The 60,948-nt window shown below is 35.6% G+C and overlaps 2 protein-coding genes across 2 annotated transcripts; both read left to right on the top strand.

Annotated features, from left to right (window-relative positions):
- Positions 1-7,073: 7,073 nt before the first annotated feature.
- On the top strand, positions 7,074-8,057 carry LOC134377043 (olfactory receptor 10G6). The gene has a single exon (XM_063095653.1). It carries the CDS (start codon positions 7,119-7,121, stop codon positions 8,055-8,057), a length of 939 nt encoding a protein of 312 aa, XP_062951723.1. The 5' UTR covers positions 7,074-7,118.
- Positions 8,058-14,831: 6,774 nt separating this feature from the next.
- On the top strand, positions 14,832-22,321 carry LOC134377079 (olfactory receptor 10S1-like). The gene is made up of 2 exons (XM_063095695.1): positions 14,832-14,849; positions 21,371-22,321. Exons 1-2 carry the CDS (start codon positions 14,832-14,834, stop codon positions 22,319-22,321), a joined length of 969 nt encoding a protein of 322 aa, XP_062951765.1.
- The last annotated feature ends 38,627 nt before the right edge of the window (positions 22,322-60,948 follow it).

Genomic DNA, 60,948 nt, shown 5'->3' with positions numbered 1-60,948 from the left:
TCCAGTTCTATCCATGTTGCTACAAATGATAGGATATCTTTTCTTTATATAGCTGAATAGTATTTCATTGTGTATATATAACATAGGTTTTTTTTATTATTAGCACATTCATTTTTACAAATCATGATTTTTCTTTATGCCCTTTAACCCAACCTATCACTCCCCAAACCCCCTCCCCTCCCGCCCCAACTGTAGTATCCTTAGTTTTGTTCTCTCCTATTGTAAATTCAATATATTATTATGGTCTTGTCTTTCTTTCTTTCTTTCCTTCTTTCTTTCTTTCTTCCTTCCTTCCTTTGCACCCAGTTATGAGAGAGAAAATGCAGTATTTCTCTTTCACTGTCTGGCTTATTTCACTAACATAATTGTCTCCAGACTCATCCATGTTGATGCAAATAGTAGAATTTTATTCTTTTTTGTGACTGAGTAGCATTCCACTGTGTACAGATACCACATTTTCCTTATCCAGTCATCCATCAATGAACACTTGGGTTGGTTCCAAAACGTGCCTATTATAAATAGAGCTGCAATGAACATGGGAGTGCAGATATCCCTTTGGCATGATGATTTCCATTCCTTTTGGAATATACACAGTAGTGAGATTGATGGATCCTATGGTAGTTCTACCTGTAGTTGTTTGAGAAACCTCCATACTGTTTTCCATAATGGCTGTGCTAATTTACAGTTCCACCAGCAGTGTAGAAGAGTTCTCCTTTCCCCACATCCTCACCAGCACTTGTTATTCTCTTTTTAATAATGGCCAGTCTAACTGGGGTGAGATGATATCTCAATATGGTTTTGATCTGCATTTCTCTGATGACTACTGATGCTGAGCATTTTTTCAGGTACCTGTTGGCCATTTGTACTACTTCCTTTGAAAAATATCTTTTCATCTCCTTTGCCCATTTTTAATTGGATTATTATGTTTTTACTCTGTAGTTGTTTGAGTTCTTTGCATATTCTGGACATTAAACCCTTGTCAGACATATAGGTTGCAAATATTTTCTCCCATTCCAGGGGTGGTCTTTCCACTCTGTTGATTGTTTCCTTTGCTTTGCAGAAGCTTTTTAGTTTGATATAATCCCATTTGTTTATTTTTTCCTATTGTTTCTTGTGCTTTAGGGGTCTTATTCATAAAGTTTTTGCCCAGTCCTACTTCCTGGAGTGTTTCCCCTATGTTCTCCTTAAGGAATTTTAAGGTTTTGGGTCTAATATTTAGGTCTTCAATCCATTTTGAGTGGATTTTGATATATGGTGAGAGGTACATGGTCCAATTTCATTCTTTTGCATATGGAAGTCTAATTTTCCCAGCACCATTTATTGAAGAGGCAGTCTTTTGCCCAATTTATGCTCTTGTTACCTTTGGCACAGATCAGTTGTTTGTAAGTGTATGGGTTGATTCCTGGGTTTTCTACTCTGTTCCATTGATCTGAGTGTCTGTTTTTATGCCAGTACCATGCTATTTTGGTTACAATAGATTTGTAATATAATTTGAAGTCAGATAGTGTTATGCCTCCAGCTTTATTTATTTATGTTCGGAATTGCTATGGCTTTTGGGGGTCTTTTGTTTTTAATATGAATGTTAGGATTGCTTTTTATATTTCTGTGAAGAATGTCATTGGTGTTTTGGTGGGGATTGCATTGTATCTGTAGATTGCTTTGGGGAGAATGGACATTTTCGTGATATTAATTCTTCCCATTCAAGAGCATGGTATGTCTTCCCACTTTTTTCTGTCTTCTTTAATTTCTTTCAATATTGTTTTGTAATTCTCATTGTAGAGATCTTTCACCTCCTTGGTTAAATTGATTCCTAGGCTTTTTTGCTTTGTTTTGTTTTTTTGGCAGCTATTGTAAATAGGCTTGCTTTCTTGATTCATTTTCTGCTAGTTTGTTACTGGAGTATAAAAATGCTACTGATTTTTGGTTGTTGATTTTGTATCCTGCAACATTACTGAAATTGTTAATCAGCCCTAAGAGTTATTTGGTAGAGTCGATAGATTTTTCTATATGTAAGATCATGTCATCTGCAGACAAAGACAGTTTGACTTTGTCTTCTCCAATCTGTATGCTTTTTATTTCTTTCTCTTCCCTGATTGCTCTGGCTAGTACTTCCAATACTATGTTAAATAGGAGTGGTGAGTGTTGACATCCTTGTCTTGTTGCTGTTCTTAACTGAAAAGCCTTCTTTTTTTCCCCATTAAGGATGATATTGGAGATTGGTTTCTCATTGTCCCTGGATTTGTTGTTGTCGTGTGTCATGTTCATTGACTTGAGCATGTTAATCCAACTTTACATCCCTGGGATGAACGCTACTTGAGCATGATGTGTAATATTTTCAGTGTGTTGCTGTATTCTAGTTGCCAATATTTTGTTGAGGATTTTTACATCTATGTTCATCAATAATATTGGCCTGAAATTGTCTTTTGTTGTTGTTATTGTTGTTGTATATTTGGCTTTGGTATCAGGGATATGCGGGCCTGATAAAATGAGTTGGGGAGAATGGCTATTCTATTCATTCATTGATGGACATTTAGATATATTCTGCCTCTTGCTATTGTGAATAATGTTACAATGAACATGGGAGTTTAGGTGTCTTTTTGATACACTGATTTCATTTCCTTGGGATATATACCCACTATTGTGAGAGCGGGATAGTAAGGTAGATCTGTTTTCAGTTCTCTGAGGAACCTCCGTACATTTGTTTCTCACAATGGCTATATTAATTTACATTACCACCAACAATCAGGAGAGTTCTTTTTTCTCTGCACCCTCACCAGTATTTGTCATTTTCTATCTTGTTGATAAAAAAAACTTTGTAACTGGCATAAGATATCTCATTGTGCTTACATGTATATATGTTCAATTTGGGGTTTTTTTTCTTTTTTTTTTCTTAGTGATGAATATTCATGGGGTACAAAGCTGACTGTCACCACTTGTGCCCGTGATGTGGTGGCCAAATCAGATCAATACTGGTGGCATGCCCATTACAACAAATTGTGATGATTCCCCATGTCCCCCACCCAATCAATGCCTGACCTCAATCTTCCTCCTCCTTCCCTGACCCCATTCTGCAGCTCTAGGTATGCTCTCTCCCTCTGCAAGTCCAATAGACCACTGTGGTCTTTCTCTCCTTCCTCCTTTCTCTCTTAAGTCCCACGTACAACTGAGGATATGTGGTATTTTTCCCTCTGTGGGTTGCTTATTTCACTCAACATAAGTTTCCCCAAGCTCATCCATGTTGTAGCAAATGGCATAATTTCATTCTTTTTTTATGTCAGAGTAGTATTCCATGGTGTATATATACCACATTTTCCTTATCGAGTCATATGTCGATGGACATTTAGGTTGGTTCCATCTCTTGGGTATTGTAAATAGAGCTTCAATGAACATGAGAGTGCAGGTATCGCTTTGACATTATGATTTCCATTTTTCTGGGTATATACCCCAAAGTGGGCTTGCTTGATAGTATGGTAGATCTATCTGTAGTTGTCCAAGAAACTTCCATACTGTTTTCCATAGTAGTTGTGCTAATTTACAGTCCCACCACCAGTGTAGGAGCATTCCCTTTTCTCTACATCCTTGCCAGGATTTGTTATTCTCCATCTTCTAGATTATAGCCAGTCTAACTGGGGTGAGTTGATATATCAATATGGTTTTAATACGCATTTACCTGATAATTAGTGATGTTGAGCATTTTTTCATGTACCTGTTGGCCATTTGCATGTCTTCCTTAGAAAAATGTCTATTCAGCTCCTTTGCCCATATTTCAATTGGGTTATTTATTTTTTTACTGTGTAATTGCTTCAGTTCGTTACATATTCTGGATATTAATCCTTTGTTGGATGTATACTTTGAAAAAATTTTCTCCCACTGTGTGGTTATCATTTCTCTCTGTTGATCACTTCCTTTGCTATGAAGAAGCTTTTTAGTTTGATTTACTCCCATTTATTTGTTTTTTCTTTTGTTGCTTTTCCTTTTGGGCTCTTGTTCATAAAATTTATGACCAGACCAAGTTCCTGAAGTGTTTCCCATATATTTTCCCTTAGTAGCTTTACAGTTTCAGGTCTTATACTTAGGTATTTAATCCATTTTGATATGATTTTTTTATATGGTGAGAGCTGCATGTCTAGATTCATTCTTCTGCATATGGATATCCAATTTTCTCAGCACCACTCATTGAAAGGGCAATCCTTTCCCCAATGTATGTTTTCTTTTGCCTTTGTCAAATATCAGATGTCTGTAAGCCTAAGGGTTGATTTCTGGGTTCTCTATTCTGCTCGCCTGGTCCAAGTGCCTATTTTTATGACAGTACCATGCTGTTTTGGTTACTATAGATTGTAGTATAATTTGAAGTCAGGTAGTGTAATGCCTCTGGCTTTATTTTTTTTGCTGAGGGTTGCTTTAGCTATTCTGGATCTTTTGTTGCTCCACATGAACATTAGGATTGATTTTTCCATTTCTGTGAAGAATGTCATTGGTATTTTGATGGGGATTGCATTGAATCTATAGATCACTTTGGGTAGCATGGACATTTTCACCATGTTAATTCTTCCCATCCGAGAACATGGAATGACTTCCCATCTTTTTGTGCCTTTAATTTCTTTCAGTACTGGTTTGTAGCTCTCATTATAAAGATCTTTCACCTCCTTGGTTAAATTGATCCCTAGGTATTTTATTTTTTTGTGACTGTTGTCAATGGACTTATTTTCTTATTTTCTCTTTCTGTTAGTTCATTATTGGAGAATATAAGTGAAACTGATTTGGGGGCATTTATTTGGTATCCTACAATGTTACTGAAATTATTAACCAGCTCTAGGAGTTTTTTGATAGAGTCTTTAGGTTCTTCTACATAGAGTATCATGTCATCTGCAAATAGGGACAGTCTGACTTCATCTTTTCCAATCTGGATGCCCTGTATTTCTTTCTCTTACCTGATTGCTCTGGCTAGTACCTCTGCTACTATGTTAAATTCTACTTAAATGCTACTTATCTTGTTCCTGTTCTGAAGGGAAAAGCCTTCAGTTTTTACCCATTCAGAATGATATTGGTGGCGGGCTTGTCATAGATGGCTTTTATTGTGGTTAGATACTTTCCTTCTGTACCTAATTTGTTGAGAGTCTTTATCATGAAGGAATGTTGAATTTTGTCAAATGCTTTTGTTTGTCCTGGAAATACACTATTTCTCCCTCATTTCTGAAGGAGAGCCTTGCTGGGTAAAGAATTCCTGGTTGGCAATTTTTTTCTTTTAGTATTTTGAATATATCATTACACTCTCTTCTGGCCTGTAGGGTTTCAGTTGAGAAGTCTGCTGTTAGTCTGATGGGGGTTCCCTTATAAGTGACTTGATGCTTTTCTCTGGCTACTTTCAGAATGATCTCTTTGTCTTTGAGCTTTGCAAATTTGACTATAATGTGTTTTGGAGAGGATCTTTATGGATTGAATCTGTTTAGGGACCTTTGAGCTTCCTGGATGTGAACGTCTGTATCTCTCCCTATACCTGGGAAATTTTCTGTTATTATTTCCTTGAATAGGTCTTCAATGTCTTTTCCTTTCTCCTTCTCTTGTGGAATACCAGTGACTCAGATGTTTGAGCATTTGAGGTTGTCTGCTAGGTCTGTTAGATTTTCTTCATTATTTTTCATTCTTTTATCATGTTTTTTGTCTGCCTGAATTATTTCACAAAGACCATCTTCAAGATCTGATATTCTTTCTTCTGCTTGCTCTAGCCTCCTACTCAGGCTCTCTGTTATGCTTTTTATTTCACTGAGTGAGTCTTTCATTTCTAGGAATTCTGCTACATTCTTTTTTACTCCATTTGTAAATTTCCTCCTTCATATTCTGGATATTTTTCCTTTTTTCATCGTGTTGTGTAACTGAGTCTTCTCTGATCTCTTTGAGTTTTCTCAACATCATTGCTTGGAATTCCTTTTCATACATTTCAAGGGTTTCCTGTTCTATGGGGTCTGGTATTTGAGCATTGCTCTACTCCTTTGGTGGTGTCATATCTTCTTGTTTGTTTGTAGTTCTAGTATTTTTTATTGATGTTTGGTCATCTTGAGCACTAGAGCACTTGCTTCTTCCGTTACTCTGGGGTTTGCTATGAGGATGAAGATTTCCTCCTCTATTTTCAGAGTCCACTGTGACTCTTCTTTTATCAATGTAGTTAAGTGTGTGATGGATTGCCTGTAGAGTGGCCCTGGCTGCTACTGTGGTTATGAACTGTCCTTGTGCTGACAGTAGTTGTGGCAGTGGCTATGGTACACCAGCTTGACTCCTGTTCTGCCAGCGAGCAGAGCTTTCTGGGGCTGGAGTCTGGGCCCTCAAACGCACATGGGATTCCGCTCACCTTGGCACCTGCTGAGGCTATGGGTGGGTCCCTGCAAGGCTGGAGTCTGCACCCCCAGTGGCAAATGGGGTTCAGCTCACCTCGGCACCTGCTGGGGTTGTCAAGACAGATCTCATTGTGGTTTTAATTTGCATATTCCTAAAGATTAGTGATTTTGAGCATTGTACCAAGTGTTTATTGTCCCTTTGTGCCATGTTTTGAGAAATGTCTATTCAGGTACTTTGCTTACTTTTTAATTGGGTTGTTTGTTTTTTTGCTATTGAGTTGTTTGAATTCCTTATGCATTCTGGATATTAGTCGCTTATCTAATATGTATTGGGCAAACACTTTCTCCCATTCTGTAGGTTGTCTCTTCCCTTTTTTGATAGTGTCCCCTGCTGTGCAGAAGCTTGTTAGTCTGATATAGTCCCATTTGTGTATTATTGCTTGAAGTTGCTGTGCCTTTGTGTTCTTGTGTGAAAAAGCACTGTCCACTCCCATTTCATGTAGTGTTACCCCTATGTTTTCTTGTAGTAGTTTCATAGTTTGGGGTCTGAAGTTTAGGTCTTTAATCCAATCTTCTGCATGTGGATATCCAGTATTTCCAGCACGATTTGTTGAAGAAGCTGTCCTTTTCCCAGTTTTTTATTAGGCGCACTTACATTAGGAAATAGAATTTCACCTTCATGTTTCTAAAATATAAATAAGATGCAAACTAACTTTATGGTATCCATATCAGAGCGGTATTGAGCCTTCCGTTCTGCTACTTATTTTGGCAGAAGTGAACAGCAAGATGATGCAAAGTAGAAACCAGAGTTCTGTGTCTCACTTCATTCTGGTGGGCCTGCACCACCCACCACAGCTGGGGCTGCCATTCTTCCTGGCTTTCCTTGTCATCTACCTCCTCACTGTCTCTGGCAATGGGCTCATCATCCTCACTGTCTTGGTGGATATTCAACTCCACCGCCCCATGTACTGGTTCCTATGTCACCTCTCCTTATTGGACATGACCATTTCCTCTGCTATTGTCCCCAAGATGCTGGCTGGCTTTCTCTTAGATAGTAGGGTTATCTCCTTTGGGGGCTGCGTAATGCAGCTCTTTTCTTTCCATTTCCTGGGCTGCACTGAATGCTTCCTTTACACACTCATGGCTTATGACCGTTTCCTGGCCATTTGTAAGCCTTTACACTATGCTACCATCATGACCCACAGAGTCTGTAACTACCTGGCTCTGGGCACCTGGCTGGGAGGGACCCTCCACTCCCTTTTTCAAACGAGTTTCATTATCCGGCTGCCCTTCTGTGGCCCAAACCGAGTCGACTACTTCTTCTGTGACATTCCTGCCATGTTGCGGCTAGCCTGTGCTGACACCACCATCAATGAACTGGTCACTTTTGTGGACATCGGCTTCCTGGCCCTCACCTGCTTTGTGCTCATCCTCACTTCCTACGGATACATTGTGGCTGCCATCCTGAGAATCCAGTCGGTGGATGGGCGCCACAACGCCTTTTCCACCTGTGCTGCCCACCTCACCATTGTTATCGTTTACTATGTGCCCTGCACCTTCATCTACCTGCGGCCTGGTTCAGAGGAACCCCTGGATGGGGTGGTAGCTGTCTTCTACACGGTCGTCACTCCCTTACTTAACCCCATCATCTACACACTCCGCAACAAAGAGATGAAGGCAGCCTTGCGGAGGCTGGGAGGCCACAAGGAAGTGCATCCTCACTGATTGCACCACCACCGATGTGCAGGGGACACTAGAATGCCGGTCACCATGGGACACCAAGTAATTGGGAAGATTTAAGATGGAAAGAGAAAGGGCTCCGTGCAGAAAGTAGAGGAATCCTAAGTAGAGAGGTGGGAAGCTGGAACGTTCCACATTGTAACCTACTCTCAAAAATGACTTTCCATCTGTCTTCTTTCAGTAGCAACAAAAATCAACGAAACAGCTCAGCAAGGTGGCACTCTGCAGTTAAGATCCAAGACAAGTAAAATGTCCACATGAAATTCCTGTTTCTCTGTGTCATCTGTCTACATGTATGTGATTGCTTCTAATCCCTGCATTGGTACGTGTACAGCTATTTCAGGTTACAATTGACATTCTATGTTGACTTTGACAACAATTATGTGAGTTAGGTATTACTATTATTCTCTTGTAACTGGGTAGAAACTGAAGTTCAAGGAAGAAAGTGGCTTTTCCAAACTCCCTTCTTTCTGCCTTTTACCTTGACAAAACCATAGGAGATGACCTTGGAGTTGAACTTGAGGGCACAGTTTCACATCAGAGTGAGGGAGCCACTTCATGTGCACTGCACCATGGCATGAGCAAGTGTAGTCTTCTCAGCTGGCGCAGGGCTCCACTTTGGTAAAACTGAGGTAGGTGTGTCAAGCATAAGCTTCCTTCCTCTGCAAACAGTTAGGTTTCCCTGGTGCTTCTGTGGATGTTAATGAAGCAGATCATCTGAGATGATAGGTAAGTGTATGTGCTACCACACTCCTGCATTGGTTAGGTAGCTTTTGGGTATGATTGTGGGGAAGGGGGGACACGGCATGTAACTTCTTGCAAGTAGATGAGTAAATAGTGACCCAAAGCCCATCCTAATGGCCTTTCTTGAAATAATGTTGCCAGCACCTAAGAGGGGGTCTTTCACTCTCAGGAGGCCCTGAGTGCTGGAGATGCTTTTGTTAGTGTTTCAAAAGTACGTGGACAAATACAGCCCAAGAGAACCACTATATTCCCCAAACTCAATTTGGAATGTTAATAAGCCAGCATAACAGAGAAGAACTGATTTCTATGGACTGGAACTTTCTGAAAAGAAATGTGAATCATCAGTGACTTTTCCTGCATCTGTCACAGCAACAGAGATGCAAGGTTAAACATCAAATGTGCATGAGTAGGCAATTCCATTCCACTCAACACAAATTCATTCAGTATAACTCCAAAACTGTGACATTGTTGTCTCTTCCAAATGAGTTCATCATCTTATGGGAAGAAAATGCATGTATATATGAGGCAGAAAGATAAAATATACTACCAGAAAACAAATAGGAAATGATTGTTATGATTCAGTGTATAATAAATACTGTTTAGGAAAAGGAGATAGAAAGATCATTAGGCCTGGCATTTATAAAGCTGGCTTCCTAGAAAATGTAAAATAATCGTGGTAGGAAGGTCTTATAAGGTCAGTCAGAGGAGAGGAGTAGATGGAATTTTTCCTGTGATGGAAACAACGTAAACTCCTCAGGTCAATCCTTGGAGGATGTTCTAAAGAAGCTTGATTCACTCTCTTAGGAAGAACAGCCCAGGGCAGTTAAAATTCTTTTTAGAAAACATACAGAACTGCAGTGCCACAGGCACCTACACACTCCCTGGCACATAAGGAGACATAACACAGGTAATAAGGCTCCAGGACCCCAAAAACAGCCTACCTGGAAGTCAGATTAAAGCAAACATGAGGATCACTTTCTCATCAGGGCCAGTGACACATCACACACAAAAATGAAGGGTCACATAGCAAAAACTGTCTTAATCAGTTGTTTTAGTTTTCAGAGAGAAATACAAATACATTTCATTATTTTGTGTTAAGAAAACTACCACATAAAAACACTAAGAAACAAATTTTACTTCATTCTCTATTCACAGTTAAACGGCAGCAGAGCTAATATGTGAACTCTTCTCTCTCCAGAAATTGAACTCTCCACCGAAAAGAACTACATAGGGTAATATTTTTATGCAACTTCACCTCACACTCTGAAAGTATTTTGTTTTCAAGTTTGTTTTGAGGTTTTCTAACTTTGAGAATGAGAAAAAAATAAAGGAGAACAGAAAACGTGGTCAGTCTATGTGAATCTTACTCCACTCTTAAAAATAGAAGCTAAGAACATACTACTGGTTTATAGTTTGAATATTAAGTATGTTTTGGCTTCTTTCTAACCTTTGGTTTCATATTTTAAAAATCAAATACATATCTTAATATATACCCAGATTTCATTAATATATGTTTGTTAGTATCAAACTTTTTAAATACCTGAATCTTTAAAATCCCTTTAAATACCTCGTATGGCTATTTTCCTACTCTTTTCATGTTCAGATTATTTCTGGCTATTTTCACTTTTTTGTTTGTTTAAGTAAATTTCAGAATGTTTTGTTGTATTATACGACCCAGCTATCCCACTGCTGGGAATATAACCAGAGGAATGGAAATCATCATGTCAAACGGATACCTGTTCCCCAATGTTCACTGCAGCACTCTTTACAATACCTAAGAGTTGGAACCAGCCCAAATGTCCATCATCAGATGAGTGGATACGGAAAATGTGGTACATCTACACAATGGAATACTACTCAGCTATGAAAAAGAATGAAATACTGCCATTTGCAATGACATGGATGGACCTAGAGAGAATTATATTAAGTGAAACGAGTCAGACACAGAAAGAGAAATAACACATGTTCCCACTTATTTGTGGGAGCTAAAAATAAATAAATAAATACACAAATAAACTGGGGGAGAGGAAGAAGATACAACAATTACAATTCCTTGAAGTTGTTACAACAAGTGAACAGATATGAGGTTGCTGGGAGGGAGGGGGAAAGACAGGAGGGAGGGAGGTTTCGGTAATGAGCCACAATAATCAACCACATTGTATATTGACAAAATAAAATAAAATAAAATAAAGGGAAAATAGAAGAAGTGTATATGGTTAACCACACCAAAAAATAAAAATAAAAATAAATAAAATAAAATTCTCCATAAAAAAAGAATGTTTTTTCAAGTAGTAAACAAACAAAAACATTTCCTTCATCTTTATTGAGTACACACTGATTTAGAAATTCTTTTAAAAATAGTTACCATCCTCTTTATACTAGGGGTCTTCAATCAGTTCATGGAAAGATTTCTTTGTCTTTTAATTCTATTTTTCTATGAACTTTTTGAAGTACCCTCATATTCAGTATTTTTTTGTCTTAGAACAAGATATGCCTATTCCATTGTTCAAGATTTCAGGTGCAAACCTCACTGGAGTGTCTCACTTTGGTTAATATATTCTTTCCTGTCACGACTTTCTCCACAATCTAATTTTGGAACTTTTCTGTCACCTATTTCGAGTCAGTCCCTGTTCTCCCCCATAACTCCAGGCACCCACTAATCTACTTTCTGCATTTATCCTTTTCATCTACACATAATCATAAAATGTGTGGTTTTCCGTGTCTAATTTCATTTACTTAGCATGTCTTAGAGGTTTATTCACATTGTAGCATATAAGTAAATTATTCTTTCCTACAGCTGCATACTATTTCATAATGTGCCTGTACCACATTTTGTTTACACATTCACCAGTTGATGTTCATTTGTATAATTTCTACATTTTGGCTATTATGTATAATGCTGTTACAAACATTTATATTAAAGTTTTGTGTAAACATGTGTTTTCTGTTGTCTTAGGTATATGTCTAGAAGTGAAATTTCTATGTCCTGTATTAACTCTTATTGTTACCTTTTGAGGAACTGCCAGACTGTTTTGCACAGTGTCTGCACCATGTTACTTTCCTACCAGCAGTGCATTTCTCAACATCTTTGCTAACACTTGCCATTTTCATTTTTCTTTTTTATTATAGCCGTCCTACTTGATGTAAGTGGTGCCTCACCGTGGTTTGATTTGCATTTACCTAATGACTGATGGTGTTGCATTACTTTTCTTGTGCTTATTTCATCATTTATTTGTCTCATCTGGTGCCATGTCTGTTCAACACTTTTTCTATTGTTTAGTTGGGTTATTGCCCTTCTGTTAGTGAGTTGTAAGAGTTTATATATCCTGGATACAATTTCTCTATTGGATATATAACTGAAAATATTTTTCTCAGACTGTGTGTTTTGTCTTTTATTTACAAATTCTTGAAAATCAGGATTCACACAGTCGTGGTGTAATTTTATCTGAATATTACATTCAACAGCAAGTTAATGATAACTTGACCCTAAAGGACAATCTAGAAAATAAGAAGAAAATGTGAATGTAGGAGACAAGTCAGCGTGAATAAACATAAAAAAGACAGAATCAGAACAGCCTATCCCACCCATTTTTTCATATTTCAAAATTATTAATATTCCTGTAGGGAAGGCTCTTGTAAAAACGATTAGGTTACAGGAGTTGGTGGAATTATCTGAAATTGTCAATTTACTCATATTAGTTGATAGTACTGTTCCATCTTCTATATTCTACTGATTTTTTTCCTTCATTTTCTGTTAAGTACTGACAGGTAAGTGTTGAATTTCTTATCTGGTGGTCTAAGAGAAAGACTCTAAAAAAGTTTTTATTTCACCTTCCTTTTAATAATGTGTTTTTTAGCTGCATATGGAATTTTAGGTTGGCAATATTTTTTTCTCTAGTTGCTTTGAAGATATTGTTCCCTTGTCTTCTGGCTTTCAAGCTTTGTGATTAAGACACATCAGTATTATCTTTGTTTCTTTGACATAATGAGTGGTTTTTTAAAAATTTTGTTTGCTTTTAAGATTTTCTTCATCACCGAATTTCAGCATTTTAATGGTAATATGCCTTGATGTGGTTTTATTTATGTTTATGTTACTTGATGTTTATTGAGTTTCTCTTATCTGTGGGTTTATGGTTTTTATAAAATTTCGAAAAGTTGTGGGCATTATTTTCCAGATAGTATTTCTGCTATCCCCTCTCCGCTCTTCCTGGTATTCCAATTACATGCATAATAAACTGCTTTAAAATGTCCCTCAGGTGATAAAAGTTTTGTGCTTCTCTTTAGTCTCTGCTTTTTTCTATATTCTTCAATTTTGATAATTTCTGACCACTGATCTTTTCTTCCACAAGTCTAAACTTCTGTTAATCTTATTCAATATGTTTTTAATTTCAGTTATTATATATTTCAACTATATAATATTAATTTGAATTTTTATGACAGGTATAGGGCGTTTTTTACTCTTGGCCTAATATGTTTCATGACTTTGAAAATTCTGACTAATGCTCCAGGTATTATGGGATGCTGCAACCTGGAAACTGCCTCTAATTTCAATCAATCTTAGGAATTACCTCATTTATTTCCATTCTTTCAGCAATCATAATCCTGTACTGACTTTTGACCAAAGACTAAAAAAGTTAATTCATAGATCTTGGTCTGGTATTCTAGACTTTTATATGTGGAGGCCTTCTCCTGTAGCAGTTGATTATTCATGGACAGATGCAGAAGTCTGTAATTGAGTTTTACATGTTTTCCTCATATTCAAAATGTTTGCTGAGTTATCATGTTTCTTATGATCACTTGCCTGTGGGTTCTCTTTTTTTAATTGTTTTATTTATTTTTTATTTTTTACCCCCCATCCGGCCACCCTCTTTTTTAAAATTTTTAAACACTGTTTCTGAAATTTAAAAAAGAGAAAGTGTAAAATAAATATTTTAAAATTCCCTTTTGTGCAGTCTTTATTGAAAATAAAACAATAATTATTCAGCAAGCATAAATAACTGTCCTGCTGACTCTGTGAATATTTGTTTCAGTCAGATACAGTGTTATGAGATACAGTTATAAAGAAATTGAAACTAAACAGAGTTTTGATTATCTAATTAAACAACAAATGCCAGATTTTATTGAGATTGAACTAGACTATTGCCTGCCCTATAAAGTAAATACTACATATCCTCCTTTGGACTTTTCTTTCATTCACTTTAAAGAGATAATTGTTAGCCAACTGGACCTATACTATATAGATCTAACATCTATAAAGTATCTTTAATCTCTAGGCTTGATATAATCCTTGGATTCTAATTTTCCCTTTTTCACAGTAAATAATGTTAGTTCATTAAATATTTATTATGTTTTGTGTATGTTGTAAATCTATATCAATGTATTTATATTTACCATTTATCTCCCTTCTTTGTTGTTTAATAAATACAGGGAAATTTATATTTACTACAAAAAAAATTCTAATGTAGAAAAAATTTCTTGAAAGTTCTCAAAGCTGCTGTTGATTTTTAAAATTAGGATACAAGATATAAGACTGGGCAAAGACTTTATGAATATAACCTCAAAAGCACAGACAACAAAGGAAAAATAAATAAAGGATTATATCAACCTCAAAAGCTTCTGCACAGCAAAAGAAACAATTAACAAAGAAAAAAGAAAAAAACAGAATGGGAGAAAATATTTGCAAACTATGCATTCCACAAGGGATTAATATCCAGAATGTAGAAATAACTTGAATAACTCAACAGTAAGAAAGCAAGTAACCAATCAAAAATGGGCAAGGGAGCTGAATAAATATTGCTTATGTGAAGTTATACAAATGGCCAACAGACACATGAAAAAATGCTCAGCATCACTCAGCCTCAGGGAAATGCAAACTAAAACCACACTGAGATATCATCTCACCCCAGTTAGACTGACCATTATCAAAAACACAGAGAATAACAATTGCTGGTGAGGATGTGAAGAGAGGGGAGCCTTCCTACACTGTTCGTGGGTCTGGACATTAGTGCAGCCATTATGAAAAAGCGTATGGAGGTTTCTCCAACAACTACAGTTAGAACTGCCATACAATGCAGCAATCTCACTGCTGTGAACATACTCAGAGGAATGGAAATCGTCACATTGAAGGGATAACTGCACTCCCCCGTTTATTGCAGCTCTATTTACAATAGCCAAGAGTTGGAATCAACCTTAATGTCCATTGACGGATGACTGGATAAGGAAAATGTGGCATATTTACTCAAAGGAATAGTTCTCTGCCATAAAAAGACTGAAATCTTGTCATTCGCAGAAGCATGGATGAATTTAGAGAATATTATATTAAGTGAAATAAGCCAAGCACAGAAAAAGAAATTCTGCATGTCCTCACTCATCAGTAGGAGCTAAAATTTTTTTAAAAAAGAAATCAAAGAAACAAAGAAAGAAACAATCACAGTAATATATTGAAAAAAGAACTGGACGGTGGTTATTAGAAGTGGGAAAAGGGGAGAGGGAGAGGGTTAGAGAGAAATTAGTTGAGTCACAAAGATTGGTTACATTTTGTAAACATGAGTATACTAATTATCCTGATTTGATCACCATATATTGTATACATGTATTAAAATTCAATTGTGTACCCCACAAATATATATAATCAATTATCTTTCAATTAAAACTAATCAAGATACAACTCTGGTTTGTTTCCAATAAACAAAACAAGGCTTTTTTCACATAATCATTTTTTCTTTTTCTTAGATTATTACATCAGCTAGTAAACCCAGAAAATGCTGAGTAGTAATGGTTAAAATGGTGATGCTGAAAAAAAATGTGCATACTTGTTTTTTCTCTAACTTTAAGGGAATTCAGCTAATTTTTTACCATTAAATATGATATCCCTAGAATAGTTGTGATTCATTTCTTTTGTTGTGTTTTTTTAAAGTTTCTTTCAATTATTATTTTACTAAGATGTTTTTCTTAATTACTGTTAAATATCATTTAATGCATTTCTAAATTTATTGGATGATTTCCCCTCTCAATTTCTTAAGGTGGTAAATTACAATAAAAAGTTTTGTGGTATTAAAGTATTTTTATATTACAAGCAAATATACTTTTACATTATGACATGTACTTGCTTCTATTATTTACATCTCTATTTATAAATGCTGTCTATATATTTTCAGTTAGTATCTTTATTTTGAATTGATGTCAAGATTATGTTAATTTTATAAACATAAAATTTAAAAATCTAATTTCTGAAATATTTTGTAAAGTCAACTCTGAGACATATCTTAGTAAAACTAATATATTTCAAGTATAAATATAAAATCATCAAGCCTCCAGCCAAAAGATCAAATGCCTGACAAAGCCAAATGAACTAGACTAGGCATCAGACATTTTAAAACCAACATACAAAGCAAAGCAACAACAGATCAACATTTTTCACAAAATTCAGTGAAAGAAAATATAGACCAGTGATTTTATTTTCAGCTAAGCAGTCCTTCAAAGATGAAGGCAATGTGAAAACAATGTTAAGCACAGAATAACTTATTCATCAGCCCTTCATGAGGAATCTACTAACTAATAAACATCAACCAACCAAGAGATGACTGGGAAAAAGACAGGTGGTGAACACTATAAACTACATGAATGTATATATAACTAAAACAAAGATGGGATGAAAATGGAAAACAAATGTGCAAATGTTACATATTGTGATAAAGTAAAATAATGCAAATAAAAAGAGATTGGGGAGAATGACGGGAGGAGGAAAATAATCTTGTTTTTGTATAGCTAATAGATGGACTTTAAAGGACACTGAAAATAATTGATAAACCTGGCAGCAAATAACGAAATTAAAAAACAGGACACTAGGGCCGGCCCCGTGGCTCACTCGGGAGAGTGCAGTGCTGGTAGCACAGAGGCCGTGGTTTCAGATCCTATATAGGGATGGCCGGTGCACTCACTGGTTGAGCGTGGTGTGGACGACAAGGGTTGCGATCCCCTTACTGGTCAGAAAAAAAACAAAAACAAAAACAGGACACTAAACCAAATACAGTGCAAATAAGGAATAATTACAGAGTATTATTACTCATAATTGTCAATTAAAACTTACTAAAAATTTTGCAAACAGATTCCAACACCACATAAAGAAAACAATGCACTATGACCAAGTAGAATGTATTGCAGGAATACAATACTGGTTTAATATTAGTTAATCCATTAACATGATATGTCATATTAATAGATATAAAATGTTACATAGTTATCTTCACAGATATGTTTAAACTTTTGACAAAACTCAGCTCCCATTTATGATAAAACTTTAGTCAAGAAGATAGAACATGAGAAATATTTAACGTAATATAATATGCTCAACATGATAACATATGTGTATTAGTATTACAACGAATAGTATCATGTAATTGAAAGACACTAGAGGCATTTTCAATAAACAGGAGCAAGACAAGGATGCTCATTCTCCCAGTTACCTTTTAACATTGTACTGGAAATATTAGCTAATAAAATTAAGCAAGATAAATAAATTAGGGGAATAAGAATTGGTAAAGAATAACTATAACTATCTTTATTTGCAAATAATATAATAGTATACCTGGAAAATTCCAGAGAGCTAACCCAAAAAATGAAAGAATCCATTAATGAAGAAGAATTTAACATTAAGATGCAGAAATCAAAATCCTTGTATGCACAAACAATAAAGAGTGAGAAGAAATGTTGGCAGAGAAAATTTTATTTACACAAGCAACAAAGAAGATTTGATGCACAGGAATAAGTTGAGTAAGAAACACACAAACCTATATGAAGAAAAATGTAAAACATTTCTAAAAACACACAAAGATATATATGAACAAATGTAAAGACATCCTGAGTTCTTAAATAGTATGAGCTCAAGTTATAAAAATTACAGCTCTCCCTAAATTAATTTATAAATTTGACACAATCCTAATAAAATAACAAGTCATTTATGGAGTTTGACGAGTTGATACTAAAGTTCACATGGAAACACAAACATGCAAGAACTTACAATAAAATACTGGAAAAGGAAACTATAAGGGGGACTGCCCAACCAAGCGTTAAAACACATGATAAAGCCTCTAACTCAAAGCAGTGTGGTACTCATATGAACACACAGTAGACGTGGTATAGAATAGAAACTCAAAAAACAGCTCCAAGTACTTTTGGAAATTTAGTATATGACAATTCTGTCATATTAATTAGTGAGATAAAGATAGGCTTGTTAATAAATGGTGATGGATAAAAAAATTCAAGAAAATAAAAAATAAATGGTGATGGGATAACTGGATAGCCATTTGGAAAAAGATCAAATTAGATCTATATCTCATCCACTATACACAAGAATAAACTGCAAATGGATTAGGTATCTAAATATAAAACATGAAAACATAAAAGTACAAAAAGAAAACATGGAATTACTTCTATACCATGGTCTAGCGAATACCTAATCTCAATCTACTCAGGAGGAAACATCATATATACCCAAATTGAAAGGCATTCTATAAAATTAATGACCAGGACTCATCAAAAGGCCAAAGATTATGAACAACAAAAAAAGAATAAGGAACTGTCATGGGTTGGAAAAGACTAAGAAAACTTAAATAAATGCAATGTAAGATCCTGTACTAGACCCTGGAATAGAAAAAAAATATTGGGGAAAACTGGTGAAATTTCAATATAGTCTGTAGTTGAGTTAATATGGTACTAAGGTCAATTTCCTGATTTCTGTAATTTTACTGTGGCTTGAAAGTTAACAGAGGAAGTTGGATCAACGTATATATAAGAACTGATCTTGTTTAAAATCTTTTCTGTAAGTTTAACATTTCAAAATAGAAAAAGATTTTTTAATTAGAAGAAAGTTAAATATCATACTCATTTTTGAGCAAGGAATATCTTTTCATTTATTTCAACATGTGTCACTCTACAGACTTTCCTTCTGTTGCGTTCCTTCCTTCTCTTATAACAGCTTATTAAGATATAAGTTGTATACCATAAAAGTCATCTGTTTAAAGTGTGCAATTCATTGCTTGTTGATAAATTTAAAAAGTTGTCTAATTATTACTGCAATCCAACCTTGGAACATTTTCATCCATTCAGAAAGATCTCTTATGCATATTTGTAGCCATTTCTTGTTCTTGCTCCCAGTTCCAGGCATACACTAATCATTTTTTATAGATTTGACCTTTCGGGGCATTTCATAAAAATAGAATCATATCATAAATATTTCCTGTCTTGCTTCTTTCACTTAGCTTAATGTTTTTAAGGTCCATTCTTTTTATACACTGTATCAACATTTTGTTTCTTCTTACCGCTGAATGATACTCCATGGGTATTCTCATTTTGCTTATCCATTTACCAGTTGGTGAACAGCAAATCTGGTTATTTCCAGGCTTTGGCTATTGTGAATAATTCTGCTGTGAACATTCACATGCAAGTGTTCTATAGAAGTTTTCATTTCTCTTGTATTGAGTCCTAGGAACGTAAATGCTGGGTAATATGGTAAGTGTGCGTTTAACTTTTTAAGAAACTGTAAGATGTTATCTTAAGTGGGCTGTTCAATTTACATTCCCATTGGCAATGTATGGGGGATTCGGTTCCTCAGGTTATACTTGTTACTGTTTGTCTTTTTTTTTTTTTTTTTAATTGTACTCATTCTAGTCGGTATGAGTAGGGAAAATTTAAACCTAATTATTTGACATGTCAGGATTCATGTATACAACTGTTGTAAATAACATTTTCATATATTGGGATCTCTTGTGAAGTAGGACTTGTTCAAGCAGACATTCTATAATTTTTGTCAGGAGCACCACAGGAGATATCATTACATCGAAAAATTACTGATTATGAAGAAATTTAAGGTCTTACAATATGTGCCCCACTCTATCCAAAGGAAAATAATAGCTACATTAAATGAAGCACCAATGATGATATCCACATTTTAAATGTTAGAAATGGAGAAACAGAAATCAAGTACCATGATCCATATCTCTCAGCTAATAAGTGGTTGATGAGGGGTTTAAACTTAAGTCTGTAGGAATCCAAATAAACTTGGCTTTTTGCTATTTCTACTGCCCTATCCCAAAAATGTTGGTGGGAAACTAGAAAAGGTGGGAGATTTTTTCCTGTGTTCCTCTTAGAGAGACATGACATATACACATCAATCGTTAAAAGAGACCAAGGTATTACATGCTTAAGTATTTATTAATAATTATCATAAATACAATTAAGTGTTAGGAATTAATGTCAGTGTGAGAGAAAATATTTACATGGGGCTCCTACAGGAATTAAAGTTCGAACTTCACCATAGAGAATAGATTTGAGGAGGTAGAGATTAAAGGTATTCCATTCATGTTTGAAAATAAAATGCTGTGAAGAGATTAGAAAAAGTTTATGGCAAAATGAAGAAAAAATGAGGCAAACCGCACCTTGGATAAGAGGAGTTTTTATAGTGGATTTTGAAACAATTTACACATAATTTTGAATATCAGAGAGAAATATATTTTATTTCTTAGACAATAGGAAACAGTAAAAAAGAGAAATATATTAAATATGTTGACTTAAATAGACTGACAGAAATTCGATACAGAATCACTTGATGTATTAGGGAGTAAGTGAGAGCTGAGACATAAAATGCCATTGTGAAATCTGGGTAAAAGACGTGCAGAGGCAAGGTTAGGTAAAACCCATGGGAATTGAAGAGACAACAGGAGGAAAAAAAAAGCAGTTTAAAGACAATTTTTGCATAATGCAATATCTAATTAGGTTTAAGAGGTAAAAGATAGAATCACAGAGAACTCTTAAATTTCTATTCTGGCCCAGTGGATAGGCTCAATAAGAAAGTCATAGGCAAACAATTCCCACAAGTTGGAGACAAAGCTTAAGGAGGAGCATAAATACACTGAACAAATCATCCTGATAATTACTCAGTCTACTCTCCAAGGCCTCATTGTCATACACTTGAGGGTTGCAGGTAGTTGAAATTTCAAAGAACTCCCTCTGGGAGAGGAATGGGTTGGGCTGTGTGCTCCTGGCTGATGTAATCGCACCCAAACTCTGGGAAAGGCTCCCTTGAAGGTAGGTTGCTATTCCTGGGTGATGCACAGCAATAAGAACCTGCCTATCCACATCTTCAGCATGGCAGAGGAAAGTAGGAGGGCAGAGGCATCACAATTCTGGAATACAAGCAAAAAATATGCACTCATTGAGAGCAGGATTTATAATCCATATTTATATTGCCATTATTTAGGGAGTGGATTTCTGCAAATAATCTTTTCAGTCTTTTATGTGCCTCATGAAGACCACAGATCTCATATTGAAAGATTAATTATGAAGGAACAAACAGCCAGAAAACACTAGAACAGACCAAGAATGGGAATTGAACTTGTATATCTTTCTCTTGCTTATGGGACAAGACCAAGATGGTGTGGCCCAATGCATAATGATATTCCAGGAAAGAGAAACAGATATTTACTCTGTTAATGTCAGTTTTGTTGCACAAGGAATACCTAACCACTCTGTACAAGAAGACAGCCATGGAGACAAAGTACCCGAACCAGACTGTGGTGAGCCACTTCTTTCTGCAGGGTCTGATGGACACAGCTGAACATTCTAGCCTCTTCTTCCTCCTCTTCCTCCTCATCTATAGCATAACCATGACTGGGAACCTACTTATTCTCATAACTGTGGGCTCTGACCTTCACCTCCACTCCCCAATGTACCACTTCCTGGGACACCTATCCTTCCTGGATGCATGTCTGTCCACAGTGACAGTGCCCAAAGTCATGGCAGGCCTGGTGACTCTGGATGGGAATGTGATCTCCTTTGAGGGCTGTGCTGTACAGCTTTGCTGCTTCCACTTCCTGGCCAGCACCGAGTGCTTTCTGTACACAGTCATGGCCTATGACCGCTACCTGGCCATCTGTCAACCCCTGCATTACCAAGTGGCCATGAACAGGCGGATGTGTGCAGGGCTGGCTGGGATCACTTGGGCCATAGGTGCCGTGCATTCTGCAATCCATACCTCCCTCACCTTCCGCCTGCTCTACTGTGGGCCTCACCACATCGCCTACTTCTTCTGTGACATCCCCCCCGTGCTGAAGCTAGCCTGTGCAGACACCACCATTAACGAGCTTGTCATGCTTGCCAGCATTGGTGTTGTGGCTGCAGGCTGCCTGGTCCTCATCGTCACATCTTATGTCTTCATCGTGGCAGCTGTGCTGCGGATCCGCACAGCCCAGGGCAGGCAGCGCGCCTTCTCCACCTGCACTGCCCACCTCGTGGTGGTGCTGCTGTACTACATGCCACCTGTCTGTATCTACCTACAGCCTCACTCCAGTGGGCCAGGAGCTGGGGCCCCTGCTGTCTTCTACACAATAGTCACTCCCATGCTCAACCCTTTCATTTACACTCTGCGGAACAAAGAGGTGAAGAGGGCTCTGATGAGGCTTTTGTGCCAAGGCTCCCAAGAAGCTCCAGCAGGCAGCCCACCCCCATAACCTGTGGTGCCACTCTTTTAATTTACCAGGAATGCAAGTATTCACATTCCAGAATGAGCAGGGAAAATCATGCAAGTGGAAGTTAGAATAACTTGAGTTTCAGCTCAACCACCAGCAGTTCCCATCCTTTGGCCAAGTGACCTGCCTCAATGTCACCATCACAAACTCTTCATCTATAAAATGAAAGGACTGGGTTAGGTGATGTCTAGAGTTTCTCCAAAATCTAAGTTCTATGGTCAGAGGTATGTGAAATGCTATTCATATCCTCATTTATTTTGAAAATATATATTTCTTTACTTTTTATAAAATAATTTTATTAAATATATAAAACACATTAAAGAATACTGTAAACAAAAATATAAGGTACAAACAATAAAATGAACTTTTGTATACATATAACCCAGATAGAAAAAAAGAAACCACACTTTTCAGAATGATGAAATACAACTATGAGGAGAAATGGGACTTGCCAAAGGTCACTTAGAAAGTGTCATTATCTTTACTTTCCCTCTCAAAGTAGTATATCACGAAGGACATACTGAGTGGTAGAAATAACATGAATCTTGGAGTCAGTTGGAACTACCAATATTTTCGTTCTGACCACCAGTCAACAGATGTAGAATTTTGTACAAGTATTATCACACTTGGAGTTCCAGTCTCCTCTTTTGAGAGTAAGATTAAAAATAACTACTTGGTAGGATTCTGTGAACACTAAATGAGATAATTATATTAAGTGCCTCATACAAAATAGGTGCTCTAGTTTCTTATCAAGCTGGCTAAAGAAATCAGAGAGAGCTTATTATACATGCGAAGTTTCAACCGTCTCTAAAGGACTGGCAAGGTTTTGATGTCTTCTTTGAACAAGCACTTATAGAGCAACTACAGAAAAAAAAAAAAAGACAAATCAAGACTTGGAGGAGATAAAAGGTGACTTGAGGATCTAGGTGAAGCAGCTTGCCACGGAAGTGGGAGGACTAATGCTGTGTTCAGAAAATGAATAAATGGGCCGAGCCCGTGGCGCACTCAGTAGAGTGCTGCGCTGGGAGCGCGGCGACGCTCCTGCCGCGGGTTCGGATCCTATATAGGAATGACCGGTGCACTCACTGGCTGAGTGCCGGTCACGAAAAAAAAAAAAAAAAAACGACAAAAAAAAAAAAAAAAAAAAGAAAATGAATAAATGATTCTAAACTACACTATGCATTGAAAAGGGCCTTGAAGGCCAAACTAAAAATGTAGATTATGCCCTAGGCTTCACTCTTCTTTATTTCTTTTCCTCATGATCTATAGGAACACCCACATCTTGAGTAGCTACTTTAAATGCTAAATCATATGATAAATGAGAGAAGGGAAAGAAAAAGAGACAGATGCTAGAATGATAACATCTTAGACATAAGTGAGAAAAGAAATTGTTAAATTTGGGTGATAACATTGGAGATGGGAAGGTTTTTTGTATAATTACATAAGAGGTTATTTAAAGGGGAAAAACTGGAAGACAAATAGAATGGGAATAGTAACTATAATCATTTTTCATGTCCATATATGCAAGGCACTGTGCTAGTTGCTTTATCTATATTAATCCTCCTGAGAACTACATTTCAAGGCAATACATTTATTTGTATTTACATTATACAGCTGAGGGAACCAAGACTAAAAAAGATAAAGTAACTTTTACAAGGCCGTCCTAATAACAGTTGAAGCCAGGGTTTCAACTCAAATCTGTATGGCTTCAAAGACCACACATTTCAATTACACAATGGTACCTCAGAGATTATCAAATCCCATTCCCATTGCTTTTCCAAATGTATTAGAGGTCTCAATATTGTTTTAGATATTTAACCAAGGGTTGGTCCTCTTTGAAGTAAGGGTGCCCTGATCTTTGCATAGTGCTTAGTCCTCTGTAAATACAGGGCCTGAACCTGGCATTTCTGGAAAGGAAAAATACATAGAAAAAAGAGTGAAACAAATGCAGTGAAGATGCAACATTCATCCAGAATTCAGAGCTATTCTCCCTTGTTCTAGTATCTCAGAGTTATTGACGTATCTGTAGGAAGGCAACACGTAACTCAGGCAAACTCATCCTCATCAGAGTAGGCTTCAAGCACAGGCAGAATATATGGAGATTCAAATATACAATGGGAGATAGTGCTAAAACAAGCTATGGTCCTGTCCTACACCATCCCTCAATCTTGTCAAGTGTCTGCTTTCTAGAAATAAAAAGATAAATTGTGGAAGAAGATTGTGTCTATGCAGATCCAGTCTTATATTATTCTCTTTTTCCTGACTTTGGCCTTAACACTTTTAAATCTGTCTATCCAGTAAGAATCCTTCACTCTCTTGAATTCTGCTCCTCTGTCTTCATATCCATCTCTTTTGCAGCATGGATTCTCCATCACATTGGCTTATGATAGGCCTTTAACATGGCACAAGTTGATATCCTGCCTAACATTGTTATTAAATATTTCATGTGCATAAGTAGATTGTAAAAAATTTAAGAACAAAGACCTTATATACCTTTTAAGTGTTCCAAACACAGAAACTCATTAAAATATTAACACAGTAAAATATTTGGTTGATATAGTATTCAGGATCTGGAAATAAAACAAGACATATGCACATTCTTCCCAATAAAGTTACCAAGTAGGAATATTTGTTTTGCATCCTGTAGAGGAAAGGTAAATAGTTAATTCCAATTGTTTCTCCTTTCAGACATTTCTATCCTTGGCTTTGATTTCAAGATTTAGGAGATTTGATGTATTTATATGATTACAGATTTACTTGAAATTTAAAGGAAGATGGACCATAGAATTAATTCCTATTAATTAAAATATAAAACACTTGACAAAACGTGTACAGCTATGAAATCTTATAATTTTCCCAGTCTCTCTACAATGCAAACAGTACACAAACTCATATTTTCCTCATGATGAATATATGTCAAATGCACAGGAAACAAAACTGTTATTTGGACAGGATAATTTTCAGAGAAGGACATGCTACAAGAGTGACTAAACATTTTTATTATTGGCCATCTTATGGCATGGAAAAACACCCTTGAAGGTGAAATGTACAAAGGAAATTATAATGCAATTATGATGCAAAATTATGATGTAATCAAGGGGACTAAATATCCTCATAGCATAAAAGACTGCCACATTAACAACTGCATTTAAATAATGAATATACAAGTGATTTATGATTTCAGGCTATTGTTTAAATTATGCTAAAATCTGTAAAATGTATAACTGTGTCTTCCCTCATTGGCAGTGCAAGAATTTAATAAATAGCATTTCTTTACAAATACTCTGTTACTGACTTCATGAATACGACCCCAAAAGCACGGGCAACCAAAGGAAAAATAAACAAATGGGATTATATCAAACTAAAAAGCTTCTGCACAGCAAAAGAAACAATTAAAAGAGTTAAAAGACAACCAACAGAGTGGGAGAAAATATTTGCAAAATATACATCTGACAAAGGATTAATATCCAGAATATATAAGGAACTCAAACAACTTTACAAGAAGAAAACAAGCAACCCAATTAAAAAATGGGCAAAAGAGCTAAGTAGGCATTTCTCTAAGGAAGATATCCAAATGGCCAATAGACATATGAAAAAATGCTCAACATCACTCAGCATCCGGGAAATGCAAATCAAAACCACATTGAGATACCATCTAACCCCAGTTAGGATGGCTAAAATCCAAAAGACTATGAATGATAAATGCTGGCGAGGCTGCGGAGAAAAAGGAACTCTCATACATTGTTGGTGGGACTGCAAAATGGTGCAGCCTCTATGGAAAATGGTATGGAGGTTCCTTAAACAATTGCAAATAGATCTACCATACGACCCAGCCATCCCACTGTTGGGAATATACCCAGAGGAATGGAAATCATCAAGTCGAAGGTATACCTGTTCCCCAATGTTCATCGCAGCACTCTTTACAATAGCCAAGAGTTGGAACCAGCCCAAATGCCCACCATCAGATGAGTGGATACGGAAAATGTGGTACATCTACACAATGGAATACTACTCAGCTATAAAAACGAATGAAATACTGCCATTTGCAACAACATGGATGGACCTTGAGAGAATTATATTAAGTGAAACAAGTCAGGCACAGAAAGAGAAATACCACATGTTCTCACTTATTGGAGGGAGCTAAAAATTAATATATAAATTCACACACACACATACACACATACACACACAAACCGGGGGGGGGGGGGAAGAAGATATAACAACCACAATTATTTGAAGTTGATACAACAAACAAACAGAAAGGACATTGTTGGGGGGGAGGGGGGAGAGAGAAGGGAGGGAGGTTTTGGTGATGGGGAGCATTAATCAGCTACAATGTATATCGACAAAATAAAATTTAAAAAAAAAATAGAATAAAAAAAAAAAAAAAAAAACAAATACTCTGTTACTTAACATTATTATTGGCAAGTTTACATCCACCTCCCATTTTAATTATTACTAATAGTTCTGCCATATAAATTAGAATAAATGTCTGAAAACACAAAAATCAGGGAATTATAAACTGTAAAAACACTGTAAAGGGGAAATATTTGCCCAGGAATGTTGTAAACATTTATAATCTTTGGAGTCAAATGTCCCAGAAATCAGTTTTACTACACTTTAAGAGAGGTTCTCTGAGATAAGGATTTTCCAGTCTTTGAACAGGAATCCTTTAAGTTAAATCATTCTTTATTGTACACACAATACACTTTCTCTCTCTCTCTCTCTCTGTCTCTCTCTCTCTCTCTCTTAAAAATTTACTGACTTCTAAAATATTGAGACAGATGGGATTTTCCAAAAGTGATGATAACAATATCTTCCATCCCAACATCTCCTATCTTTGCCTTATTCTTGACCTTAGTAAAAATTATCTAGGCTTTTATGTGTAAATATGAGGTCAGCTGTAGGATTTTCAGAGATGTTCCTTATCGATGGGGTAAATTCCCTTCCATTGCTAATTTGTTGAGAGTTTTTACTAGAAACAGATGTTGGATATTGCCCAGTGTTTTTTTCTTCATCTACTGAGATGATCATATAATTTTTCTTTTTAAGTCCATTTATATAGTGAGTTACAGTGTTTGATTTTCAATGTTAAACCAATTTGCATTCCTGGAATAAACTCCAATTGATCACCATGTATGATCCTTTTAAATATTCTTGATTTTGATATATTAAAAGTGTTACATATGCTTATAAATATATGGTGTTGAGGAATATTGGTTTGTGGATTTCATTTACTGCATTTTTTGTCTGCTTTTGGTATCAATAATACTAACCTTATAAACGGAAATGATAAGTACTCTAGGCTTCAACATTCTGGAATTGGCATTATTTCTTCCCCAAATATTTGATAAAAATCACCAGAGTGATTGTTGTCATAGACTGTACTTCTACTTGTGTTAAAAACTTCACAATGCATTGTTATTATGTTTTGGCCTGAATAGGTAACTATTTTTAAAAGAGATTAAATAATAAGAAAATGGCTTTATATTTACCTACCTAGTCTCCGCTTCTGGTACTATTTGTAGTTACTATTTCTGGTACTCTTTATTCTATTGTGTAGATACAGGTTTCAGTATACTAATATTTTTCAGTGTCTTAAAGAACTTTCTATAACACTTCTTGCACTAAAATTCTTCTGGAAATGAACTTTTTTGGCTTTGTTATTTCTGGAAAACTCTTACTTTTACATTCATTTTATATTAAACTTTTATTTTTAGAGAAATGTAGATTCACAAGTAGTTGTAAGAAATAATACAAAGAGAATGTCAGCAAGATGGCAAAAATAGGATTTTCTAGCACTCATCCTGTTACTGAACATCAATCGACACAGAGAAATACCTTTACAGGAGCTAAGGAATTTGAGTGACAGCACCTGGGCGGAGCATAGAAATAAGAAGAGAGTAGGAAGGACAATTTTACTTTACTCGTGTCACCTCTTTCTCAATCCCAGACAGCATAGCAAGGACAGAGATACTCTCTGTGTAGGGAAAGGAGAAGAATGTGAGCATCAGACTTCAGCACAGACCCCAGCACCAGGCCTGTCCCAGTGAATCCCAGCATCAGGCCAGCCCCTGCAGCCCAAGGCTCCAGGCTGGACCCCCCAGACCCAAGCTCCAGATCCATACCAGTTACCAGAAGGAAGGATAGTAAATATCAGAGCAGGAAATAAATGAAATAGAATCCAGACAAATGATAGAAAAGATGAATAAAACAGTTGATTTTTTGAAAAGATAAACAAAATTGACAAAATTTTAGCTAGACTTACCAAGAAAAAAGAAAAGACTCCAATAAAATTACAAATGGAAAAGGATATGTTACCACTGATACTGCAGAAATACTGGAGATCATAAAAGATGTCTACGAACAACTGTGCATCAAGTTGGATAACCTAGATGAAATGAATAAATTTCTAGAAACATGCAACCTACTAAGACTGAATCATAAAGAAATAGAAAATCTGAATAGGCAAATAACAAGTAAGGAGATTGAATTTTATTGGAGTCTTTTCTTTGTTGGGAAACAAAGAAAAGCCCAGGCTTCAATGCTGAATTCTACCAAAGATTTAAAGAAATATTAATGCAATTCTTTTCAAACTTTTCAAAAACCTGACAAGGACAGAAAAATTCCAAACTCATTTTATGAGGTCAGCATTACCCTAATATCAAAGCTAGAACAGAAAACAAGAAAATAAAATTACAACATAATATCCCTAAAAAACATACATGCAAAAATCTTCAATAACATACCAGCAAACTGTATTCAACCACACATTAAAAAGATCATACATCATACACATTAAAAAGATCATACACCATGATCAAATGGGTTAATCCCCAGAATGCAAAGATGGTTCAACATATCCAAATCAATAAATGTGACACACCACATTAAAAGAATAAAGGATAAAAAATCATGTGATCATTTGAATAGATGCAGAAAAAGCATTTGGCAAAACATTCTTTCATGATAAAAACTTTCAGAAATTAAATGTGGAAGGAATGTACCTCAACACAATAAAGTCTTATGTGACAAGCCCACAGTTAACAGTATATTCAATGATGAAAAGCTGAGCTTTTTCTCTAAGATAAGGAAGAAGACAAGGATGCCCACTCTGCACTTCTACTCAACATAGTACTAGAAGTCTTAGCTAGAGCAGTTAGGCAAGAAAAAGAAATAAATGCCATCCAAATAAAGAAGTAAGAACAAAAATTGTCTGTGTTTATAGATGACATGATCTTATACATAGATAACCTTGAAAACTTCTCACACACACACACCCACACATATAATGTCAGAAGTAGTAAACTAATTTGGTAAAGTAAATCAGCATATAAAAAACAGTTGTGCTTTTTTATAAGCCAACAATGAAGTACGTAAAAAAAAAATTAAGAACACAACCCCATTTACAATAGCATCAAAAATAATAATAAAATACTTAGGAATAAACATTAAAAAATTTTTATATACACTTTTACTTTTTTTACAGTATGTGATAATGAAATAAATATTATTAGCCTGTTAATTATTACAGTCTTAATTACTCTTTGTGTCACTTTTCCAATTATGCCCTAACCCACTTATGAGCGAGGATATGTGGTATTTCTCTTTCTGTGCCTGGATTATTTCACTTAATTTTGTCAAAGCTCATCCATGTTTTTGTGAATGGCAGAATTTCATTCTTCTTTATGGCTAAGTAGTATTCGATTTTGTATATATACCACATTTTTCTTATCCAATCATCCATCAATGGACATTTAGGTTAGTTCCATATCTTGGCTATTTTAAATAGAGCTGAAGTGAACATGGGAGTGCAGGTATCCCTTTAACATGATAATTTCCATTCCTTTGTGTATATATCCAGAAGTGAGATTCCTGGATTATATGGAAGTTCTATCTATAGTTAGGAATAAACTTAACCAAGGAGATGAAAGACTTACAGTGAAAACTAGAAAACACGGATGAAAAAAATTAAAGCAGATACGAAAAATGATAAGATATTCCATGTTTATGGATTGGAGAATAAATAGTGTTAAATTGCTCATACTATCCCCCAAAATGTACAAATTCAATGCAATCCCTGTCAAAATCCAAATATTATTTTCTACAGAAATACAAAAAATATCTTACTATTGATTTGGAAACACAAAAGTCTCCCAAAAGCCAAAGCAATTTTGAGGAAGGAAACACAGCCGAAAGCATCACACTAACTGATTTCAAAATATGCAAAGTTACAGTAGTCAAAATGTTGTGGTATTAGCATAAAAATGGACATATAGACCAATGGAATAGAATACAGTTCTCAGAAATTAACCCATTCCTGTACGGTCAACTGATCTTCAACAAAGGTGCCTATAAAACACAATGGGGTAAGGATAGTCAATAAATGTGGTTAGAAAAACTTAATGTTCACATGTCAAAGGAATGAAATTGCACCCTTTTTTTACAACACACATAAAAATTACCTCATAATGGATTAAAGACTTAAAAGTAATTCCTGAAGCTATAAAACCTTTAGAAAAATACATAGGAAAAGCTTCTTAAAATTTGTCTTGGCAATGATTTCTTAGATATGACACCAAAAGCACAGCAAAAATGAACAAGTGAGATAGCATCAAACTAAAAAGCTGCACAGCAAAGGAAACAATTAACAAAATAAAAAGGCAACCCATAGAATGGGAAAGAATATTTGCAGTCCATGTATCTGATAAAGGGTTAATATCCAAAGACACAGAGAACTCCTGCAACTCAAAAGCAATAAATAAATAAATAAATTAATTAATTAATTAAATTAAGTCACTTAATTTAAATGTATTTAAATAAGCTGAGTAGACATTTATGCAAAGAAGACATACAGGTGGCCAACAGGTATACGAAAATGGGCTCAATATCACTGTGATATTGTGATTTATACAAAGAAATATATATTTGTTCTTCATCTCAGCATTCAGCAGGGAGCTTCTAAAACTTCTGGAATCTTTAAAGTGATTAGTGTGTTTTTGTATGCTAATGAGATTACTGCTAGTTGAGCGCTCCTGGATGGTCTCAGGATGGAGACTGTTTGCTAGGGGAACCATCATGTGATTAAATGGTTGGAACTATCAGTTTTATCCCAGCTGTACTCTCAGATCTCCAGAGAGGGGAGAGGGTTTTGTTCTTTATTGATGGATTTCATTCATTTTTTTTTATGGCTGAAATAGTATTCCATTGTTTATATACACCATGCTTTCTTTATCCATTCATTCATTGATGGATATAGGTTGATTCCATAGCTTGACTATTGTAAATAGTGCTGCAATGAACACAGGACTACAGATATCACTTTGACATACTGATTTCATTTCCTTTCAGTAAATACCCAGTAATGAAATCACCAGATTATATGGTAATTCTATTTTTAATTTTTGAGCAACCTCCATACCTTTTTCCGTAAAGGCTTTGCCAACTTACATTCCCATCAACAATGTGTAAGGATTTTTTTCCCTCCATATCCATGTCAACATTTTTTTTCCCTTTAGGTTAATAGTTGTTAACCTAAAGGAATTGGGGTGAGATGATATCTCATCATGGTTTTGATTTGCATTTCTCTACTGATCTGTGATGTTGAGTATTTTTTCATATACCTGTTGGCTACTTATATGTGTTCTTTGGAGATACATCTACTCAAGTTCTTTGCCCATTTTTAATCAGATTATTTGCTCTTTTGCTATAATTATTTGAGTTCCTTATATATGATACTAACCTGTTAGATGCTCAGCTTGCAAATATTTCCTCCTATTCTGAAGGTTGTGTCTTTACTCTGTTGATTACTTCCTTTGATGTGCAGAAGCTTTTATGTTTGATGTATCCCAGTTGTCTACTTTTATTTTTGTTGCCTTTGAAGTCTTGTTCAAAAAATTCTTGCCCAGACCAATCTCATGAAGCATTTCCCCTATGTTTTCTTTTAGTAGTTTTATAGTTTCTGGACTTACAATTAAGTCTTTAATCCATTTAATGATGAAGGAATGTACTAAGCAATAGGATATAACAGTTGTAAATATATATGCACCCAACACTGGAGCACTCCAATATGTAAAGAAATTATTATTAGATCTAAAGGTAGAGATAGATTGCAATACAGGGGACTTCCATATGCCACTCACAGCAATGGACAGACCATCCAGACAGAAAATTAACAAAGAAACATTGGATTTAAACTTTATTCTAGACAAAATGGACCTAACAGATGTTGACAGAACATTCTATCCAACATCTGCAGAATACACTTCCTGCATAGGGAGAGGATAGATTAATATATAGGTCACAAAACAAGGCTTAACACATTGAGAAAGATAGAAATCACATCAAGTATCTTTCTGACCATGATGTATCTTCTCGGGCCAAGGAGGCATATGTGTGTCAGGCCTGTCAGCTCAGGGAAAGCCTCACTGGGAGTGGGGTGCCATGCCAATACTTAGGGCAGGGGCACACACATGTGGCAGTTCATCTGGCCCAGGGTTGGCTTCCCCACTGTGCAGGACCTCCCGTTCTTTGGGGAGCAGGGCACTGCATGGGTTTGGCTGCTGAAGTCATGACTGTTTTGATGAGACTATGCTTTGAGTAGCCAGGCACTGAAGACATCTGTGTGGGTGGAATAATGATGGAGCCTTAGGGATGGAGAGATGCAGTGACACACAAAGCAGGGTACACTCTAGCATTGGCTCTGGTTTCAAGATGGTGTAGTGCCACAGTAGCTTGGGTTTTGGGGGTGGGGGTTGCACAATGTGGGGTTCTAGACTGGAGCAATATTTTCACGTAAACTCCAGGTAGCTCCCCAAACTGGGCTCAGGGCCTGTGAGGACCGCAGGATTCTCCTGTAGCAAAGACTCCATGTGTCTGTAGTGGTAATAAGGACTGCTGGGGGCCTTCTGCTGAACTTTTTCTCACAAGGGGAAGTTCCTGCTAGCTCTAAGCCAATCCCAGTGGGGGAGACAGGGTGGCAGAGGCAGAGTGCTTCACTCCCCTTTCTATGCTGCCATCCTGGATTTTCATGATCCACAGGGACTCTGCTAGTCCCTTACTATACTTCAGTGCCCTTCTTCAGACACTCTAGTTGAATTGTAGTTGTTTATTTGCTGTTTTAGCTCTTTTCTGTGTACAGGTGGCAGAGGGCTGAGTCCCAAGCAGCTTTAGTAAGCCATTTTGCTGACACCACTCTGGATTTTACTTAAACCTTCTGTTTTAGATAACTTTCTGACACTACTCTGGCTGGGGAAGGTGGAGGCATTAGGTCACTATTGCCAGGTAGAGGAAGAAGTCCAGGTTTCCCACACTCCTTACTGATGGGTGGGGGTTGGAGTTCTGTGGGGTGTCATCACTGCAAATAGACAATGGTAAAAGTCCTAAAACCCATCTAGCCCTCCTCTGACACCACCAGTTGGGAGAAAAAGGGATGCCTCATTACTGTCAGGTAGTAATGGAAATCTAGGATCCCCAAATGGTCTCCACTGACACTATAGGGGTCAAGAAAGAAGGCTCTTATTACCAGCAGGGATGAAAGTCCTGGCTCTCTACTCAGCATTCTCTGACTCTACCAGAGTGACAGTGTTGGGACACTTCATTACATTCATGAGGTTGGAATCTAGGCTTTTATTTGGCTTTTGCTATAATGGGTGGGGTGGAGGTGGGGCCACAGTTTCTTCCATGGGTTTAGTTAGAGTAAGGTGATTATTGCATAAAAGTTTTCTGTGTTGGTAAGCTACCACTTTCCTGGTCCTTCAGTAGAAAGAACAGGCTTTCGTTGTGTTTTTGTGCTTGGTTGTTTGGATTTTGTTCTTACCTCTTGGTACTTCCAGGTGCTGTCCTTTACTTGAGTTATCTGAATATTTTTAAAGAATTCCATTTTATGACCTGTACTATCTTTTTAGCTATTTTTCTCTGTATTTTTTTATTTGTTGCTCAAGGGATATTCAAACATCATAATGTACCTTAAATTAACATTTTAGTACATTATGTATAATGTAGAAACTTTAAACAGCATGATTTGACTTAACCCAATCTTGTCTATTATACTGTTTGAACATATTTTAGTGCTACATGTGTTAGTGACACCATAACGCTGTACTCCTATTTCTGCTTTAAATAGTCAATTGAATTTTTAAAAATGTAAGAAAAAAAAGTAAAACAGTGTTTTATATTTCCTCACATTTTACCATTTCTACCACTCTCTATTCCTTCTTTAAGTTCAAAATTCTTTCTGGTAATTTAATTTCCCTTTATTTTGAAGTACTTTCTTTAGCCTTTTTTGCACTGTAGAATTATAAACAACAAAGCCTTTTGACTTCCATCTGTTTGAAAAAGCTTTCATTTCTTTTTTACTTTTATGACATGTTTTCATTAAATATAGAATTCTGGATTAAATTTCTCCCAATTTTCTGAGCATACTGAGGTATCATTTCATTATCTTCTAATCCCCATTGTTTATGATGAGAATTGTTGCTCTTGTCATTCTTCCTCTCTATATAATGTATTTTTATTATCTAGGTGATTTTAAGATTCTAACTTGATTTTCATCAGTTTGACTGTAATGTGCCTAGATATGGTTTTCCTTATTTATTCTCTTTTGGGTTTGCCAAGTTTTCTGAATTTATGTGTTGTATTTATTTATCAATTTTGTGGGGAAATGCCCCTATTCCTTCAAATATGTTTCTTTTCCATTCTCTCTCTACTCTCCTTTGAGAACTTTAATTACAAATATGCTATATTATTTCACATATCCCAGATATTATTAAGTTTCTGTACTTTATTTAATTATTTTTCTCTGTGACTCTATTGTGTGTGATTTTTATTAAACCATCTTTTAATTTCATTATTTAATCTACTGTGCTTAATATACTTTTAATCCTATTGATAAATATTTTTTATTCCTGATTGTATTTATCATTCTGGGTTTTCTCTTTTTTTCTTAGGTATAGTCTCCTCTCCTGAAGTTCCCTACCTCTTTCCCTGTTTTATCAATTTTTGCTTGTGGATTCTTTAATATATTTATTTTCAACATCTAGGTTATCTGTAAGTATGTATCTATTGATTTTATTTTCATATAGGATGCATGTCTAGTAATTTCTATTTTACATTGTATGCTCTTCTTAATGTTAGTGAGACCCTGGATTATATATCCTTTCTCTGAAGAGAGTTGAATTTTGTTATAGCAGTCAGCTGTTAATTTATTGGTATATCTCCTAGATATGACATTAAGAGGCAGAGCTTCAACATATGAAAAACATTCAGTCCATAATACAAGGCAGACCTTAACCCTTGCTGGAAATGGGTTCAACAGGAATATGTAGAAAACAATTTGAATTCAGAAAATGAGTATCATTATTCTGACTATGAATTAGCCGTATTACCATAAAAAACAGTCATTGGTATCTATGAGAATCAACTTTCCCATGTTTGTAAGGTTTGTAAGGCTCCCACTCCTCATCAATACCGCCTTGAATCTCCAACACCTCTTTCTACCTGACAAGCTCCTTCCTAACTTTCAAAACACACACACACACACACACACACACACACACACGCACGCACGCACGCATGCACGCACGCGGGCGCGCGCGCGCGCAACCAAATCACCTTTGGAAAGCTTTTATTAAATCCACTAGAAGAGAGAGTCACTTACCAATGTACTCCTAAAATACCCCTTACTTACCTATTCATATAATGTAAACAATATATCACAATTTTTTTCTAAAATATCTTCTTCAAAATCAAAAGCAATTTTTTTAGACGTTAGTACATCATAAGATTTGCTCTTTTTATCTGAATTCTGATGAAAGAATTGACTCAAAGGCTATTACTAGTCAAATGAGAAAAATGTATCAGCTTTTGTAATGGGCAAAGGGACCACTATCTGTAGAAACTAGAACTCTCCCGTGAATAATGGATTTGAAAAGTGCACCCTAGTCTAAAGTAAAATGAGGACTTCGACTTGTTCCCTCTTGCCTGATTCACAACAAACAAAAAGGAAACTGTTGTCATTCCCCACAGGGAAAAAGGGATTCCATGAGCCAATCAATATAACTAAAGGGAGTAAGTGTAGTAACAAATTGTCAAATAAATGGGGCTGGTCCTTGGAAAGAATGGAATTGACTTCTTGATTTTGAAGCACATACAGTAACCCCAACTACTGATGAAGTCATGGCCCAATGAATTTTAGACTCTGATCCTTCAGGTCACCTATTTCTCCTCACCTTAGAAAGCAAGGAAAGCATGAAAAAAATCCATGACTTCCTGAATATGGAGAAGAAAGAAAACCTTTTCCTCTATTGAAACCTGAGTGGAAAGAATAGTTATTTCTGAAGTATTAGGAATAAGTTTTATCCTGTTTATAATAGAGTATCTGGCACAGACTGGTGCTCAATAAAAGTTTTTCAATGACAGATGCTATGGTCACTTACATTTATGTTTGATATTGTAAAATGAATGAATGTATGAATATATAAACAAAACAGCATAATAAAGTGTCTAAGAGCGTGGCCTCTGGGGTCAAATGACCAAATCTAATCCTTTTAGCAAAGTACTTGGTACCCAAAGGAAGTGCTCCTCAAATATTATCCTCTCAGACAGCTGGTGCAAGATTTCAATATATTAATGAATGTAAATAATTTAGCATATTTCCTAAATCTTGTTAAATAGCCAATAAATGTGTGCACTTATAATAATAATATATTTATATTACTATCAATATTACTAGTATAATATTGTTGTAATTATTATGTGTATTACCTTAATGTTTCCTCAAATCTAAAAGCAGAATTCCATCATTCATCTCTAAATGACATATTCTACCTGAATTTAAATTCAGTTTCTACCAGTTTCTAATTTCAATCTAATTGAAGTTTTATTAAGAATAATTTCAAGTAGAATATATGTTACCTGAATTGTTGGTTTTCATTAACAACCCTTCTACCCCAAAATGGCCCCACACTGTAAGAAATTTTTTAGTATTTTATATTTCTTACACTCTAGTATGATTGATATACAAAAATCTGTGCATATTTAATATATACATTTTGGTGAGTTGGGGAATAGCCGTAAAACTATACATACCCATCGAGGCCATAAACATATACATCATCTCCCAAAGTTTCCTTTTGCCCCCTTTATTATTATTAGGGTTTTGTTTTTGTTTGTTTATTGTTTTATTTGGTAAGAACACTTAAAAGATCTACCCTCTTAGTAAATTTTTACATATGCAATACAGTATTGTTAGCCGTCGGCACTACACTGTATAGTAAATCTCCAAAACTAATTTATCTTGCATAACTGAAACTCTGTATCCTTTTACCATGACCTCCCCCTTTACATTCTTTCATTAGGCCCTGCCAACTAACATTCTACTATAAGTAAGATCATATAGTATTTGTCTTTCTGCATCTGGCTTATTTCACTTAACATAATGCCATCTATGTCCATCTATGTTGTTGAAATGGCAGGATTTCCTTCTTATTTAAGGCTGAATAATCTTCCATTTATGTATATACCACAACTGCTTTTTTGACTATCTACTGATGGACTTTTAGGTTGTTTCCATATTCTGCCCATTGCAAATAATGCTGCAATGACATGGGGGTGCAGATACCTCTTTGAGATCCTGATTTTAATTCTATTGGATATATACCTGAAACTGGGATTGCTGGTTCATATGGTAAAACTCTTAAATGTTTTGAGGAACCTCCATACTGTTTTCATAACAGCTGTACCAATTTACACTCCCACCAATAGTATGTAAGAGTACAACACATTGCTCTTCTCCACATCCTTGTCAATGCTTTTTATCTTCTGTTTTGTTTTTTAATAACTATCCTAATTGATGTGAAGTGATGTATCATTGTGGTTTTCATTTGCATTTCTCTGAGAATTAATGATGTTGAGCACCTTTTCACATACCTCCAGGTCATTTGTATTTCTTCTTTGAAGAAATTTCTCTGCAGGTCCTTTGCTCATGTTTTAAATGGGTTATTTGCTTGCTTTTGAGCTGTTTGATTTCCCTGCATATTTTGGATATTATCCCTTTATCAGATGCATCGTTTGAAAATATTTTCTTTTGTTCTGTAGGTTGTCCCCTCACTCTGCTGATTGTTTCCTTTTAGTTTGACTTAACTCTTTTTGCCAATTTTTGCTTTTGTCACCTGTGTTTTGGATTCATAACCAAATAAACATTGCCCAGTCCAATGTCAGAAAGTTTTCCCCTATGTTTTCTTCCAGTAGTTTCACAGTTTCAGGTTTTACATTTAAGTCTTTAATATATTTTTAGTTGATTTTTGTGTATGGTTTGAAACGAGGGTCCAATTTCATTCTTCTGCATATCGATGTTCAATTTTCTCAACACCATTTGTTCAAGAAACTGTTGCTTCTCCATTGCATGTTCTTAGCAACTTTGTCACAGATAAATTGACTGTAAATGAGTGGACTTATTTCTGGGATTTCTATTCTGTTCCATTAGCCTATATGTCTGTTTTTATAGAAGTACCACACTCTTTTGATTAGAATAGCGTTGTAGTATATTTTGAAATCAGGTAGGGTGATGCATCCAGCTTTGTTCTTTTTGTTTAAGACTGCTTAAACTTATTGGGGTCTTTTGTGGTTCCATATGGATTTAATATTTTTTTTCTATTTTTGTGAAAAATGTCACTGAAATTTTGATAGAGATTTCATTGAATCATTAGATAGCTTTGGGTAGTATGGATATTTTAACAATATTAATTCTTCTAATCCATGAACATAAGATATCTTTTGATTTATTAATGTCTAATTTATTATTAAGGTTTTATAGTTTTCACTGTATGGGCCTTTCACATCCTCAGTTAAATTTATCTCTAAATATTTCATTTTTTATGCATTTTCATCGGGATTGTTTTCTTGATTTTGTTTTTTGGATAGTTTGTTGTTAGTGTACAGAAATTCTCCTGGTTTTGTATGTTGATTTTGTATCTTGCAACTTTACTGAATTTTTTTATTAATTCTAACAATTTCTTGGTAGGGTCTGTAAGGTTTTCTATATACTCATGTGAACAGAGACAACATTACTTTTTTATTACTAATATAGATGCCTTTTATTTCTTTTTCTTGCCTAATTGCTCTGGCAAGGCCTTCCAGTACTATATTGAATAAAAGTGGAGAGAATGGGCATCCTTGTCTTGTTCCTGATAGAGAAAAAGCTTTCAGGTTTCCATAATGAAGTATGATGTTAGCTGTGGGCTTGTCACATATGGTCTTTATTGTGCTGAGGGACATTCAATCTATACCTAATTTGTTGAGAATTTCTATTATGAAAAAATGTTGAATTTTGTCAAATGTTTCTTCTGCATCTATGGAGTTGATTGTATAGTTTTTATCCTTCATTCTGTTAATGAGGTGTATCATATATATTGATTTGCATATATGAAACCATCCTTGTATCTCAGAAATAAATACCACTTGATCATGATGTATGATATTTTAATGTACTGCTGAATTCAGTTTTCTAATATTTTTTGAGAATATTTGCATCTTTATTCATCAAAGGCATTGTACTGTAATTTTCCTTTCTTGTAGTGTCCTTTATGTCTTTGCTATCAGGGTAATAGTGGCCTCATAAAATGCGGTTGAAAGTCTTAACTCTGCTTCAATTTTTTGAAGAGTTTGAGAATGACTGTCTTTCACTTTCCTTTAAATGGTTCTTAGAATTCACCAGTGAAGCCACCAGGGCTTTGGGTGTTGTTGCTGTTGTTTGGGGGAGATTTTTACCTACTGATTCAATCTCCTTGCTTGTATTGGTCTTGTCTATATTTTCTATTTCCTCATGATTTAGTCTTGGTAGGTTGTAGGTTTCGAGGAATTCATTTACTTATTCTAAGCTATCCAATTTTTTGGCTTATTTTTGTTCATAATAGTCATATGATCCTGGGTATTTCTTTAGTATCAATGGTAATATCCCTTTTTTCATTTACAATTTTATTTATTTGACTATGCTCTCTTTTTTTCTTAGTCTAACTAAAGGCTTGTCAATTTTGTATATCTTCTCAAAACCCAACTTTGGTTCTGTTGACTTTAAAAATTGTTTTACTGGTCTCTGTTTCATTTATTTCTGGTATAATCTTTATTATTTTCTTCCTTCTGATAACCTTGGGCTTAATTTACTCTTTTTTAGTTTATTGCATGGTAAAGTTAGGTTGTGTATGTGAGATCTTTCTTTTTCCTTATTTTTAGGTTTTTATCACTATGAACTTTCCCCTTAGAACTGCTTTTGCTACATCCCATATGTTTTGATATGTGTTTCAATTTTAATTCATCTCAAGATATTTAATGATTTTCTTTTGATTTTTTCTTTGACACTTTCATTCTTCAAGAGCATGTTGCTTAATATCCACATATTTTTGAATTTTCCAATTTTCTTCATGGTATTGATTTGTTTTTCATAATATTGTGGTTGAAAAAGATACTGATATGATTTCAATCTTCTTAAATTTGTCAAGAACTTTTTGTGGTCCTGCATGTGATTTATCCTGGATAATGTTCTATGTGCAGTTGAGAAGAATTTGTATTGTGCAGCTGTTGGATAGAATGATCTTTATTCATTAGATCTATTTGGTCTATATTGTCATTCAAGTTCACTTTTTCTGTATGAATGACCTGCTCATTGTTGACAGTGGGGTATTGCGATCTCCTACGATTATTGTACTACTATCTATTTCTCACTTCAATTTTGTAAATATTTGCTTTTTGTATTTAGGTGTGCAGGCATTTAGTGCATATACATTTACAACTGTTATATCATCTTGATGAACTGACCCCTTTATTATTATTTAATGACCTTTTTTGTCTCTTGTGACAGCTTTCGAGTTAACTATTTTGTTCGATATAAGTACAGCTACTCTTGCTCCCTTCTGGTTACAATTTGCATTAAACATTTTTCTATTCCTTCACTTTCAGCCTGTGTGTGCCCTTTAATTTAAAGTAAACTCCCAAATGTCCATCATCAGATGAGTGGGTATGGAAAATGTGGTATATCTACACAATGGAATACTACTCTGCTATAAAAAAGAATGAAATACTGCCATTTGCAACACATGGATAGACCTAGAGAGAATTATATTAAGTGAAACGAGTCAGGTACAGAAAGAGAAATATCACATGTTCTCACTTATTTGTGGGAGCTAAAAATCAATCAATAAATAAATACATAAATAAACCAGGGGGGAGAGAAGAAGACACAACAATTACAATTCCTTGAAGTTGATCTGACAAGTGAATAGATAGGAGGTTGTTGGGAGGGAGGGGGAAAATGGAGGAGGGAGGGAGGTTTCAGTAATGGGCCACAATAATCAACCACATTGTATATTGACAAAATAAAATAAAATTTTAAAAATAAATAAATAAATAAATAAAGTAAACTCTTGTAGGCAACATATAGTTGAATCTTATATTTTTTAATTTATTCAGTCACTGCCTGTCTGTTGATTGGAGAATTTTATCCATTTAAATTTACAGTAATTATTGACAAGTAAGGACTTACTTTTGCTGTTTGTTATATTTTGTTTTCGTTGTTGTTTTTCCTTTTTTAAAATCTCTTGCTGTCTTCCATTGGGATTTTAAAAATATTTTGTAGTGTTATCTTTTGATTTCTTTCTCTTCATCTCTGGTATATCTAATAGAGGTTTATTTCTTTGTGATTATCATGAGACTTACATAAAATATCTTACAGTCATAATAGTCTATTTTAAGGTGATAATAACATAGTTTCAATCACACACAAAAACTCTACAGTCTTACTTCTTTCCACCCCATATTTTATGTTTTGATATCACAATTTACACTTTTATGTTGTATATTCATTAAAAAATTGTTGTAGCTATAATTATTTATAATATCTTTGGCCTTATTTTTAATACTAAAGTTAAACATTATTTATGCCCTACTATTATAGAATTAGAGCATTCTGAACTTGACTATATACTTACCTTTACTAGTGGGTTTTATATCTTCATAAGTCTCACATTGCAAATTAACATCCTTTCAATTCAACCTGAAAAACTCCCTTTAGCATTTTTTATTTTAAATTTTCATTTGTTTTAGCATATTCATTATTACCAATTGCAAAAATTCCTTATGCCTTTTGCCCCACCTATCACTTCCCAAACCTCCTCCCTCCCTCCACTCCATCTCTAGCATCCATGGGTTTGTTCTCTACTTCTGAAAGTTGAACATATGGTTGTGGTCTTTTCTTTCTTTCTTTTCTTCATTCATTCTTTCCTCCTTCCCTCCCTTCCTTCCTTCCTAGCAGCCAGTTATAAGTGAGAATGTGCTATTTCTGTTTCTTTGTCTGCCTTATATCACTTAACATAATTTTCACCAGACACCTCCTTGTTGCTGCAAATGGCAGAATTTCATACTTTTTTATAGATGAGTAGTATTCCATTGTGTATATATACAGCATTTTTTTCCAGTCATCCATCAATGGGTACCTAGGTTGGTTCCATATTTTGGCTATTGTACAAAGAGCTTCAATGAGCACGGGAGTGCAGGTATCCCTTCACATGATGATTTCCATTCTTCTGGATCTATACCCAGTAGTGGGATTGTTAGATCATATGGTAGATCTGTCTGCAGATGATTGAAAAATACTCCATACTGTTTTCCATAATGGCAGTGCTAGTTTACAATCTCACCAGCAGTGTAGAAGAGCTCCCCTTTCCCCATGTCCTCGCCAGCATTTGTTATTCGTTTTCATTTTAATAATGGCCATTCTAACTAGGGAGAGATGATATCTTAATGTGATTTTGATTTGCATTTCTCTGATGACTAGTGATGCTGAGCATTTTTTCATGTACCTGTATGTCATTTATATGTCTTCCTTTGAAAAATGTCGATTCATCTCCTTTGCCCATTTTTTAATTGGACTATTATTTTTTTTACAATAATATGATTTACAATGGTTGTTTGAGTTCTTTGCATATTCTGGATATCAATCCCTTAGTGGACGTATAGTTTGAAAATATTTTCTCCCATTCTATAGGCTGTCTCTCCACTCAGTTCCACTCAGTTTCCTTTGCTGTGCAGAGCTTTTTGGTTTGTTATAGTCCCATTTGTTTATTTTTTCTTTTGTTTCTTGTGCTTTTGGGGTCTTATTCATAAAGTCTTTGCCCAGTCCTATTATCTGGAGCATTTCCTTTATATTTTCCTTTAGTAATTTTAAGGTTTCAGGTCTTATATTTAAGTTTTTAACCACTTTTGAGTTGATTTTGGTATATGGTGAGAGGTACAGTTCCACTTTCATTTTTCTGCATATGCATGCCCAATTTTCCCAGCACCATTTATTGAAGAGGCAGTCTTTTACCTAATGTATATTCTTGCTGCCTTTGTCAAACATCAGTTGGCTATAAGTATGTGGGTTTATTTCAGGGTTTTTTACTCTGTTCCATTTATCTGAGTGTCTGTTTTTATTCCAGTACCATGCTTTTTTGTTACAATAGCTTTTTAATATAATTTGCAGTTGGACAGAGTTATCCCTCTAGCTTTATTTTATTGCCTAGGATTGCTTTCGTTATTCAGGGTCTTTTGTTGTTCCATACGAGTTTTTGCATTGCTTTTTATATTTCTGTGAAGAATGTCATGGGGATTGCACTGAATTTGTAGATTGCTTTGGGTAGAATGGACATTTTCACAATATTAATTCTTCCCATCCAAGAGCATGGCAAGTCTTTCTACCTTTCTGTGTCCTTTTTAATTTATTTCAGTAGTGTTTTGTAGTTCTCACTGTAGAGAGCTTTCACCTCCTTGGTTAAATTGATACCCAGTTATTTTATGTTTTTGGTAACTATTGTAAATGGGCTTGCTTTCTTGATTTCATTTTCTGCTGGAGAAAATGAAATTTTATATTGGAGTATAAAAGTGCTATTGATTTTGGGGTGTTCATTTTACATTATTCAACGTTACTGAGATTGTTAATCAGCTGTAAAGAGTTTTTTGGTAGAGTCTATAGGTTTTTCTATATATAAGATTATGTCATTAGCAAACAAGGACAGTTTGATCTCATCCCCTCCAATCTTGATACTGTTTATTTCTTTTTTGTGCCCGTTTGCTCTGGCTAGTATTTCCAATACTATGTTATATAAAAGTGGTGAGAGTGGGCATCCTTGTCTTGTTCCTCTTCTTAACAGAAAAGATTTAAGCTTTTCCCCATTCAGGATGATATTGGCAATTGTTTTTTCATAAATGGCTTTTATTATATTGAGATAGTTTCCTTCTATACCTAATCTGCTGAGAGTCTTAATCATGAGGGGATGTTGAATTTTGTCAAATGCCTATTTTGCATCAATTGAGATAATCATATAGTTTTTTCCCTTGGTATTGTTGATGTGGTGTATCACATTTAAGTCCTGCATATGTTGAACCAAACTTGTATCCCTGGGATGAATCCCAATTTATTGTGGCATATAATTTTTTTGATGTGTTGCTATAATCTGATTGCTAATATTTTGATGAGGATTTTTGCATCTATATTCACCAAGGATATTGGTTTGTAATTTCTTTTTCTTTTATTGTATCTTTATCAGGTACAAGGTGATGCTGGCCTCATAGAATGAGTTTGGGAGATTGGCTTCTGTTTCAATTTTCTGGAAAAATTTGGAGAAAACTAGTATTAATTCTTCTTTAAAAGTTTGCTAGAATTCAGCTGAAAAGCCATCTGGTCCTGCACTTTTCTTTGTTGGAGGATTTCTGATTGCTACTTCAATCTACTTGACTGTTATTGGTCTCTTCAGGTTCTCTATTTCTTGTTGGTTCAGTCTTGGTAGTTTGTATGTGTCCAGAAATTTATCCATTTCCTCCAGGTTTTCATATTTGTGAGTGTACGATTGTTTATAATAATCTCTAATGATTCTTTGTATTTCTGTGGTATTGGTTGTAATATCTCCCTTTTCATTTCTGATTATTGTTATTTGGATCTTCTCTCTCTCTCTTTTTTTTTTTTGGTTAACCTAGTTAACAGTTTATCTATTTTACTTATCTTCTCAAAAAACTATCTTTTCTTTTCATTGATCTTTTGTATTGTTTTTTGGATCTCTATTTCATTTAGTTCTGCTCTGATCTTGATTATTTCTTCTGTCTACTACTTCCATGATTGGATTCTTGCTGTTTTTATAGTACTTTGAGCAGCAGTGTTAGGTTGCTTATTTGAAATTTTTCCAATCTTTGATGTCAGCATTTATTGCAATAAACTTCTCTCTTAGTACTGCTTTTGCAGCATACCATAGGTTTGGGTATGATGTATTTTTATTTTCATTAGTTTCAAGAAATTTTTTGATTTTCTGTTTAATTTCTTCTCGGGCCCATAGGTCATTCAGGAGTCTGTTGATCAGTTTTCATGCACTTGATTAAAGATCTGTCTAATGGTGAGATAAGGGTGTTCAGTTCACCCACAATTATTGTATTATGGTCTATCTCTATTTTTATATCCAGAAGTGTTTGCTTTACATATCTAGGTGCTCCACTGTTGGGTGCATACATAACATCCTGTAACTGGATAGATCTCTTTATCATTATATAATGGCCTTCTTTTTCTCTCTTTAGGGTTTTTGGTCTATTTAATCCAATATAAGAATAGCTACCCCTGCTCATTTTTGGTTTCCATTTGAATGGTATACCTTTTGACATCCCTTCACTTTTAGTCTATGTTTGTCTTTATAGGTGAGGTGTGTCTCTCAAACACAGCATGTAGTTGGGCCTAGCTTTTAATCCAATCAGTCACTCTGTGTCTTTTTTTTTTTTTTTTTTTTGTGACCATTAAGGAGAATGGAACCCTTGGCTGGGTGTCGCCCGCACCACACTCAGCCAGTGAGCGCACCGGCCAGCCCTATATAGGATCCGAACCCGCAGCCTGGCGCTCCCAGCGCCGCTGCGCTCCCAGCACCACACTCTCCCGAGTGAGCCACAGGTTCGGCCCCACTCTGTGTCTTTGAGTGGGGAGTTCAATCCATTTTCATTTAGGGTTGTTATTGATGCATAATGCTTTACTCCTGACATTATATTGCTTTTTGTTTAGATGTTTTAAACATCATTCTCCCTTTCTTACCCTTTTACTTTTCATCTTCAATGCTAGTTAAATTTTTGAAGTGACATGATTTAGCTTCTTTCTCTTTCTTCTTTGCATTTTGGTTTTAATGGTGGGTTTTGCTCTTTCTTGTAAATCAGTGATATTGATTATCATTTTTAAGATTCTGGATTCAGGACTCCTTTGAGTATTTCTTGCAGGGCTGGTCATGTGGTAGTGAACTCCCATATTTTTTTTTCAGGGAAATACACTATTTCTTCCTTATTTCTGAATGATAACCATGCTGGGTATATGATTCTTGACTGGCAATTTTTTTCCTTTTTTATTATGTCATCCCATTTTCTTCTGGCCTGTAAGGTTTCAATTGAGAAGTCTGCTGTTAGTGTAATGGGGGATCCCTTATAGGTGACTTGACACTTTTGCTGCTTTTAGAAATCTGTCTTTATCTTCGAGTTTTGTCAGTTAGGCCATCATGTGTCTTAGAGAGGATCTTTTCAGATTGAATTTGTTTGGGGATTTTGGGATTCCTGAATCTCAAGGTCTGCATCCCTCCCTATACCTGGGAAGTTTCTGGTATTACTTCCTTGAATAACTTCCTTTTTCTTCCCCTTCTGTAATACTCATGATTCTGATGTTTGTGTGCATGAGGTTGTCTGTTAGCTGTCTTAAAATTTCTTCTCTTTTAAAAATTCTTTTTTCTTTTTTCTTGTCTGCTTGGATTATTTGAAAAAGACCATCTTATAGTTCTGAAATTCATTCTTCTGCTTGCTCTAGCCTGCTGCTCAAGCTTTGTGTTCTGTTTTTATTTAATTGAGAGAATCCTCCATTTCTAGGAGTTCTGTTACATTCTTTATGAAGTTATTAATCTCTATAATTTCCTCCTTCATTCCTGGATATGTTTTTTCTATCATTGTGTTCTCTAGTTGATTCTTCTCTTATTTCTTGGCATTTTCTTAAAGTCAGTGCTCAGAATTCCTTTTCAGACATCTTGAGTGATTTTTGCTCTGTGGGGTTTGGTTCTAGGGAATTGCCATATTGCTTTGGTGGTGTCATATCTTCTTGTTTATTTGTAGCTCTAGTATTTTTATGCTGATGTTTGGTCATGTGGTAGAACACTTATTTCTTCTATCATTCTGGAGTAGGTTATGAGGGGGAAAATTTCCTCCTCTGTTTGTAGTCTCTGCTGGTGACTTTTCTTTTATCAATGCAGTTGAGTGTGTGGTGGGCTGCCTTGGCTCCTGTTCGACCACTGCCTTGACTCCTGTTTGGCCACCACATGGGTCCTGTGTGCCCTTGGGTGTGGGTGGGCCCTGCGGCTGAGTTGATCCCCTGGGCATGGTGTGGCTTAGGTCCTGTGTTGGTTCACCTGGACGGCCCCTGTGGTGGTTTGGCAGGGTGTGTGAACCTCTCTTGTGCTTGCTTGGTTGCCTTTAGCATTTCTTATGTGGCAAGTCTAATGTTTATGAATTCCCTTATTATTTGTTTGGGGAAGTCTTATCTCTCCTTTATTTCTGAAGGACAGATTTATTGAGTATAGTATTCTTGTTGGCAGGTATTTTTCTTTCAGCACTATGAGTATATCATACCATTCTCTCCTGTCCTGCAAAGCTTTTCTCCTGATAGACTTATGGAGACTCCCTTGAATAGGAAAAGTCACTTTTCTCTTGCTTCTTAAAAAATTCTCTGTTTTTGACTTTTGGCAATTTATTATAACATGTCTACTTATGGGTCTCTTTATATTTAACCTATTTAGGGTACATTGAGATTCAAGCATCTGGATATTCATTTCCCTCTCCAGATTTGGAAAGCTTTCTCTTGTTATTCCTTTAAATAATCTTTCTGCCTCTTTATCTTTCTCTGCTCCATGTTGAATTTTCATAATGCTTATATTGGTTAACTTAATGGTGCCTCAGAAGTCCCATAGGCTTTCTTTACTCTTTTCTATTCATTTTCCTTTCTTCTTCTTTTAGTTCCTCTGATTAGATAATTTTAGATAATCTGCCTTTGTTTTTTGTTTTTTTTTTTACTGAGTCTGCCATTAAAGCTTTCTTTTGAATTTTTCAATTCAGAGATTGTATTCTTCAGCTCCCTAATTTCCGTTTGGTTCTTTTTTATTGTTTTTATCTCTTTATTGAACTTCTAATTTTTTTCATGTATTGTTTTCCTGGTATTGGTTAGGTGTCCATTTTTATTTATTTATTTATTTATTTATTTATTTATTTATTTATTTATTTATTTATTTATTTATTTATTTATTTATTTATTTTGCAGCTTATTGAGCTTCTTCAGTAAGATTGTTTTGAATTATTTCTCAGTAAATTTTTGTATTTCCATTTCGTTGGGTTCAGCCACTGAGCTTTATTTTGTCCTTCTGATGGTGTCATATTTCCTTGATTCTTCATGTTCCTTGAAGATTTGCCTTGATTTCTTTAATTTCAAAGAAGCAGTCACCTTCTTCATCCATTACTCACTGGCCTCAAGTGAAAATGCTCTTTACCAGTAAGCCTGCCTAGAGACTCTGGGGGTCTCTCATACCTTTTCTACAGATGTGCCTGCTCTATTCCTCTTGTTCCATTTTAATGGGGGAGAGTTAGGATTGCATGTCCTCTCTCAGTCCTACAAAGTCAGGTCTGGTACAGAGATCCTCCTGTTTGTTTTCTCTACAGCAGTGCCTTGAAATGTTCAAGGTTGTACACCTTCCCCAAGCCAGCAGAGTTGAACTTGCTGCTAAGATTTACTCCTGCTGTTCAGATCCATGTGCTGTCTGTGGGAGCTTGTGAAGGTGATGCACAGATATGTATGGTGTACTGTTCATGGGAGGGGGGTGCTGAGGATGTGCATTGGCTGGTTGAAGGGTTCATAGGTGAGCTTTGTGGGTGAGCATTTTTTTGAAATCCATGAGCCAGTTATTAGGATCCATGGTAGGCTGTTGAGTTTCACACCCTAGTTTCTGTGAGATCCTGCCTCTTCTCTCTGTTCCTAGCTGCTCTCAGGTAATTCATACTCATTAATCCCCTCAGTGGTCTGGATGGAAGTGGAAGCCACTTGAGTGGCTCCTTTGGGCAGCATCCTGGAAAGCTGGTAAAGCCAGGAGCTCACTTCTGTCTCACTTTCTCCCATGGGAAAAAATCACAGCGCGCGCACGCACACACACACACACACACACACACACACACACACACACACACACACACACACACACACACACACACGAGGACTTTCTCAGCCCTGTGTTGTATCACCTTGGGGGAGGGGTGACATAGATAAAGTAGAACTTTTATTCTTACTCTCTTCAGTGTGCCCACTCCAATTTTTTACCACATGGAATGTTGTAATCTCTCAGCTAAACTCCAGGCCACCCCTCCCACAATGGTACTTTTGTTCATGGGTGATGCCAAAACCAGTGTTTCTGTGGGGAGGTGAGTGCTGGAATCTCCTGTTTTACCATCTTGCCGACATCGCTCACTTGTTTCATTCATTTTTAAGCTTCCCAAAATTCTACGAATCTGATACTCATTTAGGTTAACCTCTGATTTTTTTTAGATGCTGGTAATTCTGCAAGTGTTATGGCAAAGACAATAATTCATCCTTTTTTTACGTATACCTTACTGAGATAACAAATAAAAGTAAAATTTGATGGCAAAGGAGAAAAGATAAGAAGCACTCCACAAAAGCATTTAAACATTCACTAAACTATTTTGTTTAGAAAGAGAATTATCAGATTTCAAAAATGGATCTAGGTTACATATTTCAGATACTTCAACACATATTATCAATGTGGGCAACAGTTCATAGAATAATTTAATGCTATAGAGTGGTTTTTGAGGTAACTCTATTAACCAATGCATATTTCAGTTTTCCCTAACCCATTCACATGGATTAACAAAATTAAATAAGCAGTAAAAAATATACAGAAAAGGAAAAGAAAACCATTTTTTGAAAAGATAAAAATGATATCAATTCTCCCTTAGAATAATATTCCCTTTTTGTTCTAAGATGAAGTATTGTAACATAGGGGCATTCTTTCTCAGGATGAATGCAGATATCATTAGACGTGCAATTGAACAATCCATTTTGACCCAATTCTTGTTTCTTGGTCTATTCCTATGAGGGAACACTTCAGGGTCAATGAGGTCACCAAAATATTTTCTGGATAAGGTGATTATTTGTCACAGTTTGCAGAATTCCATTATATTTGAGACCTATATCAGTTAGGGTTCAGTAAAGGAAACATAGATGATACTTGGAATTTTAAGCAAAACAATTACAGAGAATTAAGAGCTTTAAAAAATCACCAGATATACAGGAAATGGTTTTTACACTGGCACTGCAGGATTAACTCCCAGTACTGTATAGATATGGCTTACGAGGAAATGTAGAGTAAAGGTGGTGTTTTAGTCCGTTTTGTGCTGCTATAGCAGAAATACCTGAGACTGGGTAATTTATAAGGAAAGAGGTTTATTTGACTTACGATTCTGGGACAGCTGCATCTGGCATGGGCCTCAGGCTGCTTCTACTCATGGCGGAAAGTGACATGCAGCCAGTGGGTACAAGCAGATCACATGGTGAGAGGAAGCAAGAGAGAGACAGAGGAGGTGCCAGGGTCCTATATACAACAAGTTCTTCTGGGAACTAATAGAGCAAGAACTCACTCACTACCCCTTCTCCCCCAGGGAGAGCATTAATCCATTCATGAGGGATCTGCCCTCACGACTCAATCAGTTTCCAACACTGCCACATTGGAGATCAAATTTCCACATGAGTTTTGGAGGGGACAATACATCCAAACTCCATCAGGTGGGTAGAGCTCATCCACATTGCCCACCCCATATTCAACACTCTTGAGGCACACTTTCTTTCTCTGATTCCAGAAAATCAGAGCAAAACTGGCTCCTTACTGAGCCCTTTTCTCATATTAGAAGTGCATAGCTTTTATTAAATTTACCATTATATATTATTATAGGAGGCAAGATTTCAGAATCCTAGAATGTTTGAAAATTTTTCTCTAGGAAAATAATTTTTTTTTCTTTTTACAAGGTGAAATTAAGCAGTGCCTCTTTTAGAGAATCATATATAGGTTCCAAAATTATAAATAAAAGCAAGGGACTAATTAAAAGAACGTCCAGGATTGTGGTGATTACCCCTGGGGGAGTGAGGGGCTATAGAGAGGTCTAAGATATTGATAATATACTATTTTTGACAGTTTTTTATTGAAGTTTAATTGATTACATATATTTGGGGTTACAAAATCGGATATCAATACATCTGTACAATATTTGGTGATCAAATCAGGATAATTAGTATACTCATGTTTACAAAATGGAATCAATCTTGGTAACCCTTGACTAGTTTCTCACCAATCCCCCTCTGCACCCCCTTTCCCACCTCTAATAACCACAATTCTTTTCTCTTCTCTTCTTTTTTGTTTGCATAACGTATTTTATTTTATTTCATATTATTTTGTCAATATACAAAGTGGTTGATTATTGTGGCCCATTACTGAAACCTCCCTCCCTCCTCCCTCTGCCCCCCCCAACAACCTCATATCTGCTCGCTTGCCATATCAACTTCAAGGAATTGTAATAGTTCTGTCTTCTTCCCTCCCTCGCCAGTTTATGTGTGTATTTATTTATTGATTGATTTTTAGCTCCCACAAATAAGTGAGAACATGTGATATTTCTCTTTCAGTGCCTGACTCGTTTCACTTAATATAATTCTCTCTAGGTCCACCCATGTCATTGCAAATGGCAGTATTTCATTCGTTTTTATAGCTGAGTAGTATTCCATTGTGTAGATACCACATTTTCTGTATCCACTCATCCGATGATGGACACTTGGGCTGGTTCCAACTCTTGGCTATTGTAAAGAGTGCTGCAATGAACATTGGGGAACAGGTATACCTTTGACTTGATGATTCCCATTCCTCTGGTTATATTCCCAGCAGTGGGATAGCTGGGTCATATGGTAGATCTATCTGCAATTGTTTGAGGAACCTCCATACCATCTTTCATAGAGGCTGCACCATTTTGCAGTCCCACCAACAATGTATGAGTGTTCCTTTTTCTCCGCAACCTTGCCAGCATTTATTGTTCAGAGTCTTTTGGATTTTAGCCATCCTAACTGGGGTGAGATGGTATCTCAGTGTGGTTTTGATTTGCATCTCGCAAATAATCAGTGATGTAGAGCATTTTTTCATGTGTCCATTGGCCATTCATATATCTTCCTTTGAGAAATGCCTATTTAGCTCTTTTGCCCATTTTTTAATTGGGTTAGTTGTTTTTTGGTTGCAAAGTTGTTTCAGTTCCTTGTATATTCTGGATATTAATCCTTCATCAGATGTATATTTTGCAAATATTTTCTCCCAGTCTGTTGGTTGTCTTTTAACTCTGTTAATTGTTTCTTTTGCTGTGCAGAAGCTTTTTAGTTTGATATAATCCCATTTATTTATTTTACCTTTGGTTGCCCATGCTTTTGGGGTCGTATTCATAAAGTCTGTGCCCAGTGCTACTTCCTGAAGTGTTTCTCCTATGTTTTCTTTAAGAAGTTTTATTGTTTCAGGGTGTATATTTAATTCTTTAATCCATTTCAAGTTGATTTTAGTATATGGTGAGAGGTATGGGTCTAGTTTCATTCTCCTGCATATGGATATCCAGTTATCCCAGCACAATTTGCTGAAGAGGCAGTCTCTTCCCCAGTGTAAAAGCTTGGTGCTTTTGTCAAAGATCAGATGGCTGTATGTGTATGGGTTGATTTCTGGATTCTCTATTCTATTCCATTGATCAGTGTGTCTGTTTTTATGCCAGTACCATGCTGTTTTGGTTATTATAGCTTTGTAGTATAGTTTAAAGTCAGGTAGAACCAACATTGTGAAAATGTCCATACTACCCAAAGTGATATACAAATTCAATGCAATCCCCATCAAAATTCCAATGACTATTTTCTCAGAAATGGAAAAAAACTATCCAGACATTTATATGGAATAACAAAAGACCACGCGTAGCCAAAGCATTTCTGAGGGGAAAAAAAAAAGTTGTTCTCTTCTTTTTGAAATTTAATGTATTATTGTGATTCTTTCTTTCTTTCCTTCCTTCCTTCTTTTCTTTCTTTCTTTCTTTTAGCTCCCACTTGTGAGTGAGGATGTACAGTTTTCCTCTTTCTGCACCTGGTTTATTTCATTTAACATGATTTTCTCTAAGTACGTCCATGTTGCTGTGAATGGCAGAATTTCATTTTTTTTTTATGGCAGGGTAGAATTTCACTGAGTATATACACCACATTTTCCTTACCCACTCATATTGGAATGGACGTTTAGTTTGATTCCAACTGTTCGCTATTATAGATAGAGCTGCAATAAACATGGGTATGCAGGTATTCCTTCAACATCATGATTTACATTCCTTTGGGTATATACCCAGCAATGGGACTGCTGGTTCATTTGGCAGTTCTATCTGTAGTTGCCTGAGGAAGCTCCATACTGTTTTTCATAATGGCTACACTAATTTACAGTCCAACCAATAGTGTAGTAGTGTTCCCCTTTCTCCACATCCTCACCAGCACTTGTTATTCTCTGTCTTTTTGATAACAGCCTGTCTAACCGGGGTGAGATGATATCTCAGTGTGGTTTTGATGTGCATTTCCCTGATGCTGAGTGATTCTGAGCATTCTTTCGTGTGTCTGCTGACAATTTGTTTATCTTCATATGAGAAATGACTATTTGGCTCCTTTGCCCATTTTTTAATTGGGTTACTTGTTTTCTTACTGTTGAGTTGTTTAATTTCAGTGTATATTCTGGATATTAATCCCTTGTTGGATGCATAGTTTGCAAATATTTTCTGCCATTCTGTAAGTTGTCTTTTTGCTCCATTAATTGTTTCCTTTCTTGTATAGAAGCTTTCTAGTCTGATATAATCCCATTTGTTTATTTTTTCTTTTGTTGCCTGTGCTTTTGGAGTCATATTCATAAGGTCTTTGCCCAGTCCTATTTCCAAAAGTGTTTTCTCTACATTTTCTTTTAGGAGTTTATAGTTTTAGGTTTTCAATTTAAGCCTTTTGTACATTTTGAGTTGATTTTGGTTTATATGGGAGGTATGGGTCTAGTTTCATTTTTCTACCTATGGATGTCCAGTTTCCTCAGCACCATTTATTGAAGGGGCACTCTTTTCCCCAATGTATGTTCTTCTTGCCTTTTTGAAAGATCAGTTGGCTGTAAGTACATAGGTTGATTTTTTTGGCTCTATATTGTATTCCATTGTTCTGAGTGCCTGCTTTATGCCACTACCATGCTGTTTTGGTTACAACAGCTTTGTAGTATAATTTGAAGTTGGGTAGTGTTATGCCACCAGTTTTTTTTTTTTTTTTTTTGCTCAGGATTGCTTGGACTATAGAGGGTCTGTTGTTGTTCCATAGGGATATTAGGCTTTTTTTTTTTCTATTTCTGGGCAGAATGTCATTGGTATTTTCATGGGGACTGCAATGAACCTGTAGATCACTTTGGGTAGCATGGACATTTTCACAAAGTTAATTCCTCCATTCGATGAGCATGGAATGTTTTCCATCTTTTTGTGACCTCCTAATTTCCTTTAGCAGTGATTTGCAGTTCTTATTGTAGTAATCTTTAACCTCCTTGTTTAGATTTACTCCTAGGTATTTTCCTTTTCTGGTAAGTAATTTAAATGGGTTTGCTTTCTTAATTTCTTTTTCTGTTAGTTTGTAATTGGAGTATAAAAACACTGTGAATTTGTGTGTTGATTTCATATCCTGCAACTTTGCTGAAATCATTTAGCAGCTCTAAGACTTTTTTGGTAGAGTCTTTAGGTTTTTCTATATATAGGATCATGTTATCTGCAAACAGGGATGGTTTAACTTCATCTTTTCCAATCTGGATGCCCTTTGTTTCTTTCTCACCTGCTTGCTCTGGCTAGTATTTTCAAAACTATTTTAAATAGGAATGGTGATAGTGGGCATACTTGTCTTGTTCTTGTCCCTAAGGATAAAGTTTTTAGCTTTTCCCCATCCAGGATAATATTGGCAGTGGGTTTATCATATATGGATCTTATTTGGTTGGGATTCTCTCCCTCTATACCTAAATCGCTAAGAGTATTTATCATGAAGAGATGTGGAATTGTGACAAATGATTTTCAAGTTATTTTTCTGCATCTACTGAGATAGTCATATGGTTTTTGTCATTGATTTGGTTTATGTGGTATATCACATTTATTGACATGTATGTTGAACACCCTTGCATCTCTGGGATGAAACCCACTTGATCATGGTGAATAATTTTTTTTGATGTCTTGCTGTATTCTGATTGTTAATATTTTATTGAGGGCTTTTGCCTCAATGTTCATCAACATTTTCTTTTTTTGTTGTATCTCTTTCTGGTTGGTATCATGGTGATGCTGGCTTCATAGAATCACTGAGAGAGAATGACCAATGTTTCAGTATTTTGGAATAGTTTAACAAGAATTGGTATTAATTCCTCTTGAAATGTTTGGTAGAATTCAGCAGTAAACCATCTGGTCCTGAGCTTTTCTTTGTTAGGAGACTGCTGATTACTGCTTCAATGTCATTACCTGTTATTGGTCTGTTCAGGTTTTCTGTCTTCTTGGTTTAGTCTTGGTGATTTGTTTGTGTTGGGAAATTTATCCTTTTCCTTTAGTTTTTCAAATTTGTTGGTGTATAGTTGTTTGTAATAGTCTCTAATGATTCTTTGTATTTCTGTGGTATCAGCTGTAAGGTATCCTCTTTCATTTCTGATTCTTGTTATTTGGGTCTTCAACAGAAACTCTACAGCCCAGCAGAGATTGGGATGATATATTAGAAGTACTAAGAAAACTGCCCAACAAGAATACTTTGCCCAGCAAGGCTATTCTTCAGAAATGAAGGGAAAATAGTGTATTTCCCAGACAAACAAAAGCTTCAGGAGTTCACCAGCACATAATCAGCTCTAGAGGAAATCCTTAAGGGAGTCCTGCAAGTGGAACCTAAAAAATGATAATCACTACCATGAATAGACTAGAAATAACACACACCACTGGTAGAGCAGATATGCAAATGAGAAAGAGAAAGAAACTATACCATACCATCCCAAAAAAGAATGAAAACTGAAGACAAACAATAAAAGAGAAAGAAAGGAACAATAGATTGCTATACAGCAATGATAATGTATATCTACAACTACAAGTAAAATGGTTTATGCACTTATTTCTGCCCATTTATTTACATTTGTTAAAGTTCAATATAAAAATTAAATACCCACTAAATATTTAGATTAGTGGCTATCAAATGGGGGAAATTTTGTCCCACCGGAGTCATTTGGTAATGCCCAGAATGTCAGTACTGCTGAGGTCAAGAAACCATGATCTGAACATGAATCTAAGTACAGGTGTATGAAACCACAGCAATAGAAATTACAAAATATTTTTAAGAAAAATATAAAAGTTGCTGAAGAAATAGAGGATTATATTGTGCTCATAGAATGGAAGACAATATTTTAAAGATGCCAAGTTCTTCTCAAATTGTTCTATGCAATTCCAAATAAAATCCCAGCATTTTATTCTGTGGATATGGACACCTGGATCCTGAAGTGTGTTTTAAAATGGAATAGGTACCCCAAAAGAACAAGGTAAATTTAAAGAAATAAAACAAAACTGGAAGATTCGCAACACCAGATATCAAAACTTATTATGATGCTACAGAAATTAGGAGGGTATAGTATTTGCATAAGAATAGAGAAACGGAAAAATGAATAGAATAGACTGGAACATATTAATATGAAAGGAATAGACTGACACATATTAATATAACAAAGATAATAATGAAGCACAGGAGAGAGAGACTGGCTTCTTTCATAAATTATTTTGGGTTAATTGGGTATTCAGGTGCAAAAAATGAATTTTGACAATATTTTCCAAAGTACACATCAAAAAATCAATTACAGCCGGATTTTAGATATAAATGTGGTAGTCATAATGACATTAGTTTAGGTAAAGATATTTTAGAGAAAATTAAAAGACAAAACAGGCTAAAGGTTAAAAATGCTACATTGGACTGCAGTTATTAATTACACTTTAAATAAAAATTTTGTGGCTCATTTTCATTGACTATAATGTAATAAAGCTAGAGCATAATAACCAAATTACAATAAAAAAACCAAAACAGTTGGGAACTTGAACCAAATATATAAATAATGCTTTAATTAATAAGGTAATTATAACTATAATCTCAAATTATGTAGAATAGGAAAACATACTTATATCACACCTAAAATGAAATCAATTCCAAATGATGTAAAGATTTAAGTGAAGAAAAATGAAAATAAAAGCATTAAAAATTATATAAGTGATAAATGTTGAGTATAAGGAAAACCTTTTAAAAGCAAAATACCAACATCGGAAACTACACTGGAATCAATTGATAAAATTTTCTAGAACATTAAAAAGTATCTATACAAATAAAAATATGTAAATATATTTATAATATATTTAAATGTTAAAATAAATGCATTTAAAATATTGAAGACAAATTTAAGAGCACATTTCACCTTACAATAAAACAATGAATTAATGTTCTTAATTTGTAAACATTCAGACAAATCAGTGAGGAAAAGTCTATTACCTCAACAGAAAGAAAGGAATAAAATAAATGAAGAGTTTTATGCAAAAAGAGACAACACTCATGAAATATCTTTGTTTACTCAAGTTTGTAAAGCAATAAAGTCTAGTTATTAATTATACACCTGGGAAATAATTACATATTCACAGATACTTCTTAGGGAAAATGTCCCTCTAAAATTCTAAACAACAAAAAAATTGGGGGGAATCTGGATGTTTTAAACAGCAATGAAGAGACGGTGACAGAGAGAGTGACAGTGAGCTGAGGAGCACAAGTGATGACCAGTTATGGATTCTGGACAGCTTTAAGTTGAGAGCAAGCTGTAGTGAGTGTCTCCCAACTTCTGGTGAGGGAAAATAGTCACTAAGTCCTCCTTTCCTACTAGGTGTAAATATCAGTTCTAGGAAGACATGGGCTCTTCTCAGGAGGGTTGAGATTAGAAACACATAGGGAAATATGTGCATGCTTATGAAAAACCTTTCAGTGGCCTCCTGCTGCTGTTTTTGTGCTCATCAGGGAAACTTGAGAACCCAAGAGCAATCCCATCCCCTGAGACACCAAATCAAGTTAAGCTCCTACCCACGTAGCCATGTGAGTTTCCATTCCCTGTACCTCATTTAGTTTGGTCCTTGAAAAGAAATGGGACACTCTTTCTCAGCATGTTGTATGTGTTCTTTCAATGATGTCTTGCAAACTAATATCTTTACAGAGCATGTGGAATACAAACAATTTGGGGAAATAACTCAGCAGAATTTCACTACTGAAATGAACCACACACTGTAAGGTGAGTTCTAAGAAAGATACATTTATCTTTCCTTCTTTCCTTCTTTCCTTCTTTATCTTAAATGTCCATTCATAGCTAAGATACTTGGGAATTGTTAGACTTTAGTCTAAAGTCAGTTAGCTAGTATCTCAGTAGATAGATAGATAATAATGAGGAACTACAAATAGGGAATAAAAGCTACACCATGGACATTCACGTCAAATAGTGACATCTCATGTTGAAACTCCTGCCTTGTTGCAGGCTACCTTGGATTTCACCTGATGATTTTCATATTTCACTAAATATTTATGTGAGATTGTGCTGGTGATTGAGTCATGCTGACTCAAAATTTCAGCTATGTTTTTTTCCATTTTTGAATTCTTATATTCATGCTGGTGCTTACACTGAGACTGTCTCTGCAGTTTATCCTCATATTTGAAAAAAAATAGCATAAACCACATTCCCTAGAGATAAGATACATTTTATCCAGGCTCTGCTAAAGCAGAGATCCTGGTTTCTCATCTATTGGCCATTTTCACAGACTTCCCCCACAGAATATTCAATAACTATCCTGCACTTGACAGTACTTTCTAGCAAGTCAAATATCACATTTTTGCCCCAATTTCAATTGTATAGAATCCCAACGTCCCTTGACATCAAGCCTGTTCACTGGTTCCATTTGTCCTGTCTCAAGTCACGAGTGCTAAATAAGAAACGTAGACTTGACGGCATTGTCTTCTCCAATGAGAGCATTGCTGGGTTTCTGAGTATAAGGAGTAGGAGAAGGTGGTGGGGAGAAAAACATGATCTTTAGAAAAGCCAGTATTGGAAAATATTTAGATACCACGTAGAGAAGGGCATATGACAGAAACCTGGCCCCTCCCCAGCAGACTGTGGCTGGGAGGGCTCCTATGATCCTCATGTTCCTCGAGCCCCATAAGGGATGGTCAAGTGTAAGAGAAGCAGGGGCAGCACGCATGAGGCTTGGTGTTCTCAGGATCGTGCGGGAGGTTGCAGAGAATCCCACTGTGCAGTTTTGCTGAGATTCTTACCTGCTCTGGAAGACCCAAAAGAAGTGCTTTTAAAAGCAGGTGGTAGTGGGTGTACCAGGAAGAGTACTACAGATGAAATTTTCCACAAAGATCTGGCTTTGAGATAGAGAAGAAGCCTCTAGAAACACGAAGAGAATTTACTTATTCTCTCTCTCTGTACCATGAAAAAAGGCAATTCTGTAAAAGTCTGCAAGGCACACTGTTGTGTGATTCACTATCATTTATTGAGCCGTTATCACATGCTCAGCACTGTGCTACATACTATACATGTATATCTCATTTAGTACTTATAACTTCTCAGTGAGCAGGTGATGTTAGCAATGTCAAGTAACACACGAGGAAGTTGGAGAATGACGTAGGTGCACGGTGGACTTTTGAAACACAGTCTGCCCTCTGTATCCATGGGTTCGACATCCAGGTATTCAAACAATAGGGGATCAAACATATATGAAGCAACAATAAAAAATAATAAAACAATATACATAATACAAATAAAAATGCAGAACATTACCTATATTGTATTAGGTATTATAAGTAAACTAGAGATTATTTAAACATGTATGAGGACATGTGTAGGTTATGCAAATACTATACCTTTTTTATAATGGATTTGAGCATCTACAGATTTTGGTATCCCTGAGGGCCCTGCAACTTATCCTCCATGAATACTGAGGGATGACTGTATTCATTGCTACCAAAAAATTAAATTATTGGGATTAATATAATATGCTAATAGAATTCCAAATAGTCTCCAAGATTTCCCCTACCCGTGTACATGCCCTGTGTAATCACTTCCCCTTGAGTGTAGTGGGAGCTGTGAATATGATGGGACATCACTCCCTTGATTACATTGTCAACACATAATACTTTGTCACAGCAAACTGGAGAGAGATTCTCCTGATGGCTTTGAAGAAGTGAGCTGCCATGCTGTGAGGAAGCCAGGTGGCTGGGACTAGACGGTGGCTTCTAGGAGTTGAGAGTAATATGCCCCGATGATAACCAGCAAGAAAACACAAACATCAGTCCTACAACTGCAAGAAATGGAATTCTGCCAACAACCTTAATAAGCATAGCAGAGGGTCCTGAGCCTCAGATGAGATTGCAGCCTCAG

The sequence above is a fragment of the Cynocephalus volans genome, chromosome 4, assembly GCF_027409185.1.
Source record: "Cynocephalus volans isolate mCynVol1 chromosome 4, mCynVol1.pri, whole genome shotgun sequence".
NCBI lineage: Eukaryota > Metazoa > Chordata > Mammalia > Dermoptera > Cynocephalidae > Cynocephalus > Cynocephalus volans.
The sequence above is the reverse complement of the archived record's forward strand: the minus strand, read 5'-3'. Positions and strand labels throughout refer to the sequence as shown.

Excerpts from the sequence above, each read along its gene's own strand:
- LOC134377043 (XM_063095653.1), top strand. The coding sequence starts at position 7,119 with ATGATGCAAAGTAGAAACCAGAGTTCTGTGTCTCACTTCATTCTGGTG.